Source organism: Carassius gibelio, chromosome A18 (genome assembly GCF_023724105.1).
Source record: "Carassius gibelio isolate Cgi1373 ecotype wild population from Czech Republic chromosome A18, carGib1.2-hapl.c, whole genome shotgun sequence".
In the NCBI taxonomy this organism is placed as follows: domain Eukaryota; kingdom Metazoa; phylum Chordata; class Actinopteri; order Cypriniformes; family Cyprinidae; genus Carassius; species Carassius gibelio.
Window position 1 is genome coordinate 25,624,740 of NC_068388.1, and position 71,214 is coordinate 25,695,953.

General features: G+C 36.4%; 2 protein-coding genes and 1 long non-coding RNA gene across 4 annotated transcripts; 2 read left to right on the forward strand and 1 right to left on the reverse strand.

The window, feature by feature from the left end:
- The first annotated feature begins 7,790 nt into the window (after window positions 1-7,790).
- LOC127933793 (uncharacterized) lies at window positions 7,791-12,198 on the forward strand. Of its 2 annotated transcripts, none has more exons than XR_008147566.1 (11): window positions 7,791-8,133; window positions 8,763-8,913; window positions 9,157-9,376; window positions 9,489-9,762; window positions 9,845-10,022; window positions 10,146-10,222; window positions 10,326-10,506; window positions 10,642-10,890; window positions 10,975-11,146; window positions 11,570-11,704; window positions 11,880-11,976. XR_008147566.1 is itself a non-coding variant. In XM_052530774.1 (11 exons), exons 1-11 carry the CDS (start codon window positions 7,861-7,863, stop codon window positions 12,107-12,109), a joined length of 2,154 nt encoding a protein of 717 aa, XP_052386734.1. In that variant the 5' UTR covers window positions 7,793-7,860; the 3' UTR covers window positions 12,110-12,198. The 2 variants fall into 2 exon arrangements, 1 of the variants encoding a protein (XP_052386734.1); XM_052530774.1 differs by having other exon boundaries at window positions 7,793-8,133; window positions 11,556-11,704; window positions 11,880-12,198.
- Window positions 11,706-12,798, reverse strand: LOC127933817 (uncharacterized). Its single transcript, XR_008147573.1, has 2 exons — window positions 12,695-12,798; window positions 11,706-12,563 (listed from the first exon to the last, which is right to left on the reverse strand). It is a non-coding gene; the product is annotated as an uncharacterized LOC127933817 (long non-coding RNA).
- A 46,867-nt stretch (window positions 12,799-59,665) lies between these two features.
- LOC127933797 (dual specificity protein phosphatase 8-like) lies at window positions 59,666-68,161 on the forward strand. The gene is made up of 5 exons (XM_052530790.1): window positions 59,666-60,161; window positions 64,751-64,917; window positions 65,450-65,609; window positions 65,840-65,963; window positions 66,310-68,161. Exons 1-5 carry the CDS (start codon window positions 60,053-60,055, stop codon window positions 67,376-67,378), a joined length of 1,629 nt encoding a protein of 542 aa, XP_052386750.1. The 5' UTR covers window positions 59,666-60,052; the 3' UTR covers window positions 67,379-68,161.
- The last annotated feature ends 3,053 nt before the right edge of the window (window positions 68,162-71,214 follow it).

Below are 71,214 nucleotides of genomic sequence, written 5' to 3' on the forward strand. Positions count from 1 at the left end.
CCTAGTTCAAAATCAAAAGTATTCATGTTAACCCAGAAATGCAACAGAAAGAAAGTTGTGGTATGTTACTTCTTTCTGACAAAATGCAAAGCCTGGGGAATGTGGGAATAAACAGACTGGTCAACTGGACACAGAAACACCTGACCTTTAACCTTGATCAAAATATAAACTTTAAAAAAAGGGGTCTGGTTAACCAGAAATAATCTTTAGTACTGACCATTATGTAATTCAAAACCTGTATGATTTTCTTTAAAAAAAGAACATATTTTGAGAACAAAATGGAATTCAATGTTTACCAAAATTGTAATATGGAATTTGCATATTGACATTTACCCCTTATGTTGTGTTCTGGACATTTCTGGAGAGGATATTATTTTTTCCCATAAATGATCTGTATGGAGAATTTCATTCAGGTTTCAGGCCCCACACAGATCCTGCACTTGTTAAAATTACAACAAAATTTGTGCTGCGTTCGACACCATAGATCATGACATACTCATAGATCGATTACAGAACTATACGGGTATTCAAGGGCAAGCTCTAAGATGGTTTATATCCTACTTGTCCGATCCCTACCATTTTGTTTATTTAAATGTGGATTCATCTCATTTTGCACCAGTAAAATATGGAGTCCCACAAGGATCTGTCCTAGGTCCCCTTCTATTTTCAATATACATGTTGCCCCTTGGTAATATTAATAAAATACGGAATTAGCTTCCAGTGTTATGCTTTGATACTCAACTATATATCTCAATGAGACCAGATTAAACTTAACTAAATTATTTAAGCTAACAGAGTGTGTTAAAAATGTAAAAGATTGGATGACCAATAATTTTATCCTATTAAATTTGGACAGGACAGAGATATTACTTATTGGACCAAAAAACAGTAAACAGAATCTTGTAGACTACAATTTGCAACTAGACGGATGCACTGTTACTTCCTCTAAAAAAAACCCGGGTGTTATATTAGACATAAACTTGTCTTTTGACATCCATATTTCCCATGTTACAAATACAGCATTCTTCCATCTTAGAAACATTGCCAAGCTATGGAACATGTTACCCGTTTCTGATGCAGAAAAGCTAGTTCATGCATTCATGACCTCTAGACTGGACTATTGTAACACACTTCTAGGTGGTTGTCCTGCTTCTTCAATAAACAAGCTACAGGTAGTCCAAAATGCAGCAGCTAGAGTCCTTACAAGGTCAAGAAAATGTGATTATATTTCCCCAATTTAACAGCCTCTGCACTGGCTACCTATTAAGTTACATATTACATATCAGTTACAAATTATTATTATTTCTCTATAAGGCCCTAAATGACCTAACTAGCCTTATACCTTAATCCATCACTCTCCCTAAGGTCTCAAAACTCTGGACTTTTGGTAGTTCCTAGGATAGCAAAGTCCACTAAAGGAGGTAGAGCTTTTTGCATTTGGCTCCCAAACGCTGGAATAGCTTCCTGATAATGCTCGGGTAGCGGTGTACGATAAATATCATACGACAATTAATGCGCATCTCGTCAGTAAAGCCAGTTCTCTAATCAGTGGTAAATTCCATCACGTGTGTGATTTCACATAGAGCAGCTGTTATTATATGGAGCCGTTGTTAACTGACTAGCTGCGCAAATAAACGCTGATAATGAAGGTGGGTTTGCGCAGCTAGTCAGTTAACAATGGCTCCATGTAGTAAAAACTGCTCTATGTGAAATCACACACCTGATGGAATTTACCGCTGATTACATAACCGACTTTACTGACGAGATGTGCATTAATTATTGTACGATATTTATCGAGCACCCCTATGTCGGTGTATGAATGAGTGTGTGATTGGGTGAATGTGAGGCAAATTGTAAAGCGCTTTGGATGGCCATGTGGTCTGTTGAAAGCGCTATATAAATGCAGTCCATTTACCATTTACCATTTACTATGTTCGGGGTTCAGACACACCCTCTCTGTTAAAAAAAAATAAAATCTATTTTGACAAGCATTCGAATAATGCATCTCATAATTAGTGGCTGCAGTTGCATCTGATCAAATGTGCAGTATTATTTTTAACTTGGTTGGAACAGCAGCTACACTAAAGTTGCGTTGCAATGATTTGGTTCATATAAAGCGTTATACAAATAAACTTGAATTTAATTCAATTGAATAAACTTAATTTTTCACGTTTTGTATTTCTTTTTGGAACTTATTTATTTTTTAAGCCTCTCTAGCAATTTTTGCAACCACCTAATTGTATGAAAATTTTGGGATATTGTGTAAAACAAATAAATAAAGCTGGATGGAAACAAAAATGTGTTCCCTTCTGTCTGACACTCACACCAACTCAGACATTATTTCAATAATGTCATCACCACATTTTCAACTTTAGAGGGAAACATAGCTACTAATCTAAGCTGACGACCTCAGTTATTGGCAAAATTAAATATATATAGATTTTTGAGCAGGAACACCAGAGAAGGTAAAGGATGTTCAGCACAACACAAGGTTTATGTGTTTCCAGTGTGCGTCTTTTAAATGTAATGCCTAGTTTTCCAAAGAAACTGCTTAAAAATCCATCAAAGCTTGAATGGAAGAAAAAAAAACTGACAGAAATAAAAACAGGAACACATCTTTAATCAATTTGAAAGGTACAAAACTAAAATTGGCATAGCAATCAAAAGTTGTAAACAAACACATTAGTCCAAAGCCAAACACCATTCATTTAAAAATACGACTAAAACTGCCTTAAGAGGAAAGTTCAGGGATTGTACGGGTTGCATCTGAAAGATTCTGCAGTATTGAAGGACCAAATCATGTAAATCTATCTGGTAAAATTCCAATTCTAAATCAATTTTTTTTTATAATTTAAACAGTGTTCAGTGTTGCACGCACACAAAGTGGTGCATTGAAGGAAATGTCAAGCTCTTAGACACTTATAGAAGTCCCCGGAAATTAAAGGTTGTTTTAGTTGAAACTCAAAAGTTAATTTAGGCATCTATTTGGTTTTTGCAATGGCTTGCCATTGAGTTTCATGAAGAGAAGCATTGAAGTTTAATGTTGTCGGTGAGCTTGACCTCATAAAAAAATGCCCAATGACCCTTATTCATCAGCATTGTTGTGCTGATCTGCTCTGCAGGCATATTATGTGCACAACATTCAAATGTTCCTATATATCACAAGAAAGCAGGCCCGGGTAATCCCGTTGTTTCTTTTGTCCTCCCTCCTGATTAGCCTTCATTATTGACACGTGTCGTCATTATTCCACCACACTTGAATACCTTACCATGCAATCACTGTTTCCCAGAGAAAAGGTGCTCAGCATCACAAAGCTAACATGCAGAACACAACAACTGAATCAAACTACAGCTGTACTTAGTAATTAGACTTACACGGTATGGTTTAACGACACAGGCATATGTATTTTTGAGTTTTCGCTCCCGGGGTTTTATCGAATGAATGTTGTTGTAGGAAATCTAAAAAAATAACACACACACACACACACACACGCACACATGCACACACACACACACACACACACACTTAGAAAATTAGATAATTAGCTTCTTGTAACAGCTCTCAGATTCTCCACAAGAAAAAGTGTGACTCTTTTAATGTAATTATAAAAATACAAAAATATATGAGAATAGTTGAAAAGGTGAAGTTATATGTAAAATTATACATTAGCATATTTGGGAAATTAGTGCTTATAATTTTCAATATACTGGAATATATGCATTGACCACATAGAGTATGGCTATATATTGATGCATATAAAATGTTATCTTTAGAAACAAAGCATTTTTATATGCAATAGCTTTATTGAAAGACTCTTTCATAAGTTAAAGCATGGGTTTTCATAAAGCTTAACACATATTCATAAACTTTTTCACAATTTATATTTTCCTCATAATGGTTTACATATTGCACATACATGTCCCCATACATAGATGTTCAAATATAAATATGCATACCTATATTATTCAGTATCTAATTATGTACATTATTGAGTGTGTGTGTGTTATTATGCATGTTTTGTGTGTGTGTGTGTGTGTGTGTGTGTGTGTGTGTGTGTTCATTAAATAACTTAATATATTCATAATGAATATATTTTCATAGCATAAAGGTAGTTCAGGACATTTTTAATGAAGTAAAAGAAAAACAATGTTGCTGTAATGATGCTATAGTCTGGCTTTTCATCTGCACAGCTATTTTAGAACACTGATTTTAATTTAATCATGCAGTTATTATTTGTGTGTCTTTGGGATATGTATTTACATATTAATGTAAGATGAATATTACTTTCTGTTACCATCAAATGCTGATGATGCACAAATTCAGCCGAATGTCCTAATTTTCTGTTCTCTGAAAAAGAACAGACTATAAAACAAGCAGAGCATTAATAACTACAAATATGTGCCTTTATAATTTAAGCATTTCGTTTTAGCTTACATAATGAAAAAAAAAAAAAAAAATGAACTTCTTCTCCACCAAAGCACAAAAACAAACTTCAAAATGCAGCACAAACTCTTTTTCTTTTTTTTGAGAAAACCCATTTTAGCTCCCTATGGCTACTTTATCTCCTTCATTGTAAGTTGCATATACATTATCAAATCAGACGAATTAGGAAATTAATCTCCTGCACAAGCTGCATGATTTGAGGTATCATTCACGTCTATAACACACAAACAGCACAAGAGGAGACGTAACACTTCTGGTTATTGATGTGTGAATTAAATAGCTACGGTGACACTTGCTAATCAAACTCCACTAATTAATAAAATCATCAGTTACAAGACAAACAATATCAATAATTCTAATGATGATAATAGCAGACAGCCGATGCGAGGATAAGGCTAGACTTCAGACTTTCACAATGCTGTGGAGAGACACCAGTGGTCTTTATTATGATCTATATCCGAAAGGTCAGACAGGTAATGCAACTCTATAACAACTGTTGGCTTTTGGTATTTCTGCTCCATTAAGCTCTAAGATGGGCCTTGATTGAACTGTTAAATAAGGCAGAAGCTGCAGAGGAAGGTCTGGGTAATGGTCTTTTCCAGCACAGTGGCTGTAAACACTGGCCTCATCACCGCTGGCTCATCTTCTCCTCCTCCATACCCTGTCCATCTAAGTTTGCCTTTGACATTCGATTGGGCACTAGAACCGAACAATTTGGACATGCATTTGAACAATTTCTTACTTGTACTGAACTACTGTAGAGCCTTTCCGGAGATATGTCATATTAAAATATGACTGTTTTACTGTGAGACAAGTCTAGCATGGAAATCAACATGTAAAAACATTATAACATGCTGCACATTTAAATAATAAAAAGGCTGTGGATTGGTTAACATTCAGTTCCCTCGGTAAAAGATCTAACATGATATTTCATATAATTCAACTAGAAAATAATGTAAAAATAATAATAATAATGTAAAAAAAAAAAAAACCTTCACTTATCACTTTCTATATATTAGTTTTGACCTCAGCTTCTGGGAAAGCTTATGATGAAATTCAACATGTAACGTTCTCTTTTTTTTAATATTAATATATATAATGTAATTTTGTTTTATTATACAGCATATTATTTATTATTAGTAGTAGTATTACTGTTATTATTATTATTAGTAGTAGTAGTAGTAGTAGTAGTAGTATTAGTATTATTATTATTTTCTTTTTACTTTGTGTGTCTATTTACATGTATATTTAATGATTTGTTTGTTTGTTTTTTCAGTTAATTTAATTGTAATCATTCACACTTTAAATGGCAGCCTTTTTATGATAAATGTCTGGATTTATTATTATTATTATTATTATTATTATTATTATTATTATTATTATTATTATTTTATTTATTTTTTATTATTATTGTTTATTATTATTATTATTATTATTAATATTATTATTATTATTATTATTATTATTCTGTGTAGCTAAAAGCATGGCCAATACAGTACGTATTAGATTTTTTTATGTATTATCGCTGTTTCTACCCGCCACTCTATTTAATTTCAACACTATGACGATGGTAAAAGCACTATATAAGGTCACATGCTGTCAGTGAGGATCTACACTTATATCTTTGTCCTCCAAGCTATCTGTTTTGTATTGATTCACAAACTATTGAGCGCTCACAGAGACACAGAGGACCTGTGTGTGTGTGTGTGTGTGTGTGTGTGTGTGTGTGTGTGTGTGTGTGTGTGTGTGTGTGTGTGTGTGTGTGTGTGTGTGTGTGTGTGTGTGTGCGTGTGTGTGGGCTCCAGGGTTTTATTTCAGTACGGCACACAGTACTTGAACTATGCACCATTATGCCACCTATTCAAGTGTGCCTCAAATGTCACCCAGAGGACAGCAACATATTAATAATCTTTACAAGAAGAACCTGCATATCGAGTGAGTGTGAATTGTTTTCCAGAATCGTTTCATTACTTGCTCATCAAATTTAGGAACTGCAATTTCATTTAAGGAAGATTAAACGTTCCCATGCACTCAACACTAAACGCAAAGTCATCTTGTTAGGTGTTGAACATGCAGAGATGAGCACTTAAATATGAACAAAACTCTAGAGTGGATAGGACCAGATGTTGTCTAGGGATGTAGAAAACATGATGAAAACAAGAAAGAAAGAGTACCAATCTAATTCAAGAAAGACATTAAAGAGGTTATAAAAATGATGCTACAAGGCACATCTAGTGACAGACAAGTCAAGAATGCCTTTATTTCACTTTGGCTTTACACAGATGGACACAAAAAGAGCTTGAAAATCCAGTCACTTCACATTAACGCAGTTCAACTTCCCTCAGAGGGAGACATTAAAAAAGGTTCTCTTGAAAACACACAATCAGCTTAGCAAAGCAAAACAGTTTCACAGACGCAGAACACATTTTGGACCAGACCCAGTTTAGTTTTCTGTTCGGAGTCTCGAGGCTGGTTAAATATGGCCATTTAAGCATATTATGGGAACTATTAATGCATTTCAGTTTAATAACATTAACCCTCTATATGTTTACCCCAGATCAGTTTTACTGTGTATTAAAGGCATTCTCACATACAAAGATAGAGACCAGCTAAGAAAACGAAATAATTACATGCAACAGTCAAGCATGTGTATATACAGCATTATAGAAAGGAGCAGAAATGTTTAAAAAAAAATAATGTGCATGAGGTAAAAATAATGTTTTTAGATGATAAAATGTAATAATAGGAAAATAATATCCTATTTATTAATTATGATTTCGATATCATATTTAAATATATATATATATATATATATATATATATATATATATATATATATATATATATATATATATATATATATATATATATATATATTTTTTTTTTTTTTTTTATTTTTATTTGGTTTTCTGTCATGAGTTTTAATCCGTCAAAAAGTGGAAATTAACAGAATAATTTAACACTTTTAGATGAGGGAAAATTTGAGCTGGCTACTTGGTCAACTAACTGGTAAAATCAATAGTTTCACAAGCCCTGTTTTATATATAATAAATATTAAATACTTTAAACACATAATTAATGGCCCATTTAAAGGGGTGATAAAACACGATTTCACTTTTCTAACTTTAGCTAGTGTGTAATTTTCCTGTTTGAGCATAAACAACATCTGCAAAGTTACAACGTTCAAAGTTTTAAGCAAAGGGAGATATTTGCTTTTAAAGAAATCCATTTCTAAGGACTACAGCAAACGGCCGGTAGGGACTACACGACATTCCTCCAGGGTTGCTGACGTCACTAAGCCCAATATTTACATAAACCCCTCCTCCGAGAATGATAGATTAGGTGGGGGGCGAGGCCATTTTACATTGCTGTGGAGATTGAGAAGAGTTGTTGTATGCTGGAGTATTTTTGCCGCGATGCCGACGAAACGCTGTTATTTTCATCCGGATTGCAGGTCCACTTTGTTCAGCCTTCCTAGGGACGGGGAAGTTAGGGATCAATGGTTAAAATTTATTTTTAACTCGGTCCCTCAAAATTATTACCCAAATCTCGCTCTCTGTGCTGCACATTTTACGGAGGAAAGCTTCCACAATCTTCGCGAGTTCAATGCAGGATTCGCCCAACGGCTTGTCCTGAAAGATAGAGCAGTTCCAACTTTAAAAACAGAAGCTGTTTACGGGCCACAAGCTGTAAGTATGACTTATTTTTCGTCGATGTGTTTTACTGTATTGGTTTGTATTGCTATTGGCTGTATTGCTAATTGTGCGTTGTATCAAGGAAGTGAACAAATAACAACGCTGTTTGGCTCTGCAAATCAGTTAGTTAAATGCTTATTCATACTTAATGCGACAAACACCCTAACGTTACGAACTTTTTTTCTTAATCTCAACAACGAACTTGGAATTAGTGTATATTATTCTTTGATTATAGAGCGTTTATGTATTGTTTATCTACATGTTTGTTTATCTGCAGGCATGCTAAACATGGTTCTGTGTTTGATTTGGCTGCTATAGTAAAGCCAATGTTTTTGGTTAATAGTTATAGCGACATATATTTGGTTATAAGCGTTCTAAAAATACAAAAGTAACGATTCCATTCAGTACCGATTACTATAGATCTTCACTCTTTAATCAAAAAATAACTTTGAGGACTAATACAATTTGTCAGAACAATTATATGAAAATCTTGCTTATGAAGCTTATTTTTTGTGGTCCAATGATTATTATCCAGTAATTTTTTCTTACTATTTTTACATGTCAAATGTATGTTTTAAGCTGTAATTTGATCATTGATTACATATTGTCATTATTTCTTACAGACAACATCTCAGCAGGGTGCGAGTTCCCAAGAGCTCCCCACTACATCTACACTTCATGAAGTTGGATGTCAGTCAGACCCTATAGAGACCGAAACTGTAGCCACAGAGATAAAGCCGAAGATGCGATCAGTGGGCACACAACTTTCAATGGGTACATTGAGCAGTTTCCACTTAAGGAGCAAAGGTATGAAATACAGACATTAAATGTGTTTGTGTTACTTTATCATATGCAGTTCTAGTACATATTGTCTTTTTTTTATCATAATTGTCATACCGGCTACTGAAACGTATGTGTATTAGAAAGTGGCTTATGTTTATCACTGTAAAAAAAATTGTAATAGCATGACCGATGGTTATGAGTAATTGTATTTTTACTTTTTTTTTGTACTTGTAGGCATTCAGGCAATATATTATGGTCATGATGTGGGTACCCAAACAACTGACATGTTTCCTGATGTGCAGCTGTCTTCAACACCAGTAAGGGGCTCAGTCTTCAGGCCCAGTAAGAGACCTCGTCTGGTGTTCGATGAGGAAGAAGAATCAGAATTAAATGTCGAACCCACTGATTCCACATATAACCCAGATTCTGTTGTCACTGAAGAATCAGAATTGGCGTAAGATATAAATACATATTTACGCACTTTTTTACTAATACATTTGTGTTTAAAAATATATAGAAAACATGAAAGCAACTTCCTAATATTTATTCTTTTTATATTGCCTTAGGATAGATCCACAGCCCGACCACAGCGATAACAAATACATTGTTTTTGAAAGCTGTCTTCGAGAGCTGTTTGTGTCCTGTCCAATTTGTAAGACAAAGTGTGTTGTCCAGAGCAGACGAAGGGGGACTTTTGTTGCATTCACCCAGCTTTGTGAAAAGTGTAACTACTACAGACAGTGGCAGAGCCAGCCCATTGTTGGGAGTACCCCACTTGGAAACCTGCTATTGTCTGCTGCAACGTATTTTACCGGTGGATCTTTTAAACAACTAGAGAAGGTATTACAATTTACAATAAAATTCACAAAAAAATACTGTGTTGTTTCAGTATGTATGTACTGTATGATTTCTATGTTAATAGATTTTCAAAGCCATGAAGCTCCAGATGATGCATTTCGTAACTTTTAGGATTCATGCCAGGAATTTCATTGAGCCTACCATAATACACAAGTGGAACCAAGATCAACTGAATCTTATAAGACAGCTGCAAGAGGGAGGAAATGTTGCTGTGGCTGGAGATATGCGTGCTGACACGCCAGGTACGTTTAGAGTATATTTTAAAAAATCACACCGTTTATTTTATAGTCTTTGAGTTCTCCTAAAATATTATGATACTGATGTTCTCAGTAATGTTCTATATCTGATTATGATGTTTACAATAGGACACTCAGCAAAATTTGGCAGCTACACCATTATGCACATGGAAACCAACAAAATTCTGGATCTTCAACTAGTTCAGGTTAGTAATAAAGCATTTAAAAAAAAGTTAAATTTTCTTTTATCTGTTATTGTTTATACTCTACTCTGTTTATACATTTGAAATGTTGTGTACCCAACAACAGAGCAATGAGGTTGGTGGAAGTTATCATATGGAAAAGGAGGGATTGAAGCGTTGTCTCGATAAGCTGGAGTCTCATGGTTTAGCTGTTGACTACATCGTCACCGATCGCCATCCGCAGATTCAGAAGTACCTGAGGGACCGCAATATCACTCAGTTCTATGACGTGTGGCACTTTGAGAAAGGTAATTATTTATCTTTGTATTATTAATTGATACTTATTCAGTTAATTGTTAAACCTAACTTGTACATTTATATTTTTGGGGTAATTAGATTTTCTTGAAATAATGATTGTACAACCAAGCTTTTACTTTGTACAGGTTTATCTAAGAAACTTGACAAACTTTCAAAAATGAAGGACTGCGAGGTGCTGAAAAAATGGTTGCACAGCATCAAAAACCATGTTTACTGGAGTGCGATTTCCTCTGAGTCTGGGCCAGAAAAGGTGGCGAAGTGGAATTCACTGCAGAACCACATACAAAATGTACATGTTCATGAGAACCACCTCTTCCCCAAGTGTGAACACCCAGACAAAGTTTCCAGGGATCCAAAAAAATGGTTCCAACCAGGTATGACTGTATAGAGAGACAAATGACAATAGAATGACAGTAAAATTTTGAGATTTTCTTCATATTTGATCTGTTTGGCTACAGGATCAATAGCGCTCCATAAAGTGGAAAAGCTACTATACAACAAGAGAGTTCTCAAGGATATAGAAAAGCTCAGCCACAACTTTCAGACGTCATCGCTGGAGGCTTTCCACAGTCTGATTTTGCGTTTTGCCCCAAAGAACGTGATTTTCCCTTTCATAGGAATGTTGTGCAGGTAATAATCTTTGACATGTTCAGAAATATTTATAAACATTGTTTCTAACAATTTTTATGGAAATGTTTTTTTTATTCATTATTTTATTAATATTAATAATCTTTCCCTATAATAAATAATGTTCTTTCCTAATAAGGAAGAAACAGGTAAAATAGGTTAGGAGCCTTGCCTGTGGCCCTATGTTATCTATGTTATGAGTAGCAGAGATATAAAGAGATCGAAGCCTCCCATCTTGGCGAGCACTCTCACATTCTCTTGACTGACTGTGCGACTGTGAGCCTTTCTTGCAAGAAAGAAACCATTATAATCATTGATTGAACATTTGTCTCTTATTCTGAATTGTTTGTTTATTTGTCACAACACAGTTTACTAACCTTTTCATATGTTATGGATTGTCCACTGATTACAGGCTGTATCTTGCAGCAATGCACTATAATGAAAATGCTAACCGTGAGCAGGCAACAACAACTGAAGGACAGGCTGTGTATAAGTTCGTTTTTCCAAAGTCCAAAAAAGGGGAATGCACAGCAAAGCCAGTGAAAATAGAACCAACATACAGTAAGTTGTAAAATGTTTTATTAACAATAATATAACAAAAGCTATAATGAAAGAAATATAAGCTTACAAAAAATATTTATAAATATTACACAAATGTTAATTATAAAACAAAGGTAGATTATTTATCAGTAATTATATAAACCCATAGAGGGACTCAGTATTCTGTTCTTTACAGACTATGTCGATGACCTTATGAGCCTTCTGTTACATAAAGTCTTTGTGGACCCCAAGCCATATGCGGAAGAGCTGCATGCAATCCCCATTCCACCTCCTCTGTCATCACAGTATGAAAAACCTTCCAAAGAAGAGGTGATTGCCCAGCGTGTGTCACGATTCAGTCGAGGGGTGGCCGGAACCCAACATACTGTCCCGCTGGATCAGGAAACTGTAGGCGGATCCGGTTAACAACACATGAGGGGATGACAACCCTCACACTACGTCCTAGGTAGCCCCAGCACCAGCTGACAAAGCTGCGATTGGCCAGATAATGGAAGCGCCTATGGCAGGAACAGAAAACCTCAATATTGTGTATAAAACCAGTGGTATATTGGAAACATGTATATGTGATGTGAAAATATGTTTGATAAAAATTGATATTTTGATTTAATTTTTGTCTTTGAGTAACATGTCTTGTGTAAATATATATTTGTTTTTTATTTATATTATTTTACACAACATAATTTCATTAAATTTAATAAATACTTACTCCTCTTCATTTCTGCGTCTCACTGGTCCATAGTCGGCTCTAAATATTATTGATATTTTGCAAAGTATACGGATTTAAGCAGTTTGGTTCAAAACCTGGATGCTCAACCATATATTTAGGAGGGTCTGGAACCTCCATCATTCGTTTTACAACCTAAACAGTAATGTAAGACAATGAGAACATACTGTACAATTAACCTATGTTCATATTTTAAATATGAAAAAAGGATTAGACAGAACTATTAACACGTTATGCATAATTTTGGTACTAGCTTATTAAGCTACCTTCTGTATTTCTTTGCAGCAGATGTTTTCCTCTTCAGTTGGCATTTTTGCACAGTTATTACATGTACACCTAATAAAATATATATATTTTTTAAATAAAAAAGGTTCTTGAATACTTTTGTTAATAGACACTTATTATTGTTATAAATTCAACATCAACTAATTAGTACAATTAAATAACAGCGTATCTAAAAAAGTATTAGATCACAACAATAAAAAACATAACATTCTGAAACGTCATTTAACAGCCGTTCTTGAACAGGAAATGCTCGATCATCTTCATCAAAATTTTCTGGGTCCGATTCGGGCTCAAATTGGTATGGTTTTATTGACGCCATTGTTTCTAATACCCCCAAAGCACAGACTAATGGTAAAGGTAAGGGGCATGACGTTACCGAAAAACACACCCAGTGTGTTGTGATTCGCTAGTCGGTTAGCGAATCACAACACACTGGGGCAGCTAACCAATCTGAGCCCATTGCTATTTTTGTGGGACTGGCTTCATAGAACCCGGAAACCATCAGACCGTTTTACAAGGAGGGACAGAGCAGTGTAGAGTAAAGGTAAAATATATGAAAAATAATGCATTTTTTTAAAAAACGAAGCATGAACATATGTTACAGTGCACCCCACAAACACAATCAAGCCTTCGAAAAACCGTGTTTTACCACCCCTTTAATTTGATTGCATATCATAATAATAGCCCACACTTACAGTTGTATAGCGGTGACTATATTGTTGTAATACTGTAAACACTTTCAAGGATTTTAACAGTAAAATATCCATATTTTGAGTTATGCATATTACAGTAAAGTGCAACAATTACTGTTTGGTGCATAATGGAGGTCAAAAAGCATCTACAAAACTACTTCAGTCACCTCTCGCAAACAGAGATGTTGACTCAGACAGCAAATAAATTAGCACCTGACTTTGGTGTTTGTCAAACAGTAACCCAGTCACGGGTGGGAGGAGAAAAACACTGATATTTTAGATTCAGATGGCAATAAAATACCCAAATGGCCTTTGTAAATGCTGAAAATACATTGCGTCCCCTTGAGAAACAATTAGCGTGTGAATAGTGCAGTACACAGGATTCACCTTGATGAGTAAATCAAGTCCAAATACATATATAAACTGCATCCCTGTTCCTGAACACAATGACTAACGCTGAATACTTCATTTTCAACATTATGCATGAGTCTCTTGAGTCCTGACCTCTCCTCTGCTCATCTGGGCGTTAGAAAAAGACTGAATCAGGTGCGTTTGCCTGCTGTAGGGGTAAAGGTGAGCCTTCAGACCTGTGTCTCGAACAGATGCTTTCTATTCTCTCAACCGCTGCCTCACATATGGACTCAATGCACAAGGTCCATCGAAGTTATTATATGCAGGGCTGAAACTGGAGACTTGCATCGACTTTAAAGTCATGAAGTACTGTTATTGTGTGTTTATATAGTTATAATAACTGGTTAAATAAATAAGTGCATTTTGCATTTATTCACTTGTATGCCACTCATCATTCATCATCATTAAGATTTTGTATTTCAGTCTTGATTTCATTACATTTATACTTGCATATAATCATATAATGTTCATAAAGTTCAAATAATTATAATTACTCATTATCCGAGAAAGGTGTAGACTAAAGCCTAAGCTTATTGTATCTACTCGTTTAATAATAAATGTCACTTGCACTTCTAAAATTAATCTATAAAAAAAGATCCAAAAACAAAAGAGACAAAATGACCTTATACCTCATAACAGAAAATACCCACAACTTTTTTTATTTTTATTTATTATTATTTTTTTTTTATGGAACACATTTAGTACTGTGCTAATAACATGACATTTTATTTTTTTTCAAGCCAAAATATATTCTAAATATTATTTTTTTTTCTTGAACTGAAATACATGGAGGGCAAATAAAATGTTTTAAATTCCTTTAAAAATATGCATGTGTGTGTGTGTATATATATATATATATATTTTTATTTATTTTTTTATAGTTTTTGAAAAGGTAAAAAAAAAATTGACAAAAAATATTTTGGAAGAAAATAATTTACAAATATTTATAAGCAAATGTATTTTAGGCTTTTTTATTTCTTTCTTTTATCTACACATTGAGGATTGTGCTACGAACATGTTTTTAAATTTTTTTTATGAAAAATATACTTAAAATAAATGTATTTTCTCGGACTGAAATATATGGAGGGTAAATATATCTTTAAATACCTTTAAACATATGTATTTATATTTAAAATAAGTAAATAAATAAATACACATGTTTTGGACCATTTTTTTTTAAATAATATATTTGTATTACTAATATATATATATATATATATATATATATATATATATATATATATATATATATATATATATATATATATATATATATATGCACGCACACACATATTTTATGCAATTTCAATGAATGGTGGCTTTCAGGCTTTAAGAAAAAATGTAAAACAGCATTAAATTATAAGAGTGTCCACATGACTCTACAGGAGCTTTATTTGAGAGATAGAAAAAAAAAAAAATTATCTTCTAAGAATCTACAAATCATTCTTTTGAATCAATGATTCAGTTAATAAAAACGATTCAAATGATTCATTCTTGAACTGGATTGATCCAAATATCGACTCACTGATTCTGAGATCACCAGGGTCACTGTTCTTTACAGTTAACTACACTGCTACGAGAAAATATGAGTCAGTTTATCATGTTTGCAGGTATTTGTGTTTTTGTGTTTTTGTACAGCACAGAAATGCCTGCAGCAAACAGAGCCACATTTACTTATGTCCAGGTAATAGTTGCTGTTGGCTTCCTGCTCAAGTCTGATTTAATTCCTACTTGGTTCTTCCAAATAAAGCAGGATTTATTTCTGTGTTTAATTATCCCAAAGCTGGTGGACAACATCTGTGAAGCAGCAGAGAGAAAGGACTGATGGTGTAGGAGAAAAAAACAAAAAATTAAAAGAGGAAAGAGTAGTAGATCATTTTAGTCTCATCTTACAAATTCAGATCGAGCAAACACGCACAAAATCACGAAAGACTGTGGTCCCACAACTGATGAATATCACAGTTCTGTTTAATGTCAAACATTTATCCACATCTCATACTAGAAAAGACATAGAAGAATAATTTTAGAGGGTTTGTATATGTGGTCACAACATGATGTTTTTTTTTCTCAGATTTGCATTGCTAAGGCTAGCCTGCCTTGAGATCAGTGTTTGAAGCTAATCTTCACAGCTGGGAAGAAAGTGTTGTGTTTTATTTCCTTGCAGCACATGTGAGCCCACACTGCTTTACTGCACGCTGCCAGGCTCTTTCCAGAACAATCCCAATGCACTCATTCAGGGCCGTGGAAGAGCAGTTCACTGACCGCCGTTCATCTGTGAATTATATTCAAATGCATGCCTTAGAAAAAAGAATAATGGGAAATTAATTTGTAGCATTATGTGAAGCTCAGCGTGCGGCTCTGAAAGGCCTGCTGAAGAACACAGGATATTTAGACAGCTAATCCAGATGGAGCGCAGTGAATTTAAGAGTAATCCTGCATGATTTCCGGAGCAGCATCGCACAGTCATAATCCAAAGCCCACATCTGTGAGGAATGTTGCTCCAGGATCATCCTGAAACTAGTGTGATGTGTAGAAACTAGAGAAAACAAGACGAGTTTATGCTTAAACAGCTCTCAGTCCATCACGCATAGTTTATAGGGATTTGGAAAAATGTGGTGAAATCATGAATCCATTGTCTGGAGATGAAAGTCAGAACAGTTGAGTCCTTCCTTCTAGAAATGTCTAAATTAAAGCTCTTTTTGAATCGCTCTCTCTATATATACTTTATCACAGTACTTATATATTATTGTGTTTTGATTGCTTCTAATGTCCTCATTTGTAATAGATAGATAGATCGATATTACTGTATATATATATATATATATATATATATATATATATATATATATATATATATATATATATATATATACATATATAATTATTTTATTCTGAAACGTTTAGTGAAAAGTTCCATAAACTAAAATATGTTTTATTTTATAAATATTTCAATTATTTTTAAATGCACATAGTTTTATTACTGTTTCAGGTTCAGTTTGTTTAAAGTACCAGCAAAGTAAAGTAAGGTTTTGTAAAGAAAGTTTTTATTATTATTATTATTATTATTATTATTATTATTATTATTATTATTTCAGTTAATGTGGATTTTATTTCAAGTAATGTTTTTTATGGTTGAGTTTACTATAATAATCCTGCACTTTCACATTGGGTTAAATAACTCAACTCATCTCTCTCAGTTTATATGAATTCATAACAACATAATGATATCAAAAAGGATGAAATCCTTGCACAACTGTGATTGATTGATTAAGTAAGCACAACTCTTTCTTTTAAGCGAAATAAATAATTACCGTATTTTTCGGACTATAAGTCGCACCTGAGTATAAGTCGCATCAGTCCAAAAATACGTCATGACGAGGAAAAACATATATAAGTCGCATTTATTTAGAACCAAGAACCAAGAGAAAACATTACCGTCTACAGCCACGAGAGGGCGTTCTGAGCTGCTCAGTGTTAGACTACAGGAGCACAGAGCAGCAAAGAGCGCTCTCTCGTGGCTATAGACGGTAATGTTTTCTCTTGATTAATTTCACTCGGTTCATGTCAAATTAATTTCGATAAATAAGTCGCACCTGACTATAAGTCACAGGACCAGCTAAACTATGAAAATGCAGTACTGTAAAAGTGTGTAAAAGCGTTTGTGGAACTTTAAGATATTAAGGACTTACAATTTATTAATTTACATACACTAATTACATTAAGTATCATCTTACTGCAGTGACAAAATCTGATTTTAAAAATTAGGAACAAACAGCTGTTTAAAGTAAGTAAATAAGTAACAAATCATGATAATAAAATCAGCAATAAAAAGGTAACGAACAGCACAAGCACACGCGACACTCAACTGGTTTAAAGAAATGAATCCGCTAGACATTAGAGTAAATAGAAACAAGTGTGTCTGTACAAATCATATCATACCAGGATAAAATGGTTACAATGAGGTAAACAAATCAGCATTAAGTATTGCATAAACACAAAGCATATATAACATCAGTCTGACAAAAACTGCATGTAAATTACATATTAGCATCCTCAGCATGCTTAAAAACCCACTGTGAATAGTCAGTTACATTCTCCAACTAATATGCTAAGCAATGGACCACAGCAGCAGCATGGTATTATTCAAATACAGCAGACATTTGATATCATTATAAACCATCACCCATCAACAATAGTCTGGAGTGCAATCAAACCACATCAGTACAGAAATAAAAAAGATAAAGCAACATAATGTGTGTGCAATCAAACACACCAGACTTCATTTATATAAGCATGCAAAACACAACTAGTAAACATTATAACACTATATACAGGGCAAAGCATTTCCAATACTTCACATATTATTAAATATACCATATATGTGCCTGGCAAACTGCTAACAGGTGCTACGAGGACCCCAGGTATCCCTCAACTTTGCCCGTTCCCTGAGTGCAATGATCATGTAAACATCTGGTTTGTTTTTCATCATTATTTATTTTGTTACTGCCTTAAGGTTGAATCGCTTAAGTCGTTGCATTCCTCATTTGGAAATCACTGCTAAATGAATGAATCAATGTAAACGTAGATGGAAGCATCCATCAAAGCTCAAAGCACATTAACATAAGCTGAAGTTCTTCACGTGCTAATCGTGCGTAAATGGTGGAGTCTGGATGCCCTCGATAATGAAGTGACCAGATAATGTCAGCTTTCCTGTCTGTGTGATGTATTGGGCCTGTCGATGTGATACTAAATAACACGGCCAGGAAACGAAACCTCTCCATCTGCACATTTTAGTAATTGCATTATGAATCCAACATTTGCTGGTCGGGTTCCTGCCTCTTAAGAACATTAAAACACTAATGAATGAAGGCTGAAATGAAACGAATAACCACAACATCCAGCCCCGTAAACAAAAGTTCCTCATTATCTCTACATAATTGGCTACTCTGATGGTCTCTTGTGGACCGTCTGGATTTGACTTCTGACTGCCGGGAAATGAGACTGTTCACTGTTATTTTAGTATAAATGAGAATTTAGACTAATTTGATTGTTATTATTAATTGGATTTTTTTTTTTTTTTCTAGATTTTCCATTTTCAGATTCATCTTTGTTGTAGTACACTGAGGGGTATAGACTGAAATACAAAATTTCACAAATTATTGTTTTATTAAATTATTAAATGTACTCCAATACTATTTGTTTATTTTTATTTGTTTATTTTATTAATTTATTTAATTATTTTTATTTGCAATTTTGATTATATTTTTACAGCATACAATTTTATTTTAATTTGACTATATATATATATATTATATTATTATATAATATTTTTTATTTTTTATTTTTATTTTTTATTTTATTTTTTATTTTTTTTTTTAAATTCGTCCTTCATATCTCCAAAGAGTCTTTCGTATGGAAGTTTTTTCCTAAAAAAATAAAATAAAAATAAAATAATAATAATAATAATCCAAACTCTCAAAATGGCTTCTCAAATGAGAAATTAAATGAACGGTATCACAACTCAAATTAAAAATTATTAATAAACCTCTCAAAATTAAGTATATGTCAGTCCTCGAATCATAAATCAAATGCACAAATGCAAATGAGGAGGGTCAATGAAGTTACAAACACAAGTTACTTTTAATTTGAGTTTGGAGACAGTTCATGGTTCCCGGAAATAGAAAATTAAATAAAATAAGCTGAGTTTTATGTCTATGTTTTTTACTTAACATTTTATTATATTTATTTATTATAAAACTAACCTATATAACTATAATAACCCTCAACCTGTAACATCAACATGACTCTTATCATTCGTAATATTTATTTTCCTGTTGGCATAAATATATACTGTGTGCATTGATATCGCATCTATAAGCGCAGTCCTACAGCTGGCCTGAGGTGGAAATGCACGGCTCAGCCATCTGGACGCATTCATACTCTCTCAGGTATTACAGAGACTATGTTGCTTAATAAAACACACCTCTCAGAGTCCCACATCTTAGGCAGGGAAGGATTTACGAAGGTGACCTGAATGCTGACAGACACAAAGCATGGGGACAGACTCTCAGAGCCCACGGGCCGCTCACACTGCAGAATATTCAGAAGATTAAGTTGTCAGCATGTAAATCCACCGAGAGCAATGAATAACCGCTCGTGCATTTGGATTGTTGATCTGAAATTGACAGTGGGCGTTGATTCAAAGAGGGCTGCTTTAGAGATATTGTGAGTGCTTTTATTCACGATTATTTGTGCAAACGCAAGCGGTACAGAATCTGACAGTCTCAAAGTGCATCCAAACGCCGTTGGTTTGCTTGAAATAGAGCCGTTATAAAAGCAGCTTTCAATGTGTTGGTGACTCACCAGATGGCAGGATAACTTGTTTCTTGTTGGTCGAGCCCCTGAAGTAATGAGATGGAGTGGATTTATGTGTCTTGCGCAATAAACCGAAATATATCCATGTAGGCAAAGCGTAATTGGAACCGGACTGAGCTAGTTATCTGTGTTGTGCCCAAAATTACAAACGCCAGCCTATTGCCTACAGCGTACATGAAAAGTGATTATAAAGTAATGCTAACATCAGAAGAGCTCTTAAGCTCACATTTGTGGAAATGAATTCGGCCAAATCAATTTTTAGTTCCACCAAAGAACGTCAGCTTGTGTATTTCTGCATCTTCCTCTTGTGTTTAAATGATGAAAGAGTCTTAGCTCGTAGGATTTTATTTTGCTAGCAAGTTTAACATTTCTCGATTTGTGTTTTTGGAATGAAAAAATCCTATTAAATATTCCTGTTTGCTGATGCAATCAGTGTGGAATCAGTTGTTATTATTTTCTACAAATGCATTCCAACAACAAATAAGTATCAGTTACTGTAATATACTAGAATACAGTACTGAATTAATGAAGTTTAGTAAGTCGGTTGAGGAATCTTGGGTCTTCGATGGGGAAGGCCGCTAGCAGTCTGTGTTGCACATGAGATTCATTTTGTATAGCCTTAATTGTTTCATCTGTGAATTTATAATAACATTGGAGACACTTCAAAAGGCAGAGCAGCAAACAATGGAATTAAAAACCGAAACATGCACAGATCGGCATTAGACTGAATAATAAACCAATAGCGTTTCTAATTAAAACACTAGCAAACAAACCTGGGCGTTGGCATGTGTGCTGCTGCTGATGATGATCCTAAAATCGGCAACGCACCTGGAGGAATATCCAAGAGCGTGTAAGGGGAAAGAAATGAATAACGTTTATAATGAACCTAATTATTATTCTGTACAATTGATCTATCCTAGACAAAAGCTGGTTTATTAAATATTAACGGGAGTTAAAAGCACAGACAGGAAGGATCCACAGAACGTAACTCTTATTAATGAAATACACAAATCTCCTGAAAAAAAAAATACAAGATGGTCAGAAATGTATACATTTGAAATAATTATTATATTTTTTTTCTTATCCTTTAATATGACTGATATATCAAGCCTTGCCTATTTTGACCTAGTAGCAAAAGCAGACCACTACTGTACTAGCTATAAGTAACTCACATTAATTTGCAACTAAATATCAACTTACTCTCATTACTATCAAAATAAAGTGTTACCTTAAAAAAAAAATAATAATAATAAATAAAAAGTGCAAGATGAACCACAGTAAAACCCACATTCGACTACCACTAAAGAGTCAATGCTTGATTTGTAGAATATTTCCTGCTCATTTACCGTTCACTTTACCTTAAAATCCTTGTGAGATGAACTCTTGTTAGATGAAGCCCTTCTTTGGTCATTGGCAGCCAAAGGTCATGTCCATGCTTTTGTGATTTCTTTTTATTCTAGTCTTGTTTGAACATGAGCGAGGAATGTGTGATCTTGGTGCAGAGCGACATGATGGATTTACCCATCATAACCTCACATGGAGCATGTATAAATCTGAAACGTGTTCCAGTTGTTCTCTGTGGGCTGTGGCTTTGTCACTATGCAATTCTTTTAGATGTAGCCAAGACAGCAGCTTGATCTGTAGCACTTTAATTACTCTGTCTTCTCCTCCTCTGGGGAGATGTGGCTGGTTACCTCCTGTCACTATGCATATAGAGCATTAGCTCTGGTGTGAGATGTAAGTGTAAAGGTTACAGAGACTGTCCTTGGGGTGCAGGGAAGCATTTTTTGCACTGAACTTCTGATGGATCAGAGCTAATGGAGCCGTGACCATGAGCAGACTGCTCTATCTAATGATGACACATGCAAAGAACTTCCATCACACTTGACCTTTCTTGACCCTCTGGACTGAACGAGAGTATCTCAAGACAACTAAACAAAGCTTTCAACCATCTAAACCTGGGGACAAATGAAGTAGTTAAAGTTAAATCTTATTTTAAGTTTAAATTGAAATGTTAATTATTTATTTATTTATTATTTATGTATTTATATTTTACTTGAGACTTTTTTTTATCTCCTTTGACTTCCACAAGACATGTTGCACAATTACTATTGTTTAATACAAAAGGGAACATTTAGAATAATCTATAAAAAGCTATTTGTATTAAAAAAATAAATTTAAAAAAAAAGTGTATTTCCCAAAACACAGTGCTTGTGTCCTGAACAGCAATTACTAAAGCTTTGATCCGGCGTAGTCTCATTCCAAATGTCATTAGCAAAATTATCCTCATAAATCAAATATTTAAGGGAAGGACAGCTTTTTCTCAAGGGCAACTCACACACAGTGACACTGTCAGAATCAATCTTTGCTAATGACACAGATCTGTGAAACATTGGTTTCAATACTCTTTATTACCAGCTTTAACCATACACAAAAATAAATTCATCCCACTAAAGCTTATTGTATCTTGCCCTCCAGTTTTCTGGTAGAGCTGTAACCTCTCTTCTGCAGGTGATGAGTCACGCGTGACATGCTTCACACCACGCTTTTGCTGGCTGTCAGTCGAATGTGTCGCTCCATGACTCATACGGTGAAATGCCACGTCTGAAGATAATGAAATTAGTTTTGCATTTCTCAACATACTGTAAAAACCTTAAGGAAATTTAAAGGAATAGTTCACTCAAAATGTAAAATTGGGCCAAAAATTGTCCTCTCCTTCAGGCCGTCCAAGATTAGGATGAATTTGTTTCTTCATCAGATTTGGTGAAATGTAGCATTGCATCAGTGTGTCATCAATGGATGCTCTGCAGTGAATGGGTGCCGTCAGAATGAGAGTCTGATAAAAACCTCACAATAATCCACAGAACTCCAGTCCATCAGTTAACATCTGGAGAAGACAAAAGATGAAACAAATCTAGGACTAAGACGGTTTTAATTTATGGATTATGGACTCATATTGGATTTATACCAGAAACAACTGTTTGAACTAAAAACATCTTTATGGATTTGTTTCTTTTTACAATCACGCAGCTTTTGTCTTCTCCAGATGTTAACTGATGGATTGGAGGGCTGTGGATTACTTGTGGATTATTGTGATGTTTATATCAGATGTTTGGACTCTCATTCTGACGGCACCCATTCACTGCAGAGCATCCATTGATGAGTCACTGATGCAAAGCTACATTTCTCCAAATCTGATGAAGAAACAAATTCATCTACACCTTGAATGGCCTGAGGGTGAAGACATATAAAGTTGTTGGGTGAACTATTGCTGTAACTCAAACAGTATATTAAAAATCTAATTACAGCACAAAAATAATGTAATTTCCTCAGTTTAAGATGCAATACATCTTATATGTCAGTCCTGAATGCTTAAAGTGCTACATTTACACATTTAATTTAAAGGTGAACTATTGCTGTAACTCATATTTAATATTCCTAGACTAATGAACCTAAGCCAAGGTTAGAGCTTTGGCTGTTTTTCCTCGAGTTTGATCAACCTTGAGAAACCCAAAAGCCACCTCGATTAAAGGTTTTGATTTCATAGTAAGCACATACCCAGTTCTAACACATTGCATGTTTCTCAGCTTTTAAGAACGAATCCGAGCCCTGAACAAACAGAAGACGTCCTTGTAAATCTCTGGTGAGCCAGAAACACATCTGGAAGTAGTGTTATTGGCAAAATCTCAAGTGAGAGGTGGATGAATTAAAATTTTTACAGAGAACACTACATTAAAGGCGCCAGACAGCAATGGCATTTGATCCAATATATGCATATAGCCCTAAGATCCAGCTGCTTTTCTGGAATATCAAGCCAAAACGCGAAACATACCAGTTTGTGGCTTTAAAGAAAATTTGATTTACCTCATAGCAAGGCAAATGCTAGCACGACTCTTTTCCTGCTTCTGCATTGAGCAGCAGAAGGAGAAGCAATGAAACCATTGCTTGTCATATTTGTTTATTTAATGTATGTATCAGTTGGTAATTAGAGAATGCTAATGAACTGCTTTCCTGGTATTTCTCATTTAAATACAGGCCAGACCGTAAAAAGAAGGAAGAAAAGAGGTAATTATGCCGCTCGGGAATAAGTTTTGGCAGATGACATTATGAGAATGTTTTACTGTGGTTATGTCTCTTCCTTTCTGATTCTTTATCCTGCCTGCCGGGCAGATTTAAAGGTTTTGATTTACAGGAGCATTAAAAGCAGAGATGCAGTTGTGGATGCCTGTCCATATGAAACCTCATCAATGCCAAATGGGGAATTCATCCTGGCATTGTTCAGCACTCTGTCTTATTATAAGCAATCCATTATAAGCAGAGAGAGAGAGAGGTTCATAAACCTGGTGCACATTATTGCATGTGCTCGATAAACAGATCCCTGCTTAGTTGTTTTACCATGAGGATTGCTGAAATTCACTCTGCATAATAGCCTGCCATCATGTGCGGTGCTGTTGTTGTGATTAATTGTTCACAGCTAGGCTTCTATGTAGAAGATTATTCAGTGGAGTGTCCTCTTTGGGATCATTCGACCGTTGAGCGTGTCCGTGACCGCTGCGAACAACCTCGCTGGTTATATCCAAGCTGGACTTCTACTCCACTGACCTCCAATCGGACGGGGTTCACTCTCAGTCCTGTGTGAGACCCGAGGTGATTGATTCAGGCCTGACGGATGGCAGGACTGTCTTGCGTGTCACCGGCAGTGATGTTATTCTTGCACAAGCACCGGCGTTCGCTCGAGTCAAAACAAAGCATAAACGTGATGTTAGATCAGCATTTCACATACAGACTCATGGGAGACTTTGTAGCTTAGTGACTTTGCTGGAGGATAAGCGGGTGATTTGGGTGAATATATTGTGCGGAGTGTCTATATCACCGCTCTGAGTGCAGAGACTCTCTGTAGATCAGGACTCTTGATCTTTTGCATGAAATAGATTTAGACTGCTGCATGCACCCTTAAAAATAATGGCTGCAAAAAAGGGGATTTTGCAGCGATTTTGGGCTCCACAATATATAATTTTTTTTAATTATTTTTTTTTCTTAAAATAAACCAGAAGTATTCTCAAAAATGCGGTCACAATTTAATCAAGATACTGTAGAATACTGTCCTGTCGTGTACTGATACTGTAGCTGAATAATGGAAATGAGGGAGAGAATTCTTAGACTAGGACTTACATACATGACTAAACAAGGAATAATGAGGAACACAGGTGCACAGAATCAATACTCAGACAAAACGAGGCCAGGTGGCCATATCGTAGCAGGCGGAGGAAGGAGCAAGGGAAACGACATGAGGAACCAGGGTGGACCAGATGGAGGGAGAAGCCGGCGAGAAGGTAGGAGGTACTTGGAGAATGCAATTCTAGGTGGGACCCAGGCCACAGCCATAATGTCGACCCATGGTGGAGCCGCCGACGGAGGGAGAAGCAAGGGGTTACGACCCCAGGGGGCTGACCATTGGTGGAGCAGGTGGCAGAAAAACCTGAGGCAGAGATGGAGAGCCTATGAGCCAGGGCAATAGGGAGGATCCGGAGGGCCAAGGTGGAACAGATGGCACCGCTGACAGAGGCAGAGGAGGGGAACCAGAAAGCTGCGGTTGAGCCAGAGAAACTGAGGACTGAGGAGGAACCGAAGGGGAATGAGGAGCCAGAGGAGTGGAGTCCCGAGGCAATGGATGTTCGATGACGGACCAAGGCAGAGCCAGAGGGACGAGGGAGTCCAGTGGAGCCAGTGGACTGATGGGCCACAGCAGAGAGGGGGCTAAGAGCCATGCTGGAGCTGCTAATTCAATAGGCCGAGGGGGAGACTGGGACTCAGAGGCTGCAGGCGGAGACCAGGGATTCTGCAGCCACTGTGAAGATGAAGGATGGCAGACCTACAACACTCGCAACGTAATGGTGGTGGGTTGAGGGAGAGCAGAGGGGCTGCCAGATGACAGCGGTGGAGGATGCAGGAGAGGGTGGTTGGATGAGTTATCTGTGAGCCTCAGTGAATTAACTGGGGACCAGGAGCCCTATCAGGGCTGGATGTGGGAACAGGAGCCTTCTCTGGACTAGATATGGGAACAGAAAGCACGGAAAACAAAAACGGGGGGGGGGGGGGGGTGCATGCAAATAACACTGTTTAGGTTGGGTCTTCTGTCACACTACTGTGCAAGAGGAACAACGGAGACGCAAAGTGGCATTAACAGTATTTGATATTAGAAACACAGGGGATAATCCACATCACTTGGAGAACACACACATAGGGGAACATAGTAAACCCAACAGAGACAGAATGCTTAGACTAGGACTTATATACATGACTAAACAAGAGAATAAAGAGGAACACAGGTGTACAGAATCACTTCTCGGACAAAATGAGACCAGGATCAGGAAAACCATAAATGGGCAGGAAACACACAGGGAAAAAAATGGTTAATGAGAACATGGGGAGGGGAAACACAACACAATCCATAATCCTGACAACATGACTGTTTTTTTTTTTTTTTTTTTTTTTTTTTTTTTGTTATACACAGTATAAGACGCATTTGTAATAAGAACACTTCCTTTATGTCATCCATTGCAGTTTCTCGTTATCTGAGTCGTGAGATAACAATGAGGAAACAAACCTGCACACAGATCTGTATGACAACATTAATCAAACCGACTCATCTTTTTAATCAAAACATAAGAACATTTGTTTGTACGCTAATCAGCAGAATTAGTGATTACATGTATATTATATATCCTATCAAAAGCACCGGTTATAATGAACTCCAAGTGTCGTAATGTCATGACTGATTGCGATTAATGCCACATGCCCTTCGGGAGAAATGAAAGAAGCATCAGTGTATTATGATAAGGGTTTGGATGAAGGGTTTACAGTCCCTCAGCACAGATTAAAAGAAGAAACAGCGAACAGAACAGACTCTTGTTTCAGTTTTATGCCCTTAACCACACTGTGAAAAATGAGCTGATTGTAGACGTTAAAAAATGAAGGCAGCTGTCTGCAGTTGGATTCATTTACATAACTACTTTAAAAACTGGCAAACTCGCAAGCAATGTATAGTTATTCCTTATTTGTATATGATTAGAATTGTTAATAATTCATGTCCAAATGAATGCTGGGTAAAAGGGGAATGGGTCTGAAACACAGAGCCACTCTTATTATGGCAGAAAAACAATTATATATATATATATATATATATATATATATATATATATATATATATATATATATATATATATATATATATATTAATCAATCGTATTTGCTATGCTTACTGACTTATTTAAAACACATAATAAAAGAATACAAAATATGTATTTCTTATTTAGTTTTTTGTTGTAAAATTAAAAATAAGTTGTAAAATAGTATAGTATAATAAAATAGCTGTTTTAAGATACATCGCAAGTTCATGAAAATAATATCAGGGTTGCTTTACTGTATGTAACTAAAACCATAAATACAGAACATTGTTGAGAAATAAAGTAAAAATGAAATGAAATAAAAACAACAATAAAATAAAAAAAATAAAGTCACTGCACCCAATTACCAAGAAATTTATGAGCACTTCATGCTTCCTTCTGCTGACCAACTTTTTGAAGATGCTAATTTAATTTTCCAGTTTCCAATTTTTTTAATTATTATTCATTATGTATTTATTTTTTTATTTTTTTTTTCATTGGTCTTATGAAGTATTCTAATTTACTGCGATGCACCTGTATTAGGTGGTTTATAAATCCTGGCTAGTACATGTCTTGGAAAAGGATGTACAGTCAGCCTAAAATAACATGCTTTTAATAATTAATAATAATGTGCTTTGCATGTTATGTTATTTGCTTATAATTGAAATATTATATGTCTATGTGTAGACTGACATATGAACGGTCGAGCTGGTGTGAAATACTCTTCTCGTTCTCTCGTTTCAGGCCAGTGCTGTTGAAAACAGTAAGCCTCATGCATTACAATAGCTGGTAATTGGATTCACCCTGTGTTACACAGATGACATGTAAAATAAGTATGAACATGAACAGTATTAATTGGAAATCAGAAAGTGGCTTTCTTAACATGGATCACCCTTCATAGTTTGTTCTGGTTTAAGGTTTGAAGTGAAAATCTTGTGTATTACCTTGTGTTTTCAATTTGGCGCTGATAGGTGAATGAGATCATGCTTGTGCGAACACACTCACTCTCAGACCAGACCAGTGTTTAATCTCATCTGAGCATGTAGTAAATGAACACACAGTCAGAATATGACGTCCTCTCACAGTCCTGGCAGATGTAAAGGTTTCACTGCTAGCCAGGTTCTGCCGAGGACATGTTTAGGCTGCTCTCCAAATGCCTTCACACCAAACAGGAGATAATCCTTTTTTCCAAACGTTGAAATGACTATAAGATGACTTCCTGCCTCCCAGCAGTCACCTGCCTCACATCATATCCAAAGAACAACGTATATAATTATAAGAGAAAACGAGTTAAGAGAAACAAGCTTCTATATAACTAATGCACATATAAAAAGTTACTGGTTCTTTTAAGTGAGCACCAGGACTCAACACTCTTCCATCCACAGCAGAAAAACGTACTGTGTTTATTTCTATATTTAGTGCGAATCTAATGACTGGGATCACTATGAGCTCAGAGAGGAGTTTGTGGTGCACTGCAGCACACAGACAGATGGTAGTGGATGTGATCGCTTACTGAGGGATCAATCCGTTGGCCTTCTGGGTAGTGTCCCACTTCTCTGATCCCCGGCCCACCCTTCAACTTCAACTCTTTTCTGTTCATGAATATTCCTGTTTGATTTCCACCCATCTTCAGATCTCTTGGTGGAAATGTTACGGTGCAGTCCTGTGACATTTAGTTGTTGCTCTTCTAAATAACTGTAAGGAATACCACTGATCCTTCAAGACTGGAAGTGTTTTTTATCCACCTCATGTTCCCTCACATCCCAAAGTGGCACTAGCAAAGGTTGAAAACTTAAAGGTTTTTTACATCATACCAAAGCAGGATGTATTTTGGCGAAATGGATTTGAGAGCAGTTGCATTGGAGTTCATCTGCTGGGTACATTTTCAACCGCTTCTACAGAAGTGATTCAGTAATGTGATTCCCCAGACTGAAATAAACTTATATTTGAAATGTTCTCATGTGGAGTGTCCTGTCCCACTGTTGCTCTGACTCCAGGTGAATCCATTGCTGAAGTTCGTGCTATTCCTGACTCTCTGGATCTATTTCAGAGGTGTTTAAAGCTTGTCCCTGCGCTCACACTCCACCGCCGCTTTATCACCACTGAGGACCACTCGGGCTTTGAGGACCATCCTCTTTTTTAAAATGATTTTTTGTGTGCTTTCTAACAAAAGGTCAGGCTGGGATTCACAGTTCAGAGTAACTTCTTGGTTTATAAAGTTGATGGACTCTTTAAAAGTTTCTTTCATGCTCAGCTCCTTTATGCTTCTCTGTCCTGCCAGCTTTTAAAATGGTTTATAGGGGCTTTCCTGTAAGCTATAGAAGAGCTATACTTATCTAACTCTCAGGCTCGTGCTGCTTTTTAAAAGAAGGGAGAAGTGACTGGCTGTTAAGGTGTCAGTCTGATACCCCCCACAGCCTGTGAAGATAAGGAACGCTCTGTCTTCCAGCCTGCGGATGCTTCTAACCGTGCTGTGTGTGAGGGCACACCTAAGAAAAAAAGATGAGAAAAGTAGAATGGTCTTTTTTTTTTTTCAGTCCAGCGACATCAGTGCAATTAATGCCCTGTTCCTTTTATTTTCAAAGGTGACACTCTTATTAGCAAGAGACTGATTCTTGAAGATATTTGTCTTCAAAACTACATGGCATATTCAATTTAGTTCATTTAAATAAGTAAAATATCTTGATTATATAATACATATATATATATACATGAAGAACGCTCAGGAAAGTTGACAGGCCACTGCTGCATGTCGACATGGAAAGCTTATCATTTGCACGTGTTTTTAAGCCTTGCCAGTTTAAACATTCAATAGATTTCAAAGCATTTAAGCACAAGAAGACATTAAAGAACTCAACTGAGAAAGCTGCGTCTCCAACAGCATACAAACACCCAACTGAGTTATTTTTTGCATTTTCTTGTGCTTAAATGAACATGATTGCTAAACGTCAGTGAGCACAACTGGAGCTCCATGTGCAAAACTCTAACTACAGTCTGCACTAGCAACAGTCACCTGAGCCAAACAGTTCACATCACCTGCAAAACTCATTCCAAGCAACACAACTCTTAACACACGGCTTAAAACAGGCTCAGTGCAGCCAAACACTACACACGAGCCTCACTGAGATAACACACACTGTCACTCAGAACACACTGAGAGGAAAAACACTAGCATCAAACACCAATACAGAAAATACTCACTTTTCATCTTTATAGTTTGAACAATTTCAGTGACTTCATACAAAGTCATATTTTCTTTTAGCAATCGAACGTGTCACGTTGATTTCATGTCACATTTTTAATGGCTGCTCAGTAAACGTGGGTTGTAGCAGCAAACACACTGTGCAATGATCACGCTGTATTCTGACCTGGTCGTTGGCCATCTTTGAATACAAGACCATGACAACAGCTGTCTTTGAACCTCTGTATGATATAGGACCAATTAGGAGCTACGATCACAGAAATCGGCACAATTGTTTCATGATGGCAATCAAAAACACCAGCTATGGCCTTGGACAATAGCTTCGTTTCTTTCTTTTTATGAAACACATTATCATAGCACCTATTATTTTATTTTGGAACACACATATATACAACAAGTAAACTGCTGACTCTTCACACACTGAGCTGAGAAACAGTCTGGAATGTATTCCACACATATTTTTGTTGTTGTTTGGCTGATATTGCTGAAGAGAAAACAACAGAAAAACAAAGGAAATGTTTTATTCTTCACCCACACTTCAACCATTATACAAAAACATAAAAGACTGTTTAACACAAGCCAATTAAAAAAAAAAAAAAAAAAAAAAAAAAAAAAAAAAAAAAAAACAGTTTGGCTTATGTGATTCAGAAAAATTTGCTGAGCTTAAAAAATGAATGATTAATTAATCTTTTTTTGGTAACACTTTAGAATAAGGTTCCATTAGTTAATGTTAGTTAACTACTTTCGTTAACATGAACTAAGCAAGAACAATCCTTCTACAGCATTTATAAGTCTTAGTTCATGTTAATTTCAACATTTGTTAATTTCAAAAGTTGTGCTTGTTAACATTAGTTAATGCACTGTGAATTACCATGAACTAACAATGAATAACTGTATTTTCATTAACTAACATTAACGAAGATGAATAAATACAGTAATAAATGTATTATTCATTGTTTGTTCATGTTAATTAATACATTAACTAACATTAACTAATGGAACCTTGTTCTAAAGTGTTACCCTTTTTTAATTTTCTTTTTTTAAATAGGATATTTTCAAAAAACTAGTCTGAAATATGTGTCCAAGAATCAGACTGATACTGTTTTCAAGTTCATCTCACATCGAATACATGATCTGGTTGAAGCAATTTACAATTCAGGAGAGGAATACTGACAAAAACTTATTTTAAGCATCTTATGAACTACCTTTATGACACCTTTATGATGATTTTGTCTCTTTAAAAGCTTCACTTCCCATTTATAGCAAATCCATGGAGACGAGTGGCTAATTGCTGAGGTATATCATCTAGAAACCTTTTGTGTTCCACATACGAAATTAAGTCATACAGGTTTGAAATGACATGAGGGAGAGTAAATGATGACAGGATGGACGATTCCTTTCAGATTCCTCAGAGCAATTAATGATTTCAAGGATTTTAAAGGATCTAAAAAATGAATGTTTGAACAGAAAGTATCACTGTACCACGAACACCGAGAACATCAAATAAAAATCTTCAAAGAGTTCAAAAGATTTCAGACGTTAAACTGAGAGCGGTTAAAGCACAGAGGACTCATTCAAGAGGGATTCAAATAATTTAAAGATTTCTCAAAATCAAATATAATCTTGGGAAAGGAGATTACCTATGGATGTGGGTCAGGGTTTTTTCTTTTATACTGCGGTCTGATTGTCATACCAGTCCATTAAATCCATGGCTTTCGTTTCTCTTTAAGACTTATGAGCAGGTATAAGACTTCTTATAAATGGTATCTGACTGGACAGGGAAGGCAAAGGAGTAAACTGCAGTGTTAGTTTAGCATCATTAATATACTACTATAGTTCTTTTTAATATTTTGAATTAGGTTTTATTTTTATATTTTCAGTTTTCTCTTTAATTCTAGTTAAAGCTGTTGTAATTCTGTTTAGTGTTTTTGTCATTTTTATTGATTTTGTTGATTCAGCACCACGACTGATAATATATTTCTGTTAAAAATAAAAATATCTGGAAATGACCTTAGAGATAAATTACCTGAGAAGCAAGTCTATCAAATAAGGTGTTGATCAAAGTATGTTGATCCATGTGTGCTCTGCATTTAACCAATCATCCAAAGTGCACACACACACACACACACACACCGTGAACACACACCCAGAGCAGTGGACGTGGGGGAGAAGTTGGGGGTTTGGTGCCTTGCTTATGGACACCTCAGTCGTGGTATTGAGGATGGAGAGAGCGCTGTACATTCACTCCCCCCACCTACAATCCCTGTCAATCCTATTTTTTTGTCTGTTAGTCTTGTTTCCTCATCTTCGAACAGTTTCATCTTTTCACAAAATCATGAGATAAACACTCGGAAACACATCTATGATCGACAGAGCCTTCTGGAAATTGGTAGAGTGTTCAAACATCAGCTTTCACCAGTGACTACCGAGAAGCTACGAGGCCTCGGCCTGCTGCTGAGTGCTTTTATCAAAAAGTGCATTGATGATATGACAGTAACCAAGACCATCACAACACGTGCAAACCAAAAGCCATGGATGACAGCAGTGATTCGTGTGCTGCTAAAGACCAGATATGAAGCATTCAGACCAGGAGATAAAACAGCCCTCAAAACAACAAGAGCCAATCTGTCCAGTGGCATCAAAAATGCAAAACGGTCATATGCTCAAAAAATCAACAATCACAATCACAGACAGCAGAGACACGGAGCCTGTGGCAAGTCATTCAGACCATCACTCACTACAAGCCCCCGCCACAGGCCTGTGATAATGACACATCACTCCCGAATACACTCAACCACTTTTATTCACAGTTTGACATGCAGAATAACACACCTGCACGAAAACTGCCCACACCTCCCAATGACCAGGTGCTCTGTCTGTCTCCAGCCGATGTAAGGAAGACCCTGTCTATGATAAACCTATGCAAGGCTGCATTTCCCGACGACATACCTGGTCGTGTACTGAAAGACTGTTGCTGCACAGCTGACAAATGTCCTAACAGATATCTTCAACACCTCACTGAGCCAGGCAGTCGTCCCCACATGTCTCAAATCCACGACCATCATACCGGTACCAAATAAATCACCTGTGTCCTCTCTAAACTACTACCGTCCAATAGCACTGACTCCAATCATGATTGAGTGGTTTGAGAAGTTAGTCATGCACCATATTCAATTCAATCTCCCCAACACACTTGACCCACTCCAGTTTGTATACCTTCCAAACCACTCCATGGACAATGCCATTTCCTCCACCCTCCACATGGCTCTTTCCCACCTAGAGAATAAAGACTCCTATGTTAGAATGCTGTGCATCGACTTCAGCTCAGCATTCAACACAGTAATGTAACAACAGCTCATTAATAAACGTAACCTCCTGGGCCTAAATGCCTCCCTCTGTAACTGAATCCTGGACTTTCTAACTGGAAGACCTCAGTCAGTCCGTGCTGGCCACAACACCTCGAGCACTACCACACTGAGCGCAGGTGCCCCACAAGGCTGTGTGCTCAGACCGCTGCTCTTCACGCTGCTGACCCAGTACTGCACTGCCAAGTTCATCTACAAACACATCATCAGGTTCACAGATGACACAACAGTGGAAGGTCTCATCAGCAACAGCGATTAAACGCACTACAGAGAGGAAGTGGCACGGCTGGGTGAATGGTGTGGCACTAACAACCTGTCCCTCAATGTAAGACAAAGTAGGTTGTGATGGACTTCAGGAGAAACTCCGTTGACCACCCCCCACTGACCATCGACAGCTCGACTGTGGAGAGAGTCCACAGCACTAAATCCCTGGGAGTGCACATCACAGAGGATCTCACCTGGACCACCAACACCATGTCACTCTACAAGAAGGCACAACAGTGCCTACACTTTCTCCGAAATGAGCTGAAAAGAACAGGTCTCCCTCCACCTATCCTCACTACTTTCTACAGGGCACCATTGAGAGCGTGCTGACCAGCTGCATCAGTGTCTGTTACTTTTTATTCATCAACGTATCCTTAAAAAGTATCACATTTTCTGAAAAAATATTAAGCAGCAGAACTGTTTCCAACTTTGATCATGAATCATCATATTAGAATGATTTCTAAAGGATCATGTAATAATGATCCTAAAAATTAAGCTTCGCATCACAGAAATAAATGATCATTTAAAGTATAATAAATTTAAGAACAATTATTTTAATTTGTAATAATATATCACAATCTTACTTTTTTCTGTATTTTTGATCAAATAAATGCAGGCTAGATGAGCAGAAGAAACTTCTTTCAAAAACATAAAAAATAGTAAAGTTTGTAAACTTTTGGTCTGTCCTGTATAGCAGAATGACAATAAAGCTCAACTTGGCTTGAATAAAACCTGAGATTAGAAAGAAAGAAAGAGCACTTAGTTCCTTACAGTGACTTTATCATTTTTATTTAGCTGTGTATTTTACACATTTATTACGGTTACCACCATTCATTTGATAAATATTTGAACATATGGGAGAGCGAAAGCTATAGACGGTGAAAGAGAGAGAGGGACGTGATGTAGCAGGGAGACGAGGACATGCTGATATTGGCATGGAGAAGAGGAGAGAACCAGATTCATTAACACTCTTAAATTTAGCCTGCAGTTTGACTGGGGGAAACTCATCTGTTCAACACCCACACCCTGCTTTGACGAAAAAATACCGGCAGAACGCGGAGAAAGGAGGCATTTTCTTTCTGCTCTGAGCGCAATTCCATTTGCAGCGCTTTGTCAAACATCTTAAGCAAATATGATTTGGGTGTGCATGATTTAGGCTGCTGCTGGGGAAATTGCACTCTTATCCCCAGTCTCAGATGCTATAATCTCATTATTGTCAGTTTGCCTTTCTAAACGGTGAGGGTTTTGTCTTAGTCAACCTCATAGAACCTGCTTCTATAATTGTTGGTGGTGTTCGCCGAGGAAGGGAAGAGCTGAGAGAGAACAGATAGAGATAATACTCTCCCCACGGGCTCATAAGAAAGGCTGTCAAGCATTGGAGCACATGGTGTGAACACATATAATAGGACAAACAACAAATTGTGGCATGCTTTCACACTGGGTAATGGTCACTCCCACGGTCAGGACAGCTGTGGCGCTCTCCAATCTGAGCGAAGAATGTGCTTTAAATGAAACATGAAGAATTCAGCTTCAGCTTTGTGTGAGCAGGTTCAGCACCGAGACATTTAATATGCTGTCCTCCTGTTAAAAATACCCCATCATCACAAAAGGAAATAAATAACTTGAGAAGTATGTAAGATACGTTCTGTGTAAAATGAGCTTTTGCTTGTTTCAAGCATAAAGCTCATTAAAAAGTGCTTGTGCTTAAAAAAAGAAACAGAATTTGCCAGCCCAAATATATATATATATTTATTTATGTTTTTAGTTTTTGATGATTTTAATTTTGGTCAAAGTTTGAATAGTTTGTCTTAAACTCAACTCAAAAATAAATAATTAAATAAACAATTAAATAAATGAACTCGACATATTTTATGTAATTAATCAAACATTTAGTTATTTAGTTACAATTTCAGGAAATTGTCATTTCAATTTAATATGTTATGTCTATGTTATGTTTTTTTTTTTTTTTTATTACATAAACTGAAGTATTTTTATATTTAATTAAATTTTATTTCAAGTAACACAAATCTATAGGTATGAACAGTATATGTATGTATGTGGATAGTGCAGATAAACTATTTTTTTTTTCTACATATCTATTTCAATATCTTTAATGGTTAAGAATTAAAGCACAACTGAGGAAGACAATGATGCTTGTAATTCAAGTAAATGTAGATGTTGTGTATAATTAAGCAAATGGAAAGGCTGAAGAGTCTTATCCGAGGTTGTGATTTATATTATTATTATTATTTCATTTTTTTTTTTTTGCAAATATATACTCAAGCATTAGAGAATGTCAGTAGTTCAGCTCATTACATCCAGTGCCGCTGGTAAAGGGAAGAACGATGGTGAATTTGGATTGGTCTGAATTATTCGAGGGTCACAGCAGCCCTGGATATGGAAATGAAATCCTCTTGAATCACAAGATCTGTTTTGCTGAAGTTAATAAGCAGTGTCAGGCGGCTCGCATTTCAGGCTCTGTCAGACTAATGAACCATCTGGCCCTGCGTCAGACCCTCAAACCTGAAGATGAAACAAGAGAAACTTTGTCTCGCGTGATTCCCTCGCCCCAGCGTGCACAGAATCTCAAATCAGGACGTTTCCGGCGCCGGCGAGCTCAATGGATGCAGGTGGCCGGCCTAAAACACACTCCGAGTCCACATCTGAGCTTGTGTATTCAGACACAATACTTGCTTGCTTCACAAATGATGTTAGAGAGCATAAACGCCGACTCTGTTCCAGACTCTTTTGTCACTTTTTGTGTATAACTGGCACTTGCTTTCTGCAAAAATGCTACGCTTTTGAAATATTTAGAGCAATATCTGAAAGACTTTGGACACAGACATAGAAACTACAAATGCATTCTGGCCTCCAGTCACCCTCCTGAGAGGACAGTCACAGACAGAATGAGACGGATAAAGATCTCATGATTTGTTAATGTGTTTTGGGGTCAAGGGAAGAGAAAAAGGCTCGAGCGAATGAGAGAGAGAGAGAGAGATTGCTATCGTTTCTCGTTTAATCACTCTCCACGGTGGTATGTGAAGAGGACACGGCACAGGTGGCCAAACTCCTGTTGAAATGTCCTATTCCCCACACAGACAGAAAGAAAAGGGCTGAAACCTGTGCTGAGGGCGATAAGCACGTCCTTGAAGTGAGCAGCCAAGTCCTGCTTTCCATCATCCTTTTAACATTGTGAAGCTGGAGTCAGGCGCGTGCAGATCGTCTTCTCAATGGCCTGAGTGAAGTAATACAACTGTGAAGATTGGTGCAACAAGCACTGAGCATTGTTCGGGTTATTCATCTCTCACAGAGAGTATCGTTTCCATTGGTTTCTGATGGGAATGGCTCATACGGTAATGTACACGATTTGGATATGGTCTCTTTAGCTCTTGCATTGAGGAGCCATTAGCATGCATTTGAATGTTAAACATGTTCTACTTTGATTTTGTCATTTAGGTTTTTTTTTTTTTTTTTTTTTTTTTTTTTTTTTTTTTTTTTTTTTTTTATGCATTTGAAATATCAGTAACACTTTAGAATAAGGTTTGATTCATTATTATCCGTCACTGATTTAAGTGTCACAAGCATCAAGACCACTTCCAAAAGAAAAAAGGTAAATAAAGGGAATAGTTGGGATTTTAGGAAGTCATTCTGCCCACCAAGACTGCATCTATTTGACCAAAACTAGGGTATATTTATTTTACATTTATTACAATTTAAAACAGCTGTTTTCTGTGTGAATCTGTGTTAAAGTGTAATGTATTTCTGTGATGCTCCGCTGTATTTTCAGCATCATTCCTCCAGGCTTCAGTGTCACATGATCTTCAGAAATCAGAATAATATGATGATTTACTGCTCAAGAAACATTTCTGATTATTATCAGTGTTGTTATCACAATATTTTTGAGGATTCTTTGAGGATGAATTAAAAGTTCACCAGCAACATTTTTTATAAAAACAGAATCATTGTAAATGTTTTCATCAGTTTAATGTGTCCGTGCTGAAAATAGTATTTATTTCTCAATAAATAAATAAATGACTTACCTCAGACCTTGTAATGGCTGAAAATTCAGCTTTGTCACTACAGGGGAAAAAAAATACATTATAAAATAAATTAAAATAGAAAACTGTATAATATTATTTAATGTATACTTACAGAATAAACATTTTGTTATAATGTTTCACAATATTACAGTTTTTACTGCATTTATGAAACAAATATATATTTTTAAATATAAAAATACAGTCATGATGAGCATTAAGAGATTTATTTCAAAATATTCACTTTTTCCAATACTTTGTAGTGCATACTATTTAGTGTATGAATTTATCTTTAAAGTTCCACAATTACTTTAGAAACAAAATTAATAGCGCCCCCAAAATCATCACCTTTTGGTGAATTTGGCCATTTTGAAGACAAAATATGTGATTCATGCAGCGCAGAACCAACGAGTTTCTGCATGTGGTTCCATCCAATATTTGACAACATATTCAGATGTTAATTAAACATCAGACTTTCGTGGAATTGTTGCATGCAGGAATCTGTCAAAAAAAAAAAATACATTGTGGCGTCCAATGCTGATGGTTTAATTTAGTTTCTGTAAGCTGCAGAAAACATGGACGACTGAATCTTCAGTCATTAATAACACACTTCATGTGCAAGCAAACCTGCATGCAGTGTGTTTCTTGTGCTCTAGCTCATCTGAAGTCGTATGATTTCCTGAGAAACCTGTTGTTTCTGGTCATGCCAGGGGTGCAGTACTGACACACATTAACTCTGAAGTCTTGAGGCCTGTCTAGCTTTAAATGCAAACCTTGGAAGCAAGATTCAGTCTCTCTGCATCAGTCAGATGGTAACCTGGACAAACCTCACACACGTGTCAATCGAGGAGCTCCTGAGGTTCGGTTTGAGCTTGTGCTTTGTCTGCCGGCTGTGACAAGGACAGCCTCACGTTCTCCCCTGGAGCTCTGCAGTTTTCGAGTTTACTAGATCTACGAGATGTGGCACAGGTGTGAAGCCTCAGCACATCAGAGGTGACTTCACCTGTGAACTAGTGCTGTGGGGTTGAAGCTGATGGAAGGAGACGATAGTTTGGAGAAGCCTTCCCCAATGCTGAATACAAAACTAGCACCTGAGACGAGAGAACTAAATATAGAACGTTTCCAACAGTTTTAACCAAAAAGTTCAATTCAGTTGAGTTCATTTTTTTCTCCCATACAAACAAGAGTCGTTTCGTGTTTTCTAGACCAAGCTTTAGACAACACTCCTGATAAACATTTCATGTCGAGAAAGTTCCTGCTTTAATTAATTGGATGGAGTATAATGGAGACAGAAGTGCATGCAAAGCTGGGTAAATATTACTGACGATGTGTAAATCTGCCGAGCCTTCTGGGTTAAATTAAACACAAACACAGCTTTTATGTCACATCTTCCCCTTCATGCAAGAAAAAATAAAAAACTCACTAAATTTGAACACCAGCAGCTGTTCATTCTGATATTTACATATCCCATGCAAAGAAATAAAGAAATCAATGAATAATCCTATCCGTCTGGCATCAAAATGACTGAAAATTCCTTGTTCTTTCAATAAAACGTGTCCCAAAGCTACTGGTAATCATTCATCTCGTCTTTCTCCAGCGCTGGTCTCTTCACACTCCGCTGGTGTAGATTTAGATGATCATGAAAGCAATATTCTCTGATTTTAAAGCTGGCAGAAAAACACCATTAAATGTGTTGGGGAGGTTAAGATAAAAATAAAATAAAAATCTCCCTGCGAAGCCTGACACTGTGATTAAACCCTGTCAGGGCTTAATTGATTTTTCCTTTAGAAGATACATAAAGCCCAAAGGGCCACCGCATCAGGATTATCTACAGAGCTGATGGATCGCTTAATTGCTATAAGAGGGTGTGTTTAGATTATTACATTATTTATAGAGAATTTCTACATGCTAACAGCTGGATGCCAATGCATCTCTGACACCGAGTCTGAAATCATCTCATAGTCTAATGCATGTCAATAATAAAATAAAATAATATTAATATTAATAATAAATCAGATATGCACAGTATAATTTATCATACAGTGAATCCTCTTATCAAAGGAACTTGAAATAGCATGAATATGTCGTCATGCTGTGAGCTAAATGCACATTTATGTAAATGTGTGTGTGTGCGTGTGCGTGCGCGTGCGTGTGTGTGTCACTGATCTATATATATATAACTATATTATAGGTCAGTGGTGTGTGTGTGTGTGTGTATGCGTGTGTGTGTGCGTGTGCGCGTGCGCGTGTGTGTGCGTGCGTGCGTTTGCGTGTGTGTGTGTGTGCGTGTGCGCGTGCGCGCGTGTGTATGTGTGTGTGTGTGTGTGTGTGTGTGTGTGCGTGTGCATCTCAAAGCTAAAGGCACAGAGCATGGCTGCCATCAGCTGGCTAGAACAACAATCAACATTCCCCCATCGGTCATGCTGCTGGTCATTTGTGTTGTTTGTTGTTTATATTCTTGCATTTTGCAGATATAGCAGTCGTGTGCTGGTGAACATACTCTTCTTTGCCAAGACGAGACAAGAAAAAATAGAAAGAAAAAAAAAAAAAAAACCTTGAATGCAAAAACTAAATTAGCAGATTTCACAGTCTTAACATTGCCTAGAGCGATCGTGTATAATGTCATATTAATCGTCTGTCTTTTGCAGGAGAGGAGAAGAGACCCCAGAGAGACATTACATTTATTTCTGATGTAGTAGAATGAAATAGCCTCTAACGTGTTTGTTTATTTGACAGCGTGTTCTGCAGCTCAATACACCACTTTCTTAGTTAGAGGGATTTAAAAGACTTTTGAAGCATCTAGACGATCCTATATTAATAGTTAAACTTCCTCAGCAAAGCATCACAACTGGTAGAATTGAACGTTCGTTTGTTTGTATGCATGCATGTATTTATCTTTTATTAAATGCATATATGCATATTACCCTCTGACTTTTTATATTTCTACATTTTCTCTATATATTTAGATTCAATGCAATAAGATATCATTGTACAAGTGGAAATAAAGAGCTTCACTTGTTTTATTGTTGTATTTTATTGTTAATATATTAAGATTTATTTATTTATTGAAGCACTATTCATTTACTCATTCATGCACTGATTTCTGTGCTTGATGCATGTATTTATTTACAGTAAATGCACACATTTTGGCTTGCATTTTTTATGGAAAGGGTGTATTATTATCTTCCATAGATAATTTACTATATGTTTTCCACTCTGAAAGCAGGACTCTGAATATAGTCTGAATGCATGTTCATTTTCTGTTAAATATGAAGGTGTCACTGATAATGCGTCAGTGTTCCTGGGCACGAATGATTCACACGAGCCCTGCATCTAACAGAATGATCTGAAACGTCTCTTCGCTGACGGAAAGAAGATGCAGGGAAATGTCAGAGAACGTTGCTTTATAATGAGGTTTTGTGCGGCTGAAGAGAAATACAGACTGGCGAGCTGGTGGTGGAGAGATATTCTCAGCAGGCCTGTTCCTGATGAATGTGTGGCCTTTACAACACGCTCTGACTTTAGTTGTTGATTACGACTTTGTTGTGCTTCCGGCTTTTGTAAGATATCACATATATCTGCTTCTTTGCATGACTCAAACATTCTGTCCACTTGTTTTAACTTGGTCACTTTAATACGGTCGTGGCATGAGACGCTGCAGATGCTGCATCCGGACACGAAATAATGAGGCTTGGTGTAATTTATGAGACATAGCAGCCTTTGGGTGTTTTACCACAGACAGAGGAACGTGATCAGGTGGAAAGGTACTGAGAGGTAAAACTGAGATCAGACAAATAAGAAAATCAATCCATCAAATCGACACTTTCTGAGGAGCAATTAAACAATAAGATTTGTGCAACCCCAAGCCTTTTCACATCTGCCCTATTTCAGAAAATAGCCTATGGTACAATATCATATTTTATCATCATCATATATATATATATATAATTTATGTATTCATTTATTTATTTTATTTTATATAATTACACAATAAGTGAATCATACCAAATTATTAATATGAATGCAAGTACATAGTAGTTAAGGCTAATTGATATAAAAGTGGGAGTAAATATTTTATCTTTAACTATATATTTAAATTTAATGCGATAACATATAATTGTACCCAGGGTGTCCTCCTAGTCAAAATAATAATAATAATAATAATAATAATAATAATAATAATAATAATAATAATAATATTCTTTACATATGATTTTAGGAACTATATAACAGTGATGGCCAATCAGAACTCACTGTTGTAGCAAGCTCATGCACATTTGCATCATTTGTTGCAACTTCTGTGTTCTTAAAAGATGACAGCTGTGTTTACAAATATCCCTGTATGTGAGTTTTCATATCTCGCAGTAGATTGAATGTTTGTTAGATATGAGTTCTGCTGATATTATAAACCCTGATGACCTGATGAATTCACTTCATCTCGTTTTCGTTTCTTTTGGGTCTTACTTTTAGTTTTTCCTCCACAGCTTGAGTCTGTTAAGCATGTGGGGTTCCTTCGACAAGCTGCAAGAGTGTGTATCATCTGCTGAGCTTCCTGGAAAAACTCCAGAGCCAGGGACAGAAGGGAAAGAGAGACAGAGAAGGAGTAAGACACAATGGGTAATAACAGCAGAAGAAGGGATGGAGATGAAAGAGAGAGAGAGAGAGAGAGAGCAAAGGAATTACAGTGTCTCTGGACACATGCTAAAATGTTTGACCTTTACTGGACAGAAAATGATTCCTGGCACATGTGTGTGATGCAGTGGCAGTAAACAGCCAGCAGATGGCAGGAGTCCTCTAGGGTTATATTGACCTCAGAAACCGTCTCTGTCATGTGCAGAGGAAAACAAACAGACAAACAAACAAACATTAATAAACCCAGACCAGCAGCGTTTAGATGCAAATGGCAGATACTCCTGTTCAGTATTTTCTCTTATAATTACGTCAGGCAAAAATGTCAAGAGGTGTTCTTAATGTAAACACCATTTATTTATTCATTTATTTGTTTATTTATTAATTTGAACTCATATTAAATGGGATATTTGTTTTACAGACAAATTAACAGTTTACATATAAAAGTTTTGTAAAAGAAATGGAGAACAGTGATATTACCAGAAATATATTTTTTTAATAATTTATTTATTTATTTATTTATTTATTTATTTATTTATTTATTTATTTATTCATTCATTCATTCATTCATTCATGCATTTATAATGCATTATATATGCATTTGTTTATTAAAACAAAAATAAAAATACAAATAAAAATAATGAACAAAAATACAAAATGAATAGTTTGGCATTGGTAGAATTAATTAATTTATTTTTTTACTTGCATTTCATTATGTATTTATTGAAAAACTAAAAATAATATCATTTATACTTTTATACTTTAGCTTAAACATGTAGAGTATGGTCCAAAAGTCTAAAATCTCATTTGTTTATTTGTGCATTAATGAAACATTTATTTATGCATGCATTTTATCATGCATTTATTATTTTTATTTTGGTACTTACTACACGTGTTTCTATTATTTGATTCTGAAGATGCATTACATACATGTTACATACAAGTTAAATGAATGCCAAATACTTTTTTTTTTTTTTACCTTTATTTTTATAGGACGTTATAAGTTAAATATTGTTTCAAGGCAGCTTCACAGCCTTAAACATGAAAGAAATGTTTCAAAAGTTCAAAAATTAGGCGAATCCAAATGATGCTGTAAAGCAGCTGTTGCAAGACAATTCAGTGAGGACAGTATGGACTTGTCTGCATCCATTTCCAGTACACCTTCACAAAACTACATGGCAATGATGCATCCAGTAAGAGTTGGGCTCCCAGTCAAGCCTCTCAGCGTCACTGTGTTGTTTGGTGTTCGTGTTGTTCACAGTTTCCTGGAGCCTCACAGAAGAGCTCATCCACCAAAAACCTGAGCCACCGTGTCACTTCCTCCAGAAAACAGCCGTGCTTTTCTTCCTAAGCTCCCTTCTTCCACTTACTGTGTCCATGTTCTCTTCTGTCATCTTTACCAAGCGTTTAGCTTCATTATAACCTCTTTATCTGTGGCTGGCACACACTTCAGAGGAGCACGTAATGCCAACTGGAGCACGTCCATATAAATGCTGAGCGCTCAGATCTAATGTGTTGATAATGAGTTTATTTTATTTTATCTTTAATGTATTATTATTATTATTATCTATCAGTCTGTGGATTTTGGGTCAATGCACTATAAATATAAGCATTTTTGTTTGCAATTTTTAGGTCCTTTCATAAATGAATGTATGCATTTATTAATTTATTTATGCACTTTCTACATTTAAACTTTCTTTTTTAATATTTGAACATATATATTTTTTTAGCTTTGTGTACATGTATGAAATGTTAACCTAAAACCTGAAAACACTTGCTATGGTGAATCAGTATACCTTTATTTGTATAGCTCGCCCATGCTAATGCTGAATGATCGGCTCTAATGTGCTGCTAATGAGTTTGATCAAGGATTAATGCTTTGTCTGCACTTTTAAAGTCTTACCTTACAAAGTTTGATTTGAGGGTTTTCCTTAAGTCTGTGGACTTTGCTGCAATGAATTATTAGCATTTTGGTTTGGTTTTGGGTCTGAAGCTAATGACTTACAAATAGTATCACTGCACCATAAACTTGGATAGAAAGTATTTTAACACACACACACACACACACACATAAACAAAATAACTTCACCTTGAAGAAAGTCATATTTTCTCCCATTATTTCCCATGTGCAAAGAAGAAGAATTCTGCTGCTTTATAAAATCAAATACTCCTGGTGTGATCTCTGTGGATTCCTGACTTCTTCTTCTCTGTCTGTCTGAGAGCTGTGCGTCCCGCTGAGATACCGCCGTGTGAGCTATATTCACCACTGCCATTGCTTGATATAAAACTCAACTGTACGTATAGTAATATATATTTTTTCTTCATCCGACTCTTAAGTACCAAACTGAACATCAGAGACTTTCTAGCAACGTCCCCCAAACCTTCTCCTAACATTTGCATATAGTTTCTGTTTGGCTGTTATTTGGAAATCCCAAAAATACGATTTAAGGAACATTCTCTGCAGGCGCTTTTTGCAACAGAAATTGTTGTTGTATTGTATTACAGCACAGTTTTGCAAATATGACACGTATTCCTTCTGAGAAATACAATGAACCCAAATAAGATGCATGCTGACTGATAAAGTTGATTTGTGGAGTTTTGATTGCAGACACTTTTTCCGAAACTATAGAGGGGACAGATGTGAGGATTCATTGTTGTTTTGGTTCCTGAATACAAATCCAGTATTTGTACATTTATTACATTTCCATTTATGAAATATAATGTCATGTGAAGTAAAAACATGAGAAACCTATTACAAAAATGTAAAGAATTTAATATGTTAATATATGTCTTCAGCATGTGTAAAACTGAACAGAAAAAGACATGGGCTTATAAATCAATTACAATCAAACTAAACAAGGACAGGAAACAGACCAAATAAGGAAAAACAGGAACTGGCCAATGACCACAGCCGAAGTGGAGCCACTGGGACTATAATGGCAGGTCCATGAGAGATCTTTCCTGCTTGGATGACACTGGTCCATGAGAAGTTTAATAGAAAGAGCATCCATTAAAAAAGAGTGTCTCACGTGGCTCTGGGGGATGATCGAAGGCCTCGTGTAGCAAATCCATGCATTTTTCAATCAATATACAAAACCTAATAATCACTTTAATCTAGCTTGCGCTCACAGTTGTACACAGAAGCAGTTTCGGGGGAATGACGTATGAGGTCAGCGTTGCGTACGCGCCGGTGAGTCTCGCGAAAACCAACGTTTGTTAACAGGAGCAAAGGAAGCAAAGGGAAACCAGTCTCCTCTTGGCTTATATCGAAATCCTTCCACATTCTTCTTTAAAAATCCGCTGCGTTTCTGTCACTTCTGAGCGGTGCATGCGCAGCGCTGGCCTCATACGTCAAAACTCGCTTGAAAGATCAAAGACACTTTTAAAAATAACTCTGACTTGGTTCAAATGAGAAGAAAGTCATATACATCTAACATAACTTAGTAATTTATGGTTTAATTTTCATTTTTGGGTGAACTAACCCTTTAAATATCTTCAACTACTTAGAAAATGTATGTAGTACCATGTTATGGTAACATCACTCCTGGTAAAGATAACATATGTCATGTATTACATTTCCGTATAGGTTACCTGAAGAAGTGTGACATTTTACTTAAAATCTAATTTCTGTTAGAAACAACTGCGTTTTTTTTTTTTTTTTTTTTTTTTTTTAGACACAGAGGTGATTTTTCTTTTCTATGAGGTCCTGGTCCACATGGTTTGAGTGTTTAATTTATCAAATGTACATCAATAAAGCATGTAGCAGTAACTGCTGGCACTGAAGTCTGTTTTGCTGGTAATGAACTCTAGTGGGACCGCGAGAGCGAGATTGATTGCGTCTTTAAACGGACGCATGCTGACCAAGCTTTGTCACATTTGATGATTGACAGCGTAACATGTGGTGTGCTGTAATAAGTTCATTTTTGCTAACGAACAGCTTGCGATCTACAGCAGGATGGTGACGAGCCAGAACGAGGGAAAACACTGCCAGATGAGGCTTCCTTTAGAGGCAGAAAACTAGACAGTGTTATTACTGATGTACTGTTTTGAATTAGATGCTATTTTTATATTTATTAATATTTATTGGTTTATTTTTAAAGTTTAAGAATTTTTGTTGTGCTGTTTAAGTTATTATTATTATTATTATTATTATTATTATTATTATTATTATTATTATTATTAATTGTCTATATTGTATTGTATGTGTTTATATTTAATAGTTTTAGTACTTCAAGTTAAACTAAATGAAAATTTGAAATGGTGCCTTGTAATGTAGATAGAATTTTATTTTATTTTATTTTATTTTTATTTTTATTTTTTTATTTTTATTTAACAATAATTTAGTTTTAAGCATGGTCTGTACTGTGCTGTATATATATATATATATATATATATATATATATATATATATATATATATATATATATATATATATATATATACTATACAGACAGACCACAAGATTGGAAACATTACTATTTTTATTTGATCAAAAATACAGAAAAAAAAAATTATATTGTGAAATATTATTACAACTTAAAATAATAGTTTTCTATTTGAATATACTTTTAAAAAAATAATTTATTCCTGTGATACAAAGCTGAATATTCAGCATCATTCCTCCAGCTTCAGTGTCACATGTAACTTCAGTCGATCACATGATCATTTAGAAATCATTCTAATATTCTGATTTATTATGAGTGTTGGAAACAGTTCTGCTGTCTATTTGATCAATAAAAGGTTAAAAAGAACTGAATTTATTCAAAATATTTTTTTTGTATAATAATATATATTCTAATAATATATTTTCATTACTATCACTTTTTATCAGTTTAACTCATCCTTGAATAAAATTATTGATTTTATTTAAAAAAAAGAAAGAAAAAAAATTACTGACCCCAAATTACTGACCAGTAGTGTATTGTTATAACAAAATATTTATATTTTAAAAACATAGCTTCTTTTTTTTATTATTCATCAAAGTATCCTAAAAAAGTATCACGTTCTGAAAAAAATATTAAGCAGCAGAACTGTTTCCAAATTTGATAATTGATCATCATATTAGAATGATTTCTAAAGGATCATGTGATAATGATCCTAAAAATTCAGCTTTGCATCCCATAAATAAATTATAATTTAAAGTATAATAAATGTAAAAACAATTATTTTAAATTGTAATAATATTTCACAAAATTAATTTTTTTTCTGTATTTTTGATCAAATAAATGCAGACTTGATGAGCAGAAGAAACTTCTTTCAAAAACATTAAAAATAGTAATGTTTACAAACTTTTGGTCTGTACTGTGTGTGTGTGTGTGTGTGTGTGTGTGTGTGTGTGTGTGTTGCATTTTATTTCAGCTCATGGCAACATTTCTCTTTTTTATTTAGTTTCACTTGAATTGTTAAAATACTAAAACTTAGATAAACTGAAATAAAATTATTAAACTAAATCAAAATGAGAAATATTGCCTTGGAAATTGTCTTTAAGTTAAATTTTATTTTATTTCATTTTAATTTTTATCCCTTTTAACAATTTGTATTATTATTATTATTATTATTTTTTTTTTTAAGCAAGCAATTTCTCTCTCTCTCTCTCTCTCTCTCTCTCTCTCTCTCTCTCTCTCTCTCTCTCTCTCTCTCTCTCTCTCTCTCTCTCTCTCTCTCTCTCTCTCTCTCTCTCTCTCTCTCTCTCTCGCTCCTCGTCCTGAAATAGACGCGCATCTGTTGACATTCGCGACGCACGCATGGCATCCTGTTCGCCCCCGTGTTTTAATCACGCAGTCGCCTGGGCAACACAAACACTGTTATCATCTCTTCTGGAAAAGGACTCGAGGATCGCTCGACAGCTGCGGCTTGCGCTTCAGTAACACGACACGCGCTTCTCTCTTCTCTCCTACCGAGATAACTCGAGCTTACAGAGTCTCTCCTAAACAGTGAGAGGAAGTCAACAGTGTGCTGTGGAAGAGTGACCATTTTTGTTCAAATATATGCAAAAAAATATTGCTCTAAAATCTTAAATCCCTCGAATTACTTATTTATTTTGCATTCTACTGTGAACCAGAGATAAACAGTTACAAGAATGGCAAAATCTTGTTTATGTTGTCCTTTAAAGTGTTCATTTATTCATGTGTCTTTATTTATGTATGCATTTAGATCATCGTGTCTCATGCAGAGATTCTGAGAAAACTTAAAATTCTGCAGTGAATGGGTGCCGTCAGAGTAAGAGGCCAAACAGCATCCATTGCTGAGATACAGTACTATGCAATGCTACATTTCCCCAAATCTGATGATGAAACACATTTTCAACAAATTTTAATTCAAAACCAAAAACCAAACAACAGATAATGTGTTTGAGTAAAGTGAATACATGTTTTAGATTTCAGTTAAAGATACTAAAGCCACTGGAAACACACGTATATACTAGCTATAGTCCAATTCTCTGAACAACTCTCTCTATATTTCTGCTGTACTGTGGCTTAATCTTGATGTTAACTTTTTTTTTTTTTCATCAAAATAACTTCAGAAAATATACATATATAAAGTTCTTTCTCTGCCTTGAGTAGAAGTTTCCGAATCCACAGCACATATTTTCTCTGGCTGAGATACATTGGAATATTTTTCAATCTTTCCATTGCGTCAGAAATCTGAAGTGCATAGTAACAAACAGCAAGTAACAGGCCGTACACACACATGCAGACTCTCTGTGACTAGACCAGCATCTATTCATCTTCTCTAAACATCATGAACGCTTGCGGTCCTCTGTTTCCAGTCTGTTCTGGTACACGTTTTCTTCAGCGCACACATATGAAGCGTATGTTTGAAGCGTGTTTATGTTTAGCTCTTGTTTGAAGTAGGGAATGCTCCTCAAATGACCAAATAAATAAATGAGCCTTTCCCTGGGACGGGCACCAGAGCCATATTTACATGTTAATGTAAGCTAATGAGTGTGAAACACTTGCCTCTGTGTGTTTACAATTCACCAAATATATTCTATGCATCTATGTGAATGCCGACACTTACTGTATATGAATTTGTAATGTTGCATACATGTCAAACCTTAAAGCTTCACTCACACTTTGAGCAAGCACAATTTCAGCAGTGCTCGTGACATATGGTCTTTTTTTTTAAATCATACATTCAACATGTTAAAATGATAAGATCAGCATGTCAAACATCTACCATCTCCACTTCCCTGCAATGCTGCAAACCTGTATGAGCATCTATCTATTGGACAAACACCTTCAAGTGATGCACATTCACAGCTCTGGTTTCACCGGACTTGAACTTTGGATCACAGTGACATTCGCTTGAGCTTGCGTTTCCAGTCTCCTGCATGTATTTCCGTGCATGTGAATGGAATTCAGTGAAATGAAGAGTGTAGTGTGGCAGTCGCTCAATTTACAATACAACACAATCATACAGTGTTGCCACAAGGGGTGCTGTAAGGCATTACCCACAAACTCTCTTCTTCTACAGTGTCTTTCTGGTCAAATGCTGTCATGGGCCATGCCCCAAATCTGACCAAAACCAATGGAAGGCAACCCTGCAACCTTAAGCCAAAACAGCGCAATTGGTAATGCTAACACTTCCACTTTGGCAGTTATTTTCACATGCACTGTTTGCCACATGTATTTTATTGGAAACACATGTGATAAACGCAGGGAAATAGTTGGGCACACATCCAAACTTTAATTTAGTAAGAATTTGAGGGGCTTAGATATGGCTGTGGATGCGAAGCAGACAGACAGACTAAACCTGGCTAAGATTATTCTAAAATGACAGTAAAATGAGTCTTATTTAACAATGAGCCTCGTCCAAAAGGTAAAGGGGGAGGTGTTGCTACAATTCATAGTAATATTTTCATTATTTCTCAGAGATCTGGTTTCAAGTATAATTCGTTTGAAGTAATGGTGACTTATATAGCATTATCAAGAGAAACAAGTGTCAATGATAAATCCCCTGCAATGTTTGTACTGGCTACTGTATACAGGCCACCAGGGCACCATACAGACTTCATCAAAGAATTTGCTGATTTTCAATCTGAGTTAGTGCTGGCTGCAGATTAAGTCTTTTTCATCCATGAAAGATATGCATTGGGATTTACAGACATTCTGAGCTCGACTGGGGTCAGACAACACATACTCTTAATCAAACTTTAGATTTAATACTGTCACATGAACTTGATGTTAATGGTGTTGAAATTCTGCAGCAGAGTGATGATATCTCAGATCATTATCTAGTATTTTGTATACTCCATATAGCTAAAGCTGCAGATTCAGCACCTTGTTACAAATATTGAAGAACCATCACTACTACCACAAAACAATGCCTTGCAAATAATCTTCCTGACTTGTCTCAATTCACCAGCATCAATCAATCAATCAATCACCTTTATTTCTATAGTGCTTTAAACAAAATATATTGCGTCAAAGCACTGAACAACATTCATTTGGAAAACAGTGTCTCAATAATGCAAAATGATAGTTAAAGGCAGTTCATCATTGAATTCAGTGATGTCATCTCTGTTCAGTTTAAAAAGTGTCTTTGCATTTATTTGCAATCAAGTCAATGATATTGCTGTAGATGAAGTGACCCCAACTAAGCAAGCCAGAGGCGACAGCGGCAAGGAACCGAAACTCCATCGGTGACAGAATGGAGAAAAAAAACCTTGGGAGAAACCAGGCTCAGTTGGAGGCCAGTTCTCCTTTGACCACACGAAACCAGTAGTTCAATTCCAGACTGCAGCAAAGTCAGATTGTGCAGAAGAATCATCTGTTTCCTGTGGTCTTGTCCTGGTGCTCCTCTGAGACAAGGTCTTTACAGGGGATCTGTATCTGGGGCTCTAGTTGTCCTGGTCTCCGCTGTCTTTCAGGGATGTAGAGGTCCTTTCTAGGTGCTGATCCACCATCTGGTCTGGATACGTACTGGATCCGGGCGACTGCAGTGACCCTCTGATCTGGACACAGACTGGATCTGGTGGCTACTGTGACCTCGGAATAAGAGAGAAACAGACTAATATTAGCGTAGATGCCATTCCTCTAATGATGTAGCAAGTACATCGGGTGTTATGTGAAGTGTTTCCGGTTCCAGTTTACCTAATTAACGCAGCCCAAAAATCCTTTAACGGATTTGGATATTAAAAGCATATTAGTATGTTATGTGTAAGCCAGGTTAAAGAGATGGGTCTTTAATCTAGATTTAAACTGCAAGAGTGTGTCTGCCATATATCCAATTGCTCAGACAAACTTAATTTTGTAACAGAAACTATGGACTCTCTCTTTTCTAGCACTTTAGAAACCATGGCTACTTTACACTTAAAAAATATTAAGGACTTGATGAACTTATTTTCTTCCAAGACTTATACTATTAGCGAAAACTTCTAACCATACACCTGTCAGATACAGTATCACATCAGCACTATAGATTCCTTGAGGAACAAGTCCACTCATTCTCTGCTTCAGGACAGGGAGAACTGTATAAACATAAAATCATCAAAACCTACTTCCATCTAAGCTATTAAAAGAGGTGCTTCCATGTGTCATCGATCCTCTTCTGAATATTATTCATTTGTCAATGTCTTTTGGATATGTCCCTAAAACCTTAAAACTGGCTTTTATAAAGTATCTCAAAAATAAATAAAAAAACTTAACTTGATCCTATAGAATTAGTCAATTACAAATCAATCTCAAATTTCCCTTTTCTTTCAAAAATACTAAAAAGGGCAGTATCCTCTCAGCTATGTTCCTTCTTAGAAAGAAATTATATCTCTGAGGCTTTCCAGTCAGGATTTAGACTGTACCATATTACTAAGACTGCTCTCATCTGAGTTAAAAATAACCTGCTCTTATCATGCAATCATGGTTGTATTTCTCTGTTAGTGCTACTGGATCTTAGCACTACATTTAACACTATCAACCACAACATTCTTTTAAGTAGATTATCACAAGTATAGTATGGAGTACCACAAGGCTCAGTTCTAGGACCACTGCTTTTCAATTCTTCTTCATCAGTTATGAACCTAGGTATGCTATTTGATAGCATTGTTCCTTTGAAAAACATGTTTCTAGCATTTGTAAAACCACATTTTTCCATCTTAAAAATGTACAACCTACAGTATGCTCTAAGAAACGTTGATTCATGCATTCATGACCTAAAGGTTAGATTATTGTAATGCTTTATTGGGTGGTTGTTCTGCGTGATTTCTTTGTAAAGCTGGTTATACAAGGAAACTGATTGTATACTCAGATATCACATGATTACTGAACAAGACCCACTGAGTGCAAAATCTTTCCATAATCAGCAGCATTTATTTTTTGCAAATATATATATATTCCACTCTTCACATGTTCATATGTGTTTGTGCAGTTGCAGTTCAAAGTTTAATTGTGACTGCTGTCTAACAACAAAACATGAGCACATCCTTCAGCAAGCACTGACAGAGTCCAACATAAAAATTCCCTGGGCTTCCAGTGACCTCACAGGTCAACCTCTCCAAATGTCTTCCAAGTCAGTGACCCTTCGGCCAGATTTGGGCTCTCTTCACTCCTGCAGCTGTTAGGGGGTTTATTAGGGTGTGCATTTCTAATGACGGTCCACTACATCATGGCCGTGGCATGTCAGGACAGCGGCCGAGAGCCACGTCACGGCTGGAATTACATATTGATTGCTTGTTTGCTAGAGTCTTAACCACCAGCTCTGTCAACACTGGCTCTGAGCTGTCGCTGGATGCTTGCACCATTTACCTGCTCTGGTAATTCAGACAGATGAATCGCGCAGCGGACGTGTAGAAACCGATGCAGCATTGCAGTGTGCTGATATCATGCAAAGATTAGGAGACACTATGGGGTGTCATGGCCTTATGGGGAGTGAGAGATGAGTGGCCGCTTACATGATTTACACACACATTTTTTCAAACACGTTCTTGCATCGTACATGCTTTTTTTTCAGAAAATTGCATGCTCTGTATTGGTATTTATGACGCTCAGCAGACATTCTGCTCTAAATCCGTGTAATATTTTAGAAGACTAAAATAAAGCCCCTCATCAGACCTGGTGGGTGGCGCAAAGTCTTCGTCTTTGGCAAAGGCTTGCAAAGATGTACCAAGGTTAGCTCACTGTGCAAGAATGTGTGATTTATCTCCCTTCAACCTTCCACCCTTTTCTTCCCACATCTCCTGCCTACATCAGAGACATAAACCCGATCATCCCACCTGAAGGCGCTTGCTTTGAGTTAAATGGGTACATTTTCTGTGCGGTGAACTAAGAGATCTGCATATGTTTGATCAGAGCTCAATTTATTAAATAGCACGGACTAGCATATTTCTCATACTGTTTCTATACAGTAGTACTGTGAACTATGCACAGTGTCTAAAAAGTATATGTATGCATAAAGTTTCACTTGTGACCTACATACCTCATGTATATGAAAGAGCAGAGTGCATGTAATGCATCTTTCATTTCAGGTTTGGTGACTGAAAAAAAAATGTTAAAGCTACAATCTGCATTTTAGTGCATTAATTGATTTCTATGTTTATTAAAATCCAGGCAAAAAATGAAAAGTAACAGATATACAATAGGAATTGACTTATATTAAATTGCTCTCCAATACCGATAAGCATATAAATATTTTATTATAATTATTTTTATGTTATGCTATGTCCAATAACTGATACATTTTATGTACCTAATAAATTAAAAATTATAGCTTAAAAGATATATGTTTTTTTTTAAATGTCAGAATATTAAAATTCAAAGTACGGACATTGATACTATTCTATACTATACTCTATAATGCTGGCCAAAACTTTTATGGTTGACAACTAATAAATGATGTCTAAATATATGACAAATTAAACCCTAGAGACTCAAATTAAAAGCTTTAAAGTTAATGCATCAGTGTATACAGTATGGAGATGGATATTCATTTTGAGATTTTATAAAGATTACATTTAACAGTGATATTTCTGATGTTATTTATAATTTATGTTTATAATTTTTATTTAACTATTTATTTTAATAATAATCAGGTGATTCACTGAAATAACTGCCCATGAAGCAAAGATGACAGCATGAAGATCTTATAGGTTTATAATGCAGTTCTCTCCAAGTATATTAGACCTCTTTGTTTGAAACATTTATTTATGATTCTATTTTCTATTTTATATACTATGAAAAAAAGAAAAGGTAGACAGCATGTCCTGTGCAGTATTCAGTATTCAGTAAGCTAATTTTCCATTCTGAAGAACCCAGTCAGAGACTCCAGAAGAGCATGTTAGGCTCCAGCAGTTGCTATGAAGACTGTGCTATGTTAGTCTACTGCCATCTAGTGGTTTGGCAGTACTTGTCTACATTCAGTTTTCCACAGAAAAAAAAAAAAAAAAAAAAAAAAAAACATCACGTGACATTTTTTTTATTATTGTCCACTGTTGCTGGGCAGCACATATTGCTTGTGTGTGTGTGTGTGTATGAAGTAGCACCTGTGTTCCCTTAAGTCTACACACATTCAGGCAATTATCATATTTCTCATTTTTAGATCAGTTTATATTTGCATGCAAAAGCATGTGTGTGTGTGTGTGTCTATAAGGGCTCCGTTTTACATACTATGTATCATCCAGCAGTCAGTTTCATTGTTCCTGCATTAAAGATGTAGTATATTCCCTCAACACCTCCATGTACTGAAATAGCTACCTTACTCGCACACCTATTTACAGCACTGCAGTCACAATCTGGACAAACAGAAACGTGCAGGCCGGTCAGCGAAAAGCCCCTCAATTAAAACTGGTACATGACACCGCCGGCTCCTAATTTGCTTTCTCCAGTTTCACTGATCTGGCAACCAGCACAACCTTGAAAAATGTCACTGCACCATTGCTGCCAGCCAACAGGGAGATGGAAAAAAGGCAAGGGTAAACCTGTGTCTCTGTATATAACAAACAAACAACATTTAAAGGGGCAGTTCAGCCAAAATTAGCATCTTGTCAACATTTACTCACTTTCATGTCACTCCAAGGTGGAACGACAAAGTGGATATTTTAGAGAATGTTAGCAACCAAACAACTTTGGACACCACTGATTTGAATAAGTCCATATTAACCCAAATAAATAAAGCCTTTTCAAAATATCTTTTGAACAAAATATTTTTTGTAGATTGCTAAATCCAGTCATTTCAATCAAATGGTAATTTTGTGTGAGGTCTAAAGATTTCGCCATGTAGATTTCACAACATAATTTATTTGCTAATATGACCACATATTTATGTTGCAGTTTACCAAAGGTTTTAGCAGTTTGTGTATATTCCACAATGAGGTTTTTTTTTTTTTTTTTTGCATGCAAAATGTGGCTAATGTGATTACACCTTTATGCTGCAGTTGAACAAAGATATTAACACTTTATGTATGTTTACATCTGCATCTGTCATGTAGATTCAGTCTAGCCCATCATGATGTCAGTATATGGATGATTAATGACCACTGATTGACAACTGACTTTTTTTTTTTACTTGCAGTAAATTATGTTACTGTAGTTCTAGACTAAATGTCAACATGCATTTATTCCTCTCACTTGCACAAAAACATATTCAGTATTTCTTTTTTTAAATTTATATATATATATATATATATATATATATATATATATATATATATATATATATATATATATATATATATATATATATATATATATATATATATATATATATATATATATATATATATATATATATATTAACAAACAAGTAAGCCCAACTAAAAGTAACTTAATGCATTACTTTCCAAAAAAAGTAATGCAATAAGTTACTTTTTTTTTAAGGGATTATCATGATATTATAATGTATTACTTTTAAAAGTAACTTCTCCAGCTCTGGTCATAGACCGCACCATTATTCTGCAGTTATACAGTTATATGCTCTTTAGGTATTTATACATGTATATGCATCTGTCGCATAGAAATGGACAAATAATGGATTCATCCATACTGACATCATGGTGATAGACTGATTGACATTGGACATTTTTATACTTCAGTTTTAAAGTTTTTAGCACTTTATACCAGGGCCGTGCACAGACCTTTTGAGGGGCATGTGCTGAAACCGAAAAAGGGCACACCCTCCCTTTTTTTATATCAATTATATATATTCTCTTTTTTAGCTATTCTGTTTGGTTTTATAAGCTAATTTGTATTATTTGGTTAACATGATTATGAATGACATTGAGAAGAGGGGAAGGTGAGCAATGAGTCAAGTATTTTTGACAAACTTTTTTGAAATATAATTTAAGTAATTATGTCCAACACTACGGTACAACTCAATTCCAGATTATAAGAAACTATAGCCATACCGTTACTATAACATATCCAACATGTATCAGCCTACCTGGCAAAAATTTGATACTTTGGTGGACCAGGGATGTTGGTCTCTTGAAGGTCTCTTATTAACTACACTTTCCCTAAAATAAGTCAGCAATGAAAAAATAAATAAAAATAGTGTGAAAAGTACAGTTGCAGTGAAAAACATTTCTGAAGGATCACGTGACAATGAAGAGTACTGAACTGGCGTAATCATGCTGAAAATTCAGCTTTGATCAGAAAAATAAATTACATTTGAAAATATATTCAAATAGAAAACAGTTATTTAAAATTGTAAAAAATATTACACAATATTACTGTTTTTGCTGTATTTTGGATCAAATAAATGAAGCTTTGGAATGAATCATGAATTACATTCTGCATGATAAAATATAAAGATTTCACAGAGATCTTCTGTAATTTTTGATTAGTTACTAATACATTACTGTCGTAAACCATGTTTTACTACATTTTATACATGTCAGGACGAGCGGAGAGTATACCATAACATGATTAGCCTAAATGTTAATAAATTAAGTGTATCAGCAATCATAAATCAAAGAAGAAAATTTCTTAGAAATATATGTTATCAAGGTGACGAGGTACGAAACAGCGCGGGGGCGCACCTGTTATGATTTTTCGATAGTAAAAACAAATTATATGGTGTTGTATTACTTATCAATATATAGTTTTTGACCAGTGAATGTGTGCAAATGTGAATTTTTTTTGCCCGTAATTAAAACGGCGACGGCGCCTGCCGCTGCAGCAGTCGATTCTGTTCCCCTCGGAATGTCTGTTTCCCCTCGGGTTGCCAGGTCCGTGTAATAAACCCAACCAAATGGTTAATCAAACATTTTCCCAAAGTAGCCTAAATTCCGCGGATTTGGCAACATTCCCACATGCAAATACACCAAACACACCTGGATTTAAGGAATGCAAAAAAGGACAAATTTCTTGCTACACTGCAGCATAGTAAAATGATTCTCACACTCCCGTTTATGTTCTTTTTTATTATTATTCATCTTGCAGTTGTTCCGTTATTTTTGTCTTATATTTTTACATTTCAAGTTGAAAAACCTCTCGTCCTAAATTTATTTTCAAGTTTAAGATTTAGGACGGTATTTTGAACTATTTGACTTGCCGTACATCCAGTCACGCTTCTTGCGCACGCTAGTTCTGATCGTACGTATAGTAACTCGGCAACTACGCAACAATTGTAGTATGTTTGCGTTAAGGGGAACAGACATTCCGAGGGGAACAGAATCGACTGCTACTACACCGAAAATCTGACAGCGTATGACAAATCGACAGAACACCGGCATCACATTACATTTTAATCTACAGGTTACAAACTAGTTTTTGTAACGTTAGCTATATAGACGGAGCGCTCAGTTTTTCCTGTGGTAAAATGCATTTGGCCTAAATCGCATTTTATAAAAGATGAAATGCTACTATCTGCACAGGCTATTTAAATGTTGGCTATGGCTATGACTAGATGGCAAAATGCTAGCCCTCTCTCTCTCTCTCTCTCTCAGGCGACGTCCCACATGTCTCAGTCAGTGAGTCAGTCAGACATCAAATAAATAAAATAAGAGCCTTTATAGACGTAGTGTTTAGTAGTACTTATTCAAACAACAAGATATTTATTTACCCTTCGCAAAACTTTGTTCAGCTCCGCTGTTGTCTTCTGTGCGGCTGGCAGGCTGCTGTGGAACTTCAGTTGATTCAATGAATATAGAGGGGGCGGAGTTATCAGCTTACTGACAGCTTGAGGATCGAATAAGATTTACACAAGCTCGTTTTAAGAACTTTCATTTGCTAAATATTTGTAAAACAGACAGACAGACGTAAAGGGTGACCAATAGCATTGAGGAAAAAAAAAAAAAAAAACACTACCAAAAAAAGGGCACTTCGGAGTGTAAGGGCAAAAAGGGCATGTGCTCTGCACAGGTTGAGCCCTACCTGTGCACGTGCCTGCTTTATACATGTTTACATGCATCTGTCACAGATAAAAGGTCATGCAATGGATCCCATCACTATCTGCATGGATGATTAATGGCCAATATATGACAATGAGCCTTATTGCCCGCGAAATATCACCAAAGTTAATCTTAATGCTGCAGATTCATGAAGCTTTAAGCATTTTAAGTATCTGTCATAGAGAAAACTGCAAAATGCATTCGCTCTGTCCCATCGTGATATCATTGTGCATGATTAATGGCTAATGATTAATGGATGATGTCATCCGTGATTAACTCCAGGACAAACTGTTCTTCTGGGATTGCTAGCCGTGAGTCAACATGGACTTCCCATGGACTTCCCAGTGACAGGACACAGATCATGCGCGTGATAATGTGCCATTACATAAGCATTGATGATGACTACAGTAAGCAAAGAGGTCGTTCGAAAGCAACTAGGGCTCCTTTGTTGACTGCAAACACACACACACACACACACACACACACAAGGCGCGCGCTGTTGTCCAGGAGGCGTAGGAGCCGCTCTTCCCTCCGCGCGCGGCTCTGGCCCCATCAGTGGCCGCATAGTTGTCTGATGAGTCAGGAATGTGGTTGCATGCCTTACACATGAGCTATTACTGAACACAGGCCCCAGTAGAGCACAGCCAGTGCGCTCATTCACAGACGGGCGGGAGCGAGCGAGAGGGAGGAGGCTCAACAATAGAGAGCAGGAGCGCGCAGAGCCCGAGTCAGAAGTGAAGAGACGCGCGAGAGCAAAGAGCGCAGCTGCGGCGGCAGCTCAACACACACAAGCCTTTCCATCCCCTGATCTTCACCTCTGTACTAGCGCTCATCTGAGCTCCGAGTGGATTGTGGAGGTTTTCTGCGTGTGGCCTGGATGCCCGTTGACCTGGTGATCCCTCCTCCGCTGTGGACAGACATGCACGAGAGCGAGATGAGGCTGAAGATGCGCGTGAGGCGCATCAAAGAAGGGCGAGATCTGAGAGGTGAGCTGGAGAGAGAGTGCGTGTCTGTGGGACTGAAAGGTTTTGCATGCATCTTTGGGCTATTTCTGATTCATTTCTCCTTCCGTTTGATGGTGCATCATTGCTTCACATTATCTATGCATGAAATGTGTATGTAAATGCAAACTCTCATTCGCTGTGTGTTATTGCATCTCACTGACCTCCTCATGTTTGGACATTGATGACAAGTGGCTTCAGGGGTGCAGTCGATTTTTAGTCACCTGTCATCAAGAGTTTCCATCACTGATACATTGTCAACACAGAAGAAGACTTGCTTACTTAATCATATATATATATATGTATATATATATATATATATATATATATATATATATATATATATATATATATATATATATATATAATTATTTTGTAACACCTGTATTTTTGAGTACCTTACATTATACAGCTATTTTGGTTTCTATATAAGAGAAAATAGATGCTATCTTTGATTTTTTTATGCATATTATTTACTTATTTATATATTTGTATGTTTGTTTATTTTATTTTTTGTGAATGTTTCAAATGAAACCTTTAGGTCTTAAGTTACAAGTGTGATATTTGAGAAACTCGTCCCAAATGATGAGGTAATGTCATGTGTTTTGTCTTAATCATCATTTACATGTAATTTATTGCATTGTGGGACAAAAGTTCAGATGAAGAATTGCAATACAATTTGAGTTGATTTTATTGTCCTTCGATCTATATCATGTGCTGACATCAACAGCAGAAACCTGATGACTGTGAGATTTGAAATATGACATTGTGTCATCCCATCAATCTGAATGTGTCTGAACTTGCTGGAGTATCACTTCCCCCTCAACAAAATTAGCACACTTGTTGTAAGCTCCTGCTAAGCCAGGCCCTAAACAGATCTGTATTTAGTCCTCATGCACATAAGCACAGCCACAACTCTGCTCTCGTCCCATTAAAAAAAAAAAGATATACAGTCTGCACAAAACTAAATGTTCTTATCAGAAGAGAATCACAAAAGAGAAACAAATGCAATTAATTAAAGAGCCAACAATAATTATAATATACCATGGCAGGTTTATTAGACAGCTATTAGATCGCACCAGTATACTCTGAAAGCCTGTAAGAGTAACTCCTGCGCACCGTGTGGAGCACTGAGGATATTTTGGGGGACTGATATCATTGAGAGGGGATCTATGCTGCTTTTCCCTAAACCCTCATTCAGAAACTGTAATATTTCAAACCAGATGTTCAGGAGAACCAAAACACATTTTTGTGGATCTTGCCACTAAGTTGCTAAGTCACCACTTGAGGTTCGCTGTTGTTATTTTTCAATATATCCGTCTCGTTTTCCAGAACAAATATTGAAACAATATTAAATCGAGATGCATGTAATGAAGACGCACAGTGAGCTAAGAAGTCTTGTTTTCTGAGAAACGGATCAAAATGAAGTGAGATTATGCCTAAAACAAGAACAAATATCTGCCAGCAGAGTGAGAAAACTATTTTCTGACCCCCACTGTCTCATATTTGTACTTGTTTTAGGCATAATCTCACTTCATTTTGATCCGTTTCTCAGAAAACAAGACTTCTGTAGTCATTTACCTCTCAAGTAATTGTCTTGATTTAAAAGTAGATTGTTGTACTGGAAAATGATTATTTATTCATTTATTTATATTTTTTGCATTTTAAATGTGCATGTATTTATTTATTTTTTTACTCCAGCAACATGTCAGACTCTTCAATGCAAGCACTTTCTAGAAGTTTTGCGATTTATCTAAAACAAGAGGGTTGCTTGCAACACAGAAGATGTGTTAAATCTACACTAAAATCAATAATGAAGTCATTTTTATCTCGGCGAGCCGCATGTCATGCAGCCCTCAGAGCGGATTTGCTCCGCCCATCTGTCCGGCAAACACTAGGACACGCTGACATCATGCCTGTGGAATCTCAGCCATCAGGACGGCCAACCAGATCTGCACTAATTCAGTCAAGGCACTTCACATCTGCTGGCCTTTTCTTTTCCTGCATGGCCTAGAAACTGTCTTTCACTTTGGCTTGTGATGTCATAAAGCAGGCAAATCAGTCGTGGGATGTTAAAACCTCATGTCAGAGCATGTTCGCTCCGTCTGCATGGTGCCAGTGCACTGAGAGCTAGTCAAAACTTCTGGGGTGCATATGTGTGTGCGTGCGTGTCCCGAAGAGGAGAGACGGCCACCCGCGTGTTGAGCGATGATGTCATCCTGCTTGGCGGTTGCTTTTAATAGCTGGAAACAGGCAGCCCTTGAGCTGGGCCTTAAAGGGCCAGGTGCTCTCTTAAACAAAGCATGTAGCTGATTTGAATATTCGGCTTGTGCTTTTATATAATCAAAACTGACCGAGTGAGTGGTTTGAAACAGCTTCCTGGTAGCTTGTTGAACTCTTGGCGTGAAGTCAATGGCCTGGGGTTACACCGGTGTGAAGCGAGTGGCACTGACACTTCTTTGCGTGACAAGAGCGGGTCATGATGTCATTTATGACTCACGTGAAATGTTCTTTTAAACAGGTCTGTTTGGTTTGACTCACATAGCATATCTAATGGCCTTGTCGAATGATGTCATCTGAACGTTACATCGAAAAGTCCAGAAATCTTTATCTGCTTGGAAGGGGGTTAGACAATGTTGAATTGGATGAAATGAATGGACTGATGGATGAATAATTGCCTTCTCCAGTCACATGCATCTGCTTACAGACTCTTCATGCGGATGAGATCATCTGCTTTTTTTGCTTGTATTCAAATGTTTCACTTCTTCTGTCGCTATTTTGTTTCTCAGTCTCTCTCCATTTCGTAAGTCTTGATTTGCATGAGCCTGTATGTCTCAAGCAAACTCAAACACTAATTCAAAGTGATGTCATTGCCCTGTCTGCCGGCTTTTCTCGGAGCCTGAGGTAACATGTCTCAGATGTCTAGATGAGCGAGTACTGATTCCACATCAGCAGTTCCTCTTTTTTGTCTTTATTTCAGTTGTTTAAAGGAGTAACACCATCACATTGTGAATTTGAATAGTGCTGTTTCAGGATTGAGGTCAGCAAATTAAGGGGGTAAAAATGGTTTCATTTGAGATCCCAAAATAATTGCAGATGGAAATAAGGCTTAATCTGGTAGAATGCATTAAATGGAAAATAGTTATGTTAAAATATTGTACATGGTGCAAACAAACAAATAAATACTGAGGCCAGTACATGGGTGTGTATGTGTTAAACAAGTCACAAATGTAACTTTATGCACAATTTTAATTACACACATGATATGAGTTGTATGAAACCACATTTTATAGACCCTTTTGTCAAGCTGCAAAATTATATTTAATGTGTGGTATATTTTTTAGAAGTGCTATACAAAAAAAAAAAAAAAAATATATATATATATATATATATATATATATATATAATATAAAAATATAATAATAATAATATGTGAAAATGTTTCCACTATATTCTAATACTGCTTAGAAAAAAAGTTGTGTAAACTAAATTTTAATGAAATGTTTTATTTTATTTATTTTTTTTGCATTTTTATTATTATTATTATTATTATTATTATTATTATTATTATTAGCACAATTACGTATAACATCTAAAATTCTATAATTTTTTGGAGGTCCTTAGCAATAAAACGTTTAAAACCCTCTGCTAGACTATATGACTAAAGGCTCATTTACACAAGAACAATAACTATATCAAGTCTACTTCAAAGTATGATAACATTATTCATTATAAGCTGATTCGTCATCAAATGATCAACTGGGGGAAAAATCATTCTGAAAGTGATTCCAATGATGTTGTTCCTTTGTTCCAGGAGTTGTGGCGTGGACTTGCTATTCTTTTAAGTGTTGAACAATTTAAAATTATGTCTTATTTTTATCATTGTGGTTCTGGCCCATGGTGTGAACTGGCCTTTAGAAGCAGGGACCATTCACAATGAAAGTGTGTGTGTGTGTGTGTACGTGCTTCCTCTGAGCGCTGGTTGGGTGTCAGTGTTCCTGTGGCCTGCCTCATTCCCACTGTGTGATGCTGGTCACAGGGAGCGGAGATGAGATCATGCAGGAAGCAGGAGACCAGAAAACCAGACACTGACACCCTATCTGCCTCGTAAAGTGGCAGAGCTCAGCTTTCACCAGCCCATTGGTTTTCTCATTTCCTTTTCAAAGACAGGGTAAGCCACTCTTGCAACCAAGCAGTAGTGTAGACCGATACGCTAGCGAGAGCTATAGTGGTTAGAGACTGGATTCCTTGAGTGAAAATCTAAACATGGGTTCAGAGAGTGTAAAAACAATGCCACCGTACTGCAAGGAACAAAAGATTTCTTCATCCTTGTTGAGGGTCATCTACTGTACACTAAGTGTGCTGGATATTCTAGTGCAGGATGTTTCTACATAGCGGAAAGGCTTCTTGGCCCCTGTGGAGTATGTGTTTGGGGCTCATGTGTAATTCAGTCAGTAAGGATGTTTGGAAACCCCCTTCATTGTTACTGTTATTCCATTCTTACTGTAAGTAATTGAGTTTGTTGCAAACTGTGTGTGTTAGAAACGGTTCTCTTCTTCTCTGTACTCTTTCAGGTGGCTTTGCAGCTTTCTCTTCCTGTTTTCCTGAGCTGTGTGAGAGTAAACCAGCCACTATTCTACCTCTCAGCCTGTCCCAACCCTGTTTACCTGTGGCCAACGTCGGACCCACTCGCATCCTGCCCCACCTGTACTTGGGCTCCCAAAGAGACGTCCTCAATAAGGTTGGTAAACCTCAAATTATATAAGAAAAATAATAATATATGACCTACAGACACCTTGAATATCATCAAATCAAGAAAATGCTTTAAGTTTCTAGCACTTAACAATTCTTGCCATGAAGATATAAAAGACGTATCTTGCATCATCAGAAAACAAGGAATAGTTTTCTTTTTTTTTTCCTGGAGGGTGTTTGTACATACCTTGGAACAATTGAATTGTAGCGTATCTCATCACTTAGTTAGATAACAGGCAGCTGAACGCATTCCCGGAAATACTTTCATTGATGTTGGGTTGTTAGCCCTGTCAAGTTGACATGAAACTCACCACCAAAACATTTTATTATCTTTCTACATATTTCTTATTTACAATAGCTTTAGCATGCGTGACAGACTCACTGATAGGAAGAATGTTCAGACTCACTCAAGGAAGAAGTTGGATGTTTTTCTTTTTTTCCCTAGTTCTATATTTGTCTGTGGAATTCTGTAGAATTGATCTGGCTTTATGAACTTCTTCATAACTTCCATCTTTTCACAGGAACTGATGACTCAGAATGGAATCACTTACGTTCTCAATGCCAGCAACACCTGCCCCAAACCTGACTTCATCAGCGACAACCACTTCATGCGCATTCCCGTCAACGACAGCTACTGCGAGAAGCTGCTTCCTTGGCTGGAAAAAACCAACGAGTTCATTGGTAAGAACATCAGACTTTGTGGTTTGCTGAATGGACGGTGGAGAATTCTAGAAGCAAGCTTTTAAGAAGTTAGAGAGGTTTTGTCAACACAAGCCATCTGTGTATCAGCATTTGAGGGAGGTATGAGTGAGGTCAGCGTTCGAGGTGGGCGCGTGAGGTGACCTCATGCTTTGTGTGCAGTTGGACAGTGGAACTGCTTTTGACCGGTTTGCTATTCTCTGTGTCCACAGACAAAGCCAAGGTGTCAAACTGCAGAGTCATCGTCCACTGCTTGGCTGGCATATCCCGCTCTGCAACCATTGCCATTGCCTACATCATGAAAACTATGGGCCTGTCTTCAGATGATGCCTACAGGTAACTCCAGCTCTTTTAGGTTCAGATGATCTATGGACTGCCAGACCAAGCCTAGACTAAGGTCCAAGGTTGTTTGCTACCGGTCAAGCTGGTGGAACAGCATAGTCATATTATTAATCAACCAAAAATGCTGGTAACGAAGCCTGATGTCAGCATCCCATGACAGAGTCCCCACCATGAGATACTTGTATTCTTAAGAAGCTTAATAAGCCTCTGTTGGTCCACCAGCTAGATCAAGACCAGACCAGCAATTGTTTAACTGTCTCTAGACATAGCTAAGAATAGAAAACCAATTGAATTTTGGGATCCCATTGAAATTTGTTTGTATCTTACGTACTTTCTGTAGGTTTGTGAAGGACCGTCGGCCATCAATATCTCCAAATTTCAACTTCTTGGGTCAACTGCTGGAGTTCGAGAGAGGCTTGCAGATGAGGAAGAGTTTACCCTGTGACCCTATAAGGTTATCAGGGAAGCCAAATGAAAAGGTGGAGGAGGTTCAGAAGATGGAACAGGAACGTTCGGAGGGCGAACGCTGTGACCAGCGGACTCTTCAAACCACAGAGATCACCGTAAAGCCTCCGTTGCCTACATCACTGCAGAAAGACCTAAGCTCCCTTCACCTGTCCAATGACCGTATCCTTCAAAACAAACGGCTCAAGTGCTCCTTCTCCCTTGACATCAAATCTGTCTACTCCTCGAGCCAAAACCAGCAATCTTCTCCAAACTCCTCATCGTCAGACTCTGAAAACATACCCAAACTCTGCAGACTTGACAGCCTGAGGAACAGCAATGGCGTATGCCAGTACCCTTCAACTATGAACCACCCAAGCCCTACGGAGTCACAGTATACTGATGTAAAGTCCAGGATGAGCCAGCAAAGCGAGAGGTGGGAAAATGGTGGCTTGGAGAGGTTAACTCTTTCCCTCGATCTGAAGCAGGGTAACTGCGGGCCAAGACCCCAGGATCCCATTTGCGAGACCAACTTGAAGGTGCCTTCTTTCCTCAGCTTGCCGCTGGGTACGTCTGCTTCTTGGACCATGCATAGAGGCTCAAATGAGGCCACCACCCCTATCACACCCACGGGTGACTGCCATTGTTTCTTAGGCACTAATGTGACACCATCTGGAACCGGGAGCACCATGCACTTTGGCAGCAGTCCTGTCTGTGGCAACTCCAAGCCCAGCAAACACGGAAGGGACAAAACGCCAGAGCCACTGGACTTTCAAAACAATTGGCTCGAGGATGGGAAAGCAGTAGTGTGCAGTGTATCGCAAGTAGACATGAAGTACAAGCGCCGCAGCTGCCAGATGGAGTTCGAAGAGGGTATTAACACAACACAAAGCAGCGAGGAATTTGGGAAGCTGGGCAAGCAGTCCAGTTTCTCTGGCAGCATGGAGGTCATCGAGGTATCCTGACAAAGATGACAATCTAACTCCAGGGAAAGCTGCTTATTTATTACAGAGTTCTGTTGTTAAAGAGCTTTGCATCTAAGATGGACTCGTCTCTGCCTCCTTTTTCAATCAAGGGTAGAAAATGGGTAACTTAGGATACACTAAAGATGGCACTCACACCAAAGACCTCACGGAGTGACCTTTTTCTGGCATGTCTTCCTGTGGTACACTAAAAATGAAGGAGGACTGATGGAGGACATCCTTTTAGCATGATCATTCAAAGACACTATACATGAAAGAATGAAACGAGTGTGTGTATTTGTGCATTTATGCTGGTTTTGATGCAAATTAGGGCAGTCGCACTTAAGGGGGAACTGTATGTATGCCCAACTTTGAGAAGATGTAATTGCTGTGCGACTATTATTTTTTTCATTGCCCAATGTTATATTTACCTATAAATTGAGTAAAATAGGGCAGTTGCATTCAATAATGTCCCTATTCAGTGTTATATTTTTTATGAACAGTGTAATAAAAGAGTGGAAATATGAAGTGTATGTTCGAGCTGAGATTCTCTCAGATCTACTACTGTGCACTGAGCATGCTCAGAACGGCTGGCTACCTACAGACAGACAAGCTGCATCCAGCAGCACTATGTACTAAGCTGTAAATCTAGACATATTTACATATATATGTAAAAGACATTTACTTCAACTTAAAAGGTCTATTTAAAGTTTCATGCATTTTTGCTTTAATTTATTGTATTGGTTTCATTCTGGCAATGAGCAATAATATATTATTTGAAAACTTTCCGGTATTTGTCTGAGTCTCTGGTGCAAATACAACACAAACACACACACACACACACACACACACACACACATTTATAATGATTTAAAATGGGAGAACTACAATACATGTACATACACATTACTTGTGAGTGTTATGTAAGTGGAGAACAGCCATAAACTTCTATTGATTTTAAATACCACTAATTATAAATACTTAAAAAAAATAAAAATAAAAATAATAATAATAATATATATATATTAGGGGTGTAACGATACGCGTATTCGTATTGAACCGTTCGGTACGACGCTTTCGGTTCGGTACGCGGTACGCATTATGTATACCGAACGGTTCGTTGGACTAATTCATTATATTAAAAAAAAAAAAAAAAAAAAAAAAAAAAAAGAGAAATATAATGATATGCGTTCAACAAGGTAGCCCAATAACCCAAACGACGTAACAGGCAACGCCCCTGACACCCCCGAAGAAGAAAAAAACACCAACATATGTTAGGCTACTCAGCAGGCGCTCGCTCACTCAGTACACGCTGAAGGCTCGTTGCAAAATAGCCAATGCGTTTAACAGACTAGAAATGAGAAGATCCTCCAATAACCAACAGGTCTGGTGTTTGGGTGCACTTTGGATTCCCTTTAAGCTATAATGGTGATGGCAAGAGAGTGGTGGATAAATAAACAACGGTATGTCGCATCTGCAACATGACAGGGTACACCAGCGGGATTACAAAAAAAAAAAAAAAAAAACCAGCGGGAATATCTGGGATATATGCATCAGTACTATCTGGGAAAAGACGAAAAAAAGGAGAAACATGCACGCAGCAAACTATCCCTGCAGCATTTAGACACTATAGCTTACAGGGAATCCAACCCAAACACCAGACCTGTTGGTTACTTTAGGATCTTATATTTCTGGTCTGTTAAATGCATTAGACATTTTGCAACGAGCCTTCAGCGCGTGCTGAGTGAGCGAGCGCCTTAGGGGCCGTTCACATATCGTGCCTAAAAACGCATGGAAAACGCTAAGCGCGTCTTTCTCCTGAGGCGCCTGTCTTTGCTAAGCAACAATGACGTGCTCTCTCCATGAGACGCGGAAATTTCAGCGAAGGATAAATGGATTTGCAGCTCTAAAAATCGCTTGCAGTAGCTCTGCTACTGAATTTATTTCAAAATTGCAATCCATATACAACTATGATCAGCTGTTCCTTCATCTTGGCTGAGCTCTCAACGTTGTTACGGGAAAGGATGAAGCTGATTGGTTAGTTCTTGTCACATGACCCGCGGTGCGCTTGCGGCATTCTGAAAAGTTGAGATGTTTTTACATTTTGCTGTATCTAAAACGTATCGAACCGAACCGAACCGAACCGTGACATCAGTGTATCGTATCGAACCGAACCGTGAATTTTGTGAACCGTTACACCCCTAATATATATATATATATATATATATATATATATATATATATATATATATATATATATATATATATATATATATATATATATATATTAGGGCCGGGACTCGATTAAAAAAAAATAATCTAATTAATTAGAGGCTTTGTAATTAATTAATCGAAATTAATCGCATTTTAATCGCATATAAATATTTGATCTGAGAACAGTGAGAAGTAATTTTTTTTCACATGGATTTATAGTATACCATTGAATAATGACTGAATAGATAAGCTTAAGCAACAAAATATTGTTTATTTTTGCCATGAAGTATAGCAATAGCATATTTAGAAACAATTTAGAAATAGTACATTTCAGAAATTCAGGAAGCTTATAGGTGCTGGAACCTTCTGTAAAGTGTTTTTTAAGTAAAACACAATACTGTCAATTACATTCAGAACATTAGAAACACTGACTATTAGAAAACATCTCTCTGTTGCTTCAGAGGCCATAACATACTAAGTCCAACTCTCAATAACCTTGGCCAAAACAATAAAGAGTTCAACATAAACTGTTGCACCAACAAAATAATACATAGTTCAACATAAAGTGTAAAGTCCACGCTAGCTGCTATATGTTTTGCGTTGAGGTGATACTTGAGGCTCGATGTGCTGCAGTGATATGCGAACGCTAGTTGGTGCTTCAGTATAATCGGTCCCGCCGAAACTCATCCAGTGAGAAACGTTCCGCGGTGCAAAAATAAGTTATTAAAAATTCGGGATTTTTTTTTTTTCTGTAATTAATTAATCTTAGTTAACGCGTTATTTTTTGTGTAATTAATTAATCTCAATTAACGCGTTAAAGTCCCGGCCCTAATATATATATATATATATATATATATATATATATATATATATATATATATATATTTATATATATATATATATATATATATATATATATATATATATATTTATATATATATATATATTTATATATATATATATATTTATTTTATTTTTATTTTATTTTATTTTTTGCAAATGAGAACATCACTGTATGTCCAAAGTGGGATGTTTACTCGGATTTATTTAGATGGATGGATGGATGGATGGATGGATGGATGGATAGATTGAGGAAACGTTCTTCCAGTAACATTAATAGAACATTCATTCAAAGTTATTTGGTCTTTAATGTTCACCAAAATATTATTTAAATATCTCTCGAGGAACATTTTCTCTGAAACAATTGCAACCCGTTCACATCAATCTGCATATATATATATATATATATATATATATATATATATATATATATATATATATATATAATCTACCAATCAGCAGATGGAGACGACAAAACAGATTTCCAAATATTAAAGTTACAATCAACATCGAAATCTAATTGTGTGTAAGTGAGGTTCATTAGTAAGTGTTAGAGACTGATGTGGAGGGTGTTGCTTGGAGGAGACAGATTTGTGATGCTCTGTTATAGACTCTCCATTAAGCCACTTGACAAAGGCAAAGATTTGTGTTCTGTATTCTATATGGTCAGGATCTAATTTAGGCAGTGTTTCTGTAGGTGTCCATGTGTGTGTGTGTGTGTGTGTGTGTGTGTGATCAATAAAAAAGAGTTTTAAATCAGTTACAGCAAATAGATTTCAGACAGC

Coding starts and splice junctions, on each gene's coding strand:
- LOC127933793 (XM_052530774.1), top strand. CDS start 7,861: ATGCCGACGAAACGCTGTTATTTTCATCCGGATTGCAGGTCCACTTTG. Junction 9,763..9,844: donor CTTTTAAACAACTAGAGAAG/GTATTACAATTT, acceptor CTATGTTAATAG/ATTTTCAAAGCCATGAAGCT. Junction 10,891..10,974: donor AAAAAAATGGTTCCAACCAG/GTATGACTGTAT, acceptor GTTTGGCTACAG/GATCAATAGCGCTCCATAAA.
- LOC127933797 (XM_052530790.1), top strand. CDS start 60,053: ATGCCCGTTGACCTGGTGATCCCTCCTCCGCTGTGGACAGACATGCAC. Junction 60,162..64,750: donor AGAAGGGCGAGATCTGAGAG/GTGAGCTGGAGA, acceptor GTACTCTTTCAG/GTGGCTTTGCAGCTTTCTCT. Junction 65,610..65,839: donor AAAAACCAACGAGTTCATTG/GTAAGAACATCA, acceptor CTGTGTCCACAG/ACAAAGCCAAGGTGTCAAAC.